The 72,089-nt window shown below is 33.4% G+C and overlaps 2 protein-coding genes and 6 non-coding genes across 9 annotated transcripts; 4 read left to right on the top strand and 4 right to left on the bottom strand.

Annotated features, from left to right (window-relative positions):
* The first annotated feature begins 8,281 nt into the window (after window positions 1-8,281).
* LOC107398116 (52 kDa repressor of the inhibitor of the protein kinase) lies at window positions 8,282-11,805 on the top strand. 2 transcript variants are annotated; one of them, XM_064358469.1, is made up of 3 exons: window positions 8,282-8,466; window positions 9,098-10,862; window positions 10,983-11,805. In XM_064358469.1, exons 1-3 carry the CDS (start codon window positions 8,464-8,466, stop codon window positions 11,768-11,770), a joined length of 2,556 nt encoding a protein of 851 aa, XP_064214539.1. In that variant the 5' UTR covers window positions 8,282-8,463; the 3' UTR covers window positions 11,771-11,805. The 2 variants fall into 2 exon arrangements, with proteins under 2 accessions (XP_064214539.1, XP_064214540.1); XM_064358470.1 differs by having other exon boundaries at window positions 8,282-10,862.
* Window positions 11,806-29,178: 17,373 nt separating this feature from the next.
* LOC135266995 (uncharacterized protein) lies at window positions 29,179-31,243 on the top strand. Its single transcript, XM_064358493.1, has 2 exons — window positions 29,179-29,323; window positions 30,609-31,243. The coding sequence occupies exons 1-2, from the start codon at window positions 29,179-29,181 to the stop codon at window positions 31,241-31,243; spliced, it is 780 nt and encodes a 259-aa protein (XP_064214563.1).
* A 3,796-nt stretch (window positions 31,244-35,039) lies between these two features.
* On the bottom strand, window positions 35,040-35,097 carry Mir3851g-3 (microRNA mir-3851g-3). The gene has a single exon (NR_161895.1). It is a non-coding gene; the product is annotated as a microRNA mir-3851g-3 (primary transcript).
* A 25-nt stretch (window positions 35,098-35,122) lies between these two features.
* Mir3851c (microRNA mir-3851c) lies at window positions 35,123-35,233 on the bottom strand. The gene has a single exon (NR_038694.1). It is a non-coding gene; the product is annotated as a microRNA mir-3851c (primary transcript).
* Window positions 35,234-35,376: 143 nt separating this feature from the next.
* Mir11624c (microRNA mir-11624c) lies at window positions 35,377-35,468 on the bottom strand. The gene has a single exon (NR_161843.1). It is a non-coding gene; the product is annotated as a microRNA mir-11624c (primary transcript).
* Window positions 35,469-35,508: 40 nt separating this feature from the next.
* On the bottom strand, window positions 35,509-35,615 carry Mir11626b (microRNA mir-11626b). Its single transcript, NR_161842.1, has one exon. It is a non-coding gene; the product is annotated as a microRNA mir-11626b (primary transcript).
* A 5,506-nt stretch (window positions 35,616-41,121) lies between these two features.
* Mir11624b-1 (microRNA mir-11624b-1) lies at window positions 41,122-41,213 on the top strand. The gene has a single exon (NR_161835.1). It is a non-coding gene; the product is annotated as a microRNA mir-11624b-1 (primary transcript).
* Window positions 41,214-41,385: 172 nt separating this feature from the next.
* Mir3851d-1 (microRNA mir-3851d-1) lies at window positions 41,386-41,476 on the top strand. Its single transcript, NR_038697.2, has one exon. It is a non-coding gene; the product is annotated as a microRNA mir-3851d-1 (primary transcript).
* Window positions 41,477-72,089: the final 30,613 nt, after the last annotated feature.

A 72,089-nucleotide genomic window follows, 5' to 3' on the forward strand; every position in this document is an offset into this window, starting at 1 on the left:
TTAGAAAAATTAATGTGAAATGTTTTCACAAAAAGTCATAGTTTTTTAAAAGTATCACGAAGTATCCGCAAAATCTGTCAAGCAAGCAAGCGCATGCAAGCGCGACCACCTACCTTTCCTTGTGAGGTTGTGAAAACTCAGGAAAAAAGACACAAATAATTAATTAAGATTAATAATTAATTAATTAAGGAACACCCATCACTTGCAAGTCGCGAAGTCACGATCGCAAATGAGCAAATTTTGAAAGGTGCGACGGGTGGTGGGAAAGAAGTGGGGAAGGTTGGCGGGAAGGGAGTGTCAACAGATTGTACAATTTGTATAATAGTTGGGTCTCTCAGATCCAACCCGTACATGCGTATGAGTGTAAATGTACCCGTACAACGAAGAATTATTAAATAATGTAAAAAATTTTTGAAGTACACAATAAGCCTGTTTTTGAAAAACGTCAAATAAGTCGCCAAAAGTCTGAGACTAAAATATTTGAAACGTATCAGCTAGACACTGACGTCAACGGTTTCATATTTTGCGACACAAGCAAAAGATTTGTGTGAAGACAGCTAGCGAAAAATTCAATTATTTACCACAAATTGATTTTTAATTTTTCCCACTTTTCCACCCAATTTCAATATTTATAGCTCCGCAAATGCATTATTGCAGTTTTCGCCCCATTTCACCCCGAAATCGGTTTGTCACACAATGCCCTTTTGACCACTAATTCAACAATAAAAAAGACGTTTTTAAAAAAAATTATGGCCTTTTAGTTGTCGGAACAATGTTAAAAAATGTTATCTTGTCCAACTCCGCAAATGCACTATTGCAGTTTTCGCCTTATTTTTTATTTCACAGAATTTTTTGATAGTTGATAGCGATCGTCAAGATGGACCCATATGCAACCATACATAAAAAAATATATCCGAAATTGAATTAAAATCGGAAATAAATCAGGCTGAATTACCAGGCCTGCTAACAAATTATCATTTATACTCAACAGTCACAGACTACAGTCAACTTTGTTCACTGTTTTCATTAATTACACAACTGTGTGATAAGTGGAAAGAATTTTCGGTAGAATCGTTTACTACGAGTTCCATATGTCCCAGTTTTAAATAATTTTTCATGAACGAAACGTACGTACATTCATTTAGTTTATGATCCCTAGCTCTCCTTTTCTCCACCGACAACAAACGGTTTAAAGCTATTTTGCGCATCAGGCGGCGTTTGCTTAAAAGGACCATAAACCGCCTATCTGGGAATATCCCATGTGTTTTGATAAAATGTTTTTCACAAGAATTCTGTGAAGGGTGTCCAGTAAATTATCATTTATTGCATCTTTATTTTCTATTTCCCAAAATCGGACAATATTATCATCAAAACAGGCGAGTTATGATAACAGGTGTGCATAAATTGGGCATCCTCAAATACCGGACAACCTCTCTTTACCTGTTCGAGTCCTAGAAATTCGGCACCGCATCTTATCAGGTCAAAATGGATTATTACCTGTTCACCCCTTTTCGGACATTATAAAAAAAGACGAAAAAGACGACTTTACCAAAAAAATTATTAAAGGTGTGAACATCTAAAAACAAATTATTTTGTTGTCTTACAATACAAATTTACGTAGTTTGTGCCATTCTGATACAATATACAATAGTATATTGATACAATAGTAAGGTGATTTGAAAATGTCATGCCAATAAACCCCGGCTTGGGATCGGTAGGTACTCGGACCGCAAACATCTGTGGCAATAAACTAAACTTGGGTACACGAAATAATTTTACTTTTTAATTTGAATCCAACTGCTTAAAATAAGATTTTGTTTTATAATGTTCTTAGTAATTTTAAAAATTACTATGTTAATAAAACCGTTAAACCGTTAAAATTGATTTCGAAATAAAAAAAATTAATTAATGAATTAAAAAAAATTGATTGCCTCTAAAGGCCTCTTTGTGAATTATGTGTTTTAAGAATTCTACCTATTTTGATACTTGTTCAATGATTATTACTATTTTTTTTCACAAGAAATAGAATATATTAAAAGAAAAGATGACTCCACTTAAAAACAAAACTATATTTTTTTATTTGCAAATTTTTTCAGAAATTTGTTTACAGTTTATCACTTAGGTAATCGTGTTTGGATTTTTGTTACAAAAAGGGATGCAATTAGTTTTCGCTGAATATCATAGGGAGAACAAATTTATTTAGCAACGCGAATTAAACAACATCTTTATTGAAATTGGTTTCATCGGCCAAAGGTTTCGACGGTTAAATTTACTAGAAACATCAGATCTTTTAATGCAATTGTATTCGAGTCAACTGTTGGAATCAACAAATAATAAAATTTCTATTTTTGATTAATTTTATTCTCAATACGAATTAAATGACAACTGTAATTGGAATCAGCTTTATTATTAGTTGCAGTGATTACGGATTTCTTCAACATAATGACTTTGAAATTTACTAAAAACATTAAATGAAATCTTCTATTTTAAGTAATTGTATTCAAGTTGAAAACTAAAATTATTTCGTGTCCTCAAGTTTACGACTAAATATATTTTATTGCCACCGATGGTTGCGGTTGGAGTACCTACCGATCCCAAGTGCTGGGGTTTATTGGCATGACATTTTCAAGTCACCCGGCCGTACCTAGATGGTACTTTCAATCATTGTTTATTTTATTATTATTATTATTATTTAATTATTTTTCGCAACTGTTTACATTACATACCTGTGTCAATGGTCATTACATCCCTTTAGTATTTTGTGTCTTGCTTAGCAAAAAAGCAATGATTTATAAAGAAGCTTTTGAATTTATTAAAAACAAGTGTATTGAGATTGGTTTAATTTGAAGTCCTAAATTCATTGTAGTAGATTTTGAGAAAAGCATTCATAATGCTCTAGAATTAGTTTGGCCTAATGTTGCACTAGTAGGTTGCCGCTTTCATTTAACCCAAAGCTGGTATTGGAAAATTCAAAAATTGGGTTTAACATGCGAATACAACTCTGCAAATACCGACATAGGATATTTTTGGATTGCCATTTCTAAGTCGTGATGAAGTTCCAGACTGTTTTGTCTTAGATCTTATGAACATTCAACCTAATGATTCAAGAGTAACAGAATTATAAATGTTTGGGATATTTTAACAAACAATAATTTAGGTTGTATATAGTTTTAGTATTATTTTCACTATATTTCATTAGTATAAAGTTTTTGTATGTGAATGGAATGAAAAAATTTTAACAATTGATGTTTTATTTTAATATGGTGAACAGGTAGTCAGTGCGCGGTGCCCAATTTCACTATGGAAAAAATCCTTAATCTGAAGTTTGGTGCCCAACTTATGCATCCTTTAGAAAGCTCAGGTAGCTAGTGCCGAATTTCAAGCCGCCCATGATAACCGTACAAAGACGTTATACATTCAAAGTAAACATCATATCTTGAACCTTCATAATCGTAGGAACTTAGGAAAAGTTCTGCTCCTCTCAAAGTATCAACCGGACCCGAACAATACAATTTTCAATCGGCCAATTTGAAATTTTTTGGGTAAATTTAAATGTTTTATGCTAACGTTACAGTTGGTCAAATAATCCGTTATTTTGGGAATTAAAAGTTCCAAACTCGCAATGAATTTACTAATATTACTTTTGATTTCAACATTAACTATTTTATTAAAATCTTTAAAAAATCGGGGTAACTGTACAAAGTATGTGACTTTGAAGAAATAGGACATGACAATGATTGTCTGTTATTAGTTTGACTTCGGGTATGAAAAGAACATTTGGCACCGCTTTTCCAAAAATGTGATTAGTTCTCTGTGGGTCGGCATTTCGTTTCAATCAATGGTTGCCTCCCACACCGGAATGGAAAAGTGGTCCAATTTGATGAATATAATGTAAACTAACAGATCGTTCTATTCAATTACTGGGCGCTGCATTTTTGTTAAAGCGTTAAGATTTACAGTAATTTGATCTAAAAAGACTCGCAACGATTTCGCGTCGTTTTTCTGAACAACCGCTAAATCAAAAATCTATTTTATATGGTTATTTATTATCATGCGTTTATTTTCATATCGTCGCTTTAACAATGGAGTGTTATACTAAAAAATGAAAATTTTTATATGGATAGACAACAACAAAATAGGCGACCCATATTTTTTTATTTTAACCAAAGCTCTATCGTTTTTGAGAAAAATAATTGAAAAGGTGAAAGTTCCTGGCCTGACGTCAGCAATGTTCATTTTTAAATCAGCCACTCACAGAACTTGAGATAGAAAACTTGCCAATAAAGATAGCTTGAAAGACTTATGTCTGTACTTTACTTCTGATTCTGTTGTTTTACATACGAATTTAGATGTGCTGCAGGAGCAGTCATTTTAACAAAACACAAACTCCTGCAAAATATTAGCACACAACACAGTCACAAACAAGAACTCACAGTTTTGACATTTGTATTTGACGTTTACTAGCCCAAACATAGGTCGTAGCATTAATTGTATGCAGCGAAAGACTGACGAATCATTAGTCGAGACATTGCTTACGTCAAAGAGCAAAATTTCTATTACTACTAAAAAAGTACCGATTTAAAAAAACTCAGACCGATATTACTAGACATCATTTTGTGTCTACTTTCAGAATCTGCAATTTCCAAAAACTTTTACTTTCGAGTATAACACTCCATTCTATAGCAACGGGGTATTGGTGTTCTCAGTTCTTAGCGATTTAGTCGTCTTAGGGTCATCGGTCAAGCACTCTTGGAGGTAGTGTAATTTTTGGGACCAGTCGAATTGGTTCCCAAATTCTGTAATCCTCTCTAATTATAGTCGAATTAGTTCCCGTCGGTCAGGTGGGTCAGATAAACAGATTAAAATATTATGATAACAGAAATGGCGTTTGTAGGTGTTTGAACAAATTTACAACTTCCAAAACGTACAAAAACAAATCGTAGTTTAACAATTTAAAGGCAGTGGATAAATATTTCTTCGAGTATTCAAGTACTTCCAAAACGATGGAGAAGGCACATAGAACTTACTGGGTACTATGTCAAAAAATGTTAAAATTATATTTGTAATTTGTCTCCATTTTGATGCTTTAATAGTATTAATAGACATATTAACGAACGCAACGTCATCATGTGAGATGTCTTAATAGTCATTACTTGACGAAACATTTTACGAAATTTACAGGAGAGCATTGGGCTTAAAAAATTACATTATCCTTTTTTTAAATAACCAGTTAGCCATGAATAAATGAAATTTGTTGTTGAATTTTGTGCCAAGAAAATAATTATTTGAACATTTCTACCAGCTTTAAATCTAAAATATTAACATATATTTGGCTTAATCCTTTTTACCTATCTGCTCATGCGGGAGCCAATTCGACCATCACCCGGGAACCAATTCGACCATTACCTTTTACAGAATTATACTTATAGAGATTATACCTCCAAAATGTCGCTAATTCTGATAATTACTTCCCAATTTTAAAAATTACTTATGAGGGAAACAAGCAAAAATTGTGCATGTTAAAAATTTCGAAAAGTGTTTTATGCTATTACCATAAACAGAATCAAAGCAGTCTGCTCATAAAAGGTTTCCACCCTCTGAAAAGCCTGTAATAATTAACTGGATGCGAAATGGGATGCGAAATTAAATTATCAAAAAGTCTAAATCGTTTGATTCATAGCTAAGTAGGTTATTTTTCTAGTATACCTCGTATTATATAATGATGTGCCTGATCAGCGTTTATTTTAATAAATATTTATTTATATATTAATATTTATTTATTTATTGATTTAATAGGTATAGTGATATGAATTCGTAGAATTGTAAGGGATGCTTGGGAGGTCCGAATGGTTGGTGCGTGTGAGGACTTTTAGGGCGAGTGTGAAAGATGGGAAACATGTGTTAAAGATGAATGCCGAATGTCTGGATTTTTAGAAAATAAGATAGTCTGTAACTGGCTTTTCTAGAGTAAAGTGGAATTAAAAAGGTCCTGTTGAGAAAGTCGTCGTTTAATTATCCTAAAATCCTGACATAATAAATTATAAACTATAACATTATGGAAGATTAGTTTCGAATTGAAGATTGAGAATGGAAATATTTTATGAATAAATGCCTATCATTAGGTATATGAAGCTGCAATTTCTGATTTTACCATGGATTTTACATGAAAAATTCACAAACGAAATAGATGAGAATCATTTAAGAACACTTTATACAATTTGTATAATAGTTGAGTCTCTCAGATCCACCCTGTACATGCGTGTGAGTGTAAATGCACCCGTACAACGAAGAATTATTAAATAATGTAAAAAATTTTTGAAGTACACAATAAGCCTGTTTTTGAAAAACGTCAAATAAGTCGCCAAAAGTCTGAGACTAAAATATTTGAAACGTATCAGCTAGACACTGACGTCAACGGTTTCATATTTTGCGACACAAGCAAAAGATTTGTGTGAAGACAGCTAGCGAAAAATTCAATTATTTACCACAAATTGATTTTTAATTTTTCCCACTTTTCCACCCAATTTCAATATTTATAGCTCCGCAAATGCATTATTGCAGTTTTCGCCCCATTTCACCCCGAAATCGGTTTGTCACACAATGCCCTTTTGACCACTAATTCAACAATAAAAAAGACGTTTTTAAAAAAAATTATGGCCTTTTAGTTGTCGGAACAATGTTAAAAAATGTTATCTTGTCCAACTCCGCAAATGCACTATTGCAGTTTTCGCCTTATTTTTTATTTCACAGAATTTTTTGATAGTTGATAGCGATCGTCAAGATGGACCCATATGCAACCATACATAAAAAAATATATCCGAAATTGAATTAAAAAATTTTTTTTAAAGTACACAATGAGCCTGTTTTTGAAAAACGTCAAATAAGTCGCCAAAAGTCTGAGACTAAATAAAATATTTGAAACGTATCAGCTAGACACTGACATCAACGGTTTCATATTTTGCGACACAAGCAAAAGCAGGTTTTAAAATGCAGTGAGGTTTTTCGTACGGTTTTCTACATATGAAGTCATCATTTTATTATTCCTATGATTTTTCTAATGTTTTTTCATTACAAGTAATAAATGCTTGTTAGCGATAAAATTTGGAAATTGTAAAAAGTCTAAGAGTTAAGAATTCAAATATTTCAAGAAAATCCTTAACGCATTCACTAATATTCCGTAGATTGAAAATCGTAATTTTCCAAAAATTAATGCGAAATGTTTTCACAAAAATAAAGTCATAATTTTTTAAAAGTTTGACGAAGTACCCGCAAAATCTGTCAAGCACAAGAAAGCAAGCACATGCAAGCGCAGCCACCTACCTTTCCTTGTGAGGTTGTGAAAACTCCGGGAAAACGGCACAAATAATTAAGAATCGAAAAATGTTTCAGAAATGAGAAAACACGTAAGACTAAGCCGAGAATGCGCGTTCACGAGTTGCACACACCACTTCCCTCTCACGAAATCACAGTCGCAAATGAAAAGCGGCTAGGTCCCGTCGGTCTACAAATATTCCCGCTGTCGAAATGTTGCGAGTGGAGTCGGAACAGCCACGTTTTCGAGTTTAATTGGTCGTGGGGTTTGTTTCCTTTTAGTTAACTGGGGCGAAGCCCCAGCCACGCGCAACATATTTCCATAAAAACCACTATTCCAATATGCCCAGCAATGCCGATTGTTAATGTAATTATTTTTGAAGTACTCAGGAAACTCGTTAGACTTAACCAGCCCAGCTGAAATGGAAGTCCGTTATGGTCTGTTCGTACTGTTCCGACCTCGCTCGCAACATTTCGACAGAGGGAATATTTGTAGACCGGCGGGACCTAGCCGCTAGTTAGCAAATGAGCAAATCTTGGAAGGTGCGTAGGGTCACAGATTAGAGATCTGTGGTAGGGTGATGGGAAGAAGTGGGGAAGGTTGGCGGGAAAGGACCGTCAAGACCTACACGTTCTCATGGTGAAAAAAAATACCAGAGCCGGACTGGGCATCGATTCCTCTGAATACAGCAAGAGCGGATCCAGGGGGGGGGTCATGGGGGTCATGACCCCCCCCTGGGCTGGGTCCTGGACCTAGGTGGATCACTAATTAAAATTGTTGAACATAATGTTTTTATATATTTTTTTGTCACAATATAGATTTTATGTAAGTATCTTCAATATTTAATTAATTTAATAGAATACTTTGTATGATGGCAAACGTATTATTCGGAAACGAACGCATCGAAAATTTGAATTTTACAGCGCCACCGCCATCTTTCATCCGATGTCATATTTCGTGTGACAATTGTGCGTGTTTTATTTTTGACTAACGTCTAGGTAGACCTAACCTCAATCGGAACGACTTAAACTTACCTCAATCAACTGTTTTATTCTCATAATAGTTAATACAGTACTAAGTTAAAAAACTTTAAAATTTCATTATAAGTAATAGCGTTCTTAAAAGTGGTTGGTGCAAATTCATTACAAGAAATGGTAAGTAAGTAATAAGTTTCTTCATTATGCCACTGTGTGTGTGTGTGTGTTCAAACTCAAATGTTATTGTTGTTAATGTTCTTATAGTACTTCGTAGGTAGATAAGTAGGAATGAAAGCATATAAAAATAATCTTCGTTGAAGTTTTAAAAAGCACTTAGCGACCTAGCGAAAACGATGCAAAACTACTGCACGACACAAAATCATTGGGCTTTATTAACAGGCGTTTACAAATAGTGTAAATACTTAGTGATCTTAACTATTTACTTTATTTATATATTATACATTTTTAAAAACTATAAAATATTAAAGAAGCTAACACCGTTTTGCTTGTTTTTTAACACCATACCTAACGTATTATTTAATGTACCTAATAACAATTCATTTTACTACTTTTTTTTTGTTTAAACGTGCTAATTGCTGAGACTACTAATAATTAAAAATTACTGCTCTGGTCCTGTGATTTAGTGGTGAAATTTCTGGTAATTAACCTATGAATCGCGGGTTCAAGCCCCGTCCGTACCTACATGGCTAATATTTACGGGATATTTGTTTTGGTTTGAGTCTGGGTGTTTTTTAGTCTGTTGTCTGTTGTGGTGTGGGGTGTGAAATTTGCATGGCTTTGCTCGCAGGGTGACTCTAAGGGAAAAGGAGATGGTAGTGGTGGGTTGAAACGTAATACAGGTGGCAGTTCATTAAAAAAAATAGATTCATATTTCATAAAGAAACCAAGGCTTGAGATTGCTCAGTCGAAAAATTTACCTACAACTACTACCCATGCTTCTGCTTCTACAGCTACATTGCCTACATTTACCTTAGATGAAGAAAAATCATGTTCTTCCGTTATTAACGATATTCAGCCTATATTATCTACGTCGACTTCAGATTCTGATCAGATAAAGACTTCAGTTTCTCAATCAGAATTTGCTTCTGATATTGCATGTTATATAGGGAACAATATAGATGATTCATCTAAAGCTATGTTGCTTGAAAAGCATTGGCAGCCTCCCCCTAATTACACTTTCCCGCACTGTGTTGTTAATAAAAAAGGGAAACAAACAAAAAAATATGCTCAGAAGTCCCACCTTGACAAGTTTCACTGGCTTGTTTTGTCGCATAAAGGCCAGGGTCTTTACTGCAAGTACTGTGCTTTGTTTGCCATAGCTCCTAGAGGTGGTATACAGACAAAAACACATTTATGTCGACTCGTAAAAGAGCCCTTAAAAGCTTTTGATAATTTGCTTGGTGAAAATGGTGTTCTGTTGACACACCAGCGAAACAAATACCACGAGTTAGCTGTCGAAGCAGGGAAGAACTTTTTGTTGACTTTTCACAAACCAGAATTTAATATAATGAACCAAGTAAGTAGTCAAAGACTGACACAAATAAATGAAAATAGAGAACGTTTGCGACCAATCGTAAAAACTATAATATTTTGTGGTCGTCAAAATATATCGTTACGTGGCCATCGCGACGATGGTAAATTGTTGAGCTATGACAGCGTGGTAGCCGATGAAGGAAATTTTAGAGCCCTTTTAAAATTCCGTATAGATTCTGGCGATACTGCCTTGCAGCAACATTTAGAATCTTCAAAGTCCAACGCCACGTACATCAGCAAGACTGTACAAAATGAGTTGATAGATGTTTGCGCAGAAATTATTCAGGAAAATATTTTACAGAATATACGGGAAGCTAAATTTTTTTCAATTTTGTTCGATGAAACAACAGATATATCACATATCTCACATCTGAGCCTATCATTTCGATATTTTCATAATGGTATTATAAAGGAACATTTTGTAACTTTCTGTGATACTTACGATGCTCTTCGACGTGAAGAAAACAATTCAGGTGATATAGAGCCTCGATTGACAGGTGTATCATTGGCGAAAATCGTTGCAAATCTGTGTACCAAATTTAACGTAGATATAACTTGGTGTGTGGGTATTGGAACTGACAGCTGCTCGGTTATGGCATCAGAAACGAAAGGTGCAGTGCAAGAATTGACGAAAATAGCCATTCACGCCAAACGATGCCCGTGCAACAACCATGTACTTAATAACTCGTTGGCTAGATCATCCAAAGTAGTTTCTTGTCGCAATACATCTGGCACAATGAGAAAAGTTGTAGCATTTGCCAATGCATCCGCTAAGAGGCATGAAATTTTTAAAAAAGAACTCGGAGTTGCCATGCAAGGTATCTGTGAGACACGTTGGGTAGAGAGGCATGATGGGCATCTTCAATTTCAAGGAGACAACTTAGTCAAAATTTGTAGCGCTCTGGAGAAGATTTCTACTTGGCAAGACAGCAAAACTGCTAATGATGCCCATTGCTTGCTGCAAACATTGCGCAGTTCTGACTTTATTATATCCTCCATCTGTTTAAGTGATGTATTAGGTGGGTACTTGTGTTTTTGTGTTTCAAAATAAACAATTTAAGCTACCGTTTATATTAAGTCATATATCCTTAGTTTATTCACTCATACTCACAGACAGTCACTAACTTTTTATTTTTCAGGCGTTACTGTATCTTTAAGCAGAATACTGCAATCGAACTCAATTGATTTAAAAAAAGCTGCGGACGCTATTAATGATACTATAAGTGTTCTACAAAATAAAAGAGAAAATGCGGACGTTATTTACCGACAGCTTTTTGAAGAGGCTAAAGAAGTGGCTGGGCAGCTAGATGTAGAAATTAAATGTCCCAGAATAGTGTCAAGACAAATACATAGGGCCAATAACCAACCTGCTCAATCTGCTGAAGAGTATTTCCGCAGAGCTATATACATCCCTCTTCTAGATTCAATAATAAATGACCTAGAGGACCGTATGTCTCTTGAAGTACTTAATTTGTTTCAGCTCAGCGTTTTCATGCCAAAAAGCGAATACAGTAATCAAGACATTGAAACTGTGAAACAACTAGCAACCGATTATACATTGTTACTAGATAATACTCCAGTTTCTGTCGTTGTAAACGAATATCGACTGTGGATGATGAAGTGGCAGCGGAGTCAGGACATGCCGCAGTCGATTTCTGACCTTATTTTAAATTGCGATATTGAAATGTATCCTAATATAAGAAAATTTTTATGTATTATGGCTACACTACCTGTTAGTATAGCGACAGCGGAAAGATCTTTCTCTACATTACGAAGAATCAAATCATGGCTAAGAGCTGCAATGGTTGAAGAACGTCTAACCGGACTGGCGCTTCTCCACGTCCATAAAAACATACCCATTGAAGCAGATGAAGTGATAACGCGTTTTGGGAGAAGACGTAAAAGAAAAATTGATTTTGTAATTTAAATATATTATCAAAATTAAATTATAACTTCTTGTGACTTGACCATGACTGTGACCCCCCCCTGGCGCCAAACCTGGATCCGCCCTTGGAATACAGGGCCGAACCAAGCCTGGATGTAGATACCAAAAATTGGGCCCTTATCGATCAGACTATTATCCAAAAAATTCTGTTATTCTTTTACGTTTTTCTTTCGACAGAGGAAATAGAAATGGAATTAGAACTGCTGGGCGACGGCAGCGGTGGCAGTGGTAGTGGCAGGGGCGGCAGCGGCGAGGGCGGCACCGGTAGCGGTGAGGCTGGCAGCGGTGAGGCTGGCAGCGGCGAGGGCGGCTGCGGTGGTACCAGCAGCGGTGGCACCAGCAAGGGTGGCACCAGAAAGGGTGGCACCGACAGGGGCGAAAAGAGCGGGAAAGAGAGGAGTAGGAGAATACAAAGTTTTGTATTCAATTTAACCAGTTTAAAACTTTCAAATTATCAAATAAATTGTTTGTTGCAGTAGACGAAAATACTTTGGGAGGAAGTTCGGCAACAGGGGCGGTCGAGGAAACAGGAGTGGCAGTGGTGGAATACACTACTACGGAAATGTAACCATTAATTATTATAGGAAGTAAACGTTTACTGCCTATAATAATTAATGGTTACAATATTATTATTATTATGGTTTATAATCTTTAAATAAATGTTTAAATTAACAGGTTGTTTTTTTTTTGTACAAATAAAAATTCAGTTTTGCTTTCCTTGCATTTATTCCATTTCAAAACACAATGTGCGATTTCAATATTCCCAGAACTGGCGACGCAGCTTATCAACATAAAGTACGAGGGCCACTAGAAAAGTAATCCACCTAACCATGAAAGAAACTATTGAAACGCACAAGCATTATTTTATCAAGTAGCGGCATCTTTATTTACCATACCTCCAAAATGTCGCTACTTCTGATAATTACTTCTCAATTTTAAATATTATTTATGAGGGAAAACAAGCAAAAATTGTGCATGTTGAAAATTTCGAAAAGTGTTTTATGCTATTACCATAAACAGAATCAAAGCAGTCTGCTCATAAAAGGTTTCCACCCTCTGAAAAGCCTGTAATAATTAACTGGATGCGAAATGGGACAAATTTTACATAAAGTAAAATTAAATTATCAAAAAATCTAAATCGTTTGATTCATAGCTAAGTAGGTTATTTTTCTAGTATACCTCGTATTATATAATGATGTGCCTGATCCGCGCTTATTTTAATAAATATTTATTTATATATTAATATTTATTTATTTATTGTTTTAATAGGTATAGTAATAATTTTTTCCAAAATGGATTTGGAAATAATAATTGATCAAAAATGTGGTTCTTAGTTTCAAGTCGTAAGTGGACCAACGCTTTTTAAGGTGCAGGCCCCCTATAGTTCCGTGCCTTCAAAAGTGATACGAATGCGATTATTGTTCTTAATAATGATGTTAGATAAATCTAATGAATAATTAATTAAAAATAATTGTTAGATAATGTACAGTGTGTACAGTCGATTTAAGTAATATTTTTAAAACTTTTACGGGTTACATTCTTATATTTGGGCTGTATTCCTTTGGAAAACAAATCACAGCTTCATTTAAATAAAAAAACTCTGAACATGTCCGACATCTCGGCTCGGTCCAAACGACTCCTTGCTGCGTCAGCGTAGGGGAATCCCGCTCGTAATTGAATCGCTGTCGCTGACATTCTATACATTCATATCGCCATATGCAGCCGATTTTACCATCGACTTCGTAGTGGTGTTACTTCCCAACGATTAGAAGTAAATTAATAATTAGTGATAAGTAAGTATAAATAAATAAATTAGTGCCGCCAAGCGATAACCGAAATGGAACAGCCCCATTATTTTTCAACATTAGTTAAAAAGTTCTACGAGATTGGAGTTACAGACTTCGATCAATTGAAAAGTTATCCGCGCACTCATGAAATATATAATAAAGTAACTAAAAATAAAAAGAGTTTGTCAGAACGGCGCAATGAGAAAGAAAAATTATTTAAAATAATTCAGAGAAATACGGGAAACATTTGACAAATTTTTCAAAATTTTTTATTGTCATCTTCAATTAATGATCGTAAAAATCAACGGGCCAATGAAACACCAAACAAATCTAATTTATCCTTAGTTTTGACACCTATGACATCTTCATTTTATTCAGATGAAAGTGTCGTGCAAACAGCTACGCGATACTACGCTTCAACACCGGCAAAAGCGAATTTATCAATGTCTTTTACTCCATTAAACGTAGATCCAATTTTATCAATCAAATGTAGTCCTGTTGATGATGTTCCTTTAAGCGAAGACACTCCATATTTTGAATTGAATAAAACACATGAAGACATTGAAGTTCCTTTAGGACTTTCGGATCTTTCTTTTGTAAAAGCCGATGAAAAGCGCCGCCTATTACCATTGGGTACTAAAAATGTTGAGCGAATTTTGCACACTCCTGTCAGTTGGAGGAAATACGATTGCTGCAATTTTTTAGAAGGAAAATTTGCGATCACAAAAGTTGTTTGGAAATTAATTTTTGAAGATGGTCAATTTCATACTAGACATTATCCATATTACTTTCGCAATAGAATAGCTAAATACGTTAATAACACGTGTAATATTGCTTTTTATAAATGGCGCAGTCGTAAAAATGACACTTTTGTTTTATATGCCTACTGCAGACATAACAACTCAAAATGCAAAAATTTTAAAATTGAAATAAAAAAAATATTAAATTACATCAATACATGGAAGCCGTCGTGTATTCATCTTCTCTTAACTTTTGCCATCCATACAAAATTACAAGTTTTGTTAAGGGTGTTGAAAGAGATTTAACACGAAACAAGCTCATGAAAACGCGACCGCTTATTTTTCGAAAAGATTCAATTCGTTCAGCTAATATGGAACATTTGACAGTAGCTGGTAATTATCAGCAAATAAAATCTGAGTCGGTGATAAATATAAAAATTTTTAGTAATGAACAATTGCTAGTATTACAAAATTCGATAGACTTCAATTTATACTTCGATGCTACAGGTTCAGTTGTCCGAAATCAGTCTGATCCTAAGAGTACAGTTTATTATTACGCTGGTGTCGTTTTTACTAAAAATCATCGAGTGTGTCCAGTTCTAGAAATGGTATCGTCGGAACACGCAACAAATAATATTCAGGACCTCTTCGTGAGGTTTATAAACTTCTGTAAAGAAAGTAGCATGTCAAAGATACCCTTCGAAACTGTTGTTACTGATTTTAGTGTCGCAAGTATTCAAGCGGTATGTCTGTCTTTTAATGAAATGACGCTCAATCAATATTTGTCCACGTGTTTTGATCTAGCCATTCACCATAAGTCCGTCCCAAAAAAAAAAATAAAATAAAATAATCCGTTTATGTGCAGCTCATTTTATGAAAAATATTTGCACGCATTTAAATGAATTTGTTGGTCAATGTAAGAAGTCTCATCATAAATCATTCATCAAGGAATTAATTGCATGTGCTTTCAACTTAACTACCTTCGAAGATGTAAAGTTTTGGTTTGAAAATGCTTGCATTATTCTAATGTATGAAACTTATAACGATGCCGTGCAAATCGCATTGCATAATATTTCAAGTATTGCTAACTCTCTTTTTAAAAAAAAAATTACAAAAAATATTGGTGACGACGATTTTGGTATTGACGACCACAGCGTTTCTGTTTCGGAAGATTTTATATCTCATACAAAATTAAGAAAAAATAGTCCATTTTACAAAGAATTTTTAAAAATTTTCAATGTTGTTGTTGCCAAAGAAGAAAAACATAATAATTTAAACATCTACTGTTGTAAGGAATTTATTAATTATATTATAGATAGGTATATTCCTTTTTTACCAATGTGGACGCTTATAATCCATACAAAACATTCAGAAAGAGTGACAAATAATGCAATCGAAAGAAATATTGGAATTTTGAAGAATGAAGTATTGGAAAGACAAACATACTTGGCACCCTCTTTATTTATTCGACATTCGAGGGATTACGTACTTAGTATTTATCGTGAAGTTAAGTATAATATTGGAAAAGAGGGTTTGGCCAGAGCTCCAAAACAAAAAAGATTTAAGTAATGGTACAATACAATCCAAAAGGCTGAAAAAATCACCATATCAATGGTGACTGATGATAAAGTCTTTATATTGAGTGAAAATGATAAAATCAGTGTCGCTTCTTCATTTGGAAGTGCTCGTACTATTGAAAGTCAATCAGACCAAATTTATTCTCACAAGGAAACTTGGAAAAGTAAACCTGTAAATAAACGGGCGTCTTACTTTCGAGGAACTCATTTAAAGAGACAATTATTTGCTGATAAATTGGATACTATCCAAGAAGTCTCAGAAGTACCCGAAATAATTGATGTGGATAAAGTTCCCGACATAAATGTAATGACACCTGTCGCCGAAAAATCGTTTCAAATAAATTCCTTGCCCAATGGCTTAATAAACTCCATCGAGTATTATTTAAATAATTTTACTGTCGGCTACAGGGACTTTATAGTGGCACGGTTTGACAATACTTTGGGAGACAAATGTTTAAATAATACGGAATTCAAAAAAATTTCAAAACATACTCTCGCTAATAAAGTTGCTAATGTTTTAAATTCAGTTTTATTAAAAAAAAATATCAGCTACACGCGGCAACTATATGGTCTATTCAAAGGAGTCGAATGGCCATTGTACTGCAAAAATTTTCTGAACAAATGCATATCTTACGTAATATTACATACATAATATTAAACGAAGTGGAAGACAAATGGGTTTTACTTAAAATTGACATTAGACAAAGAGAAGTAGGAGTTTTTAAACCATTTGGTTTATAAGAAATTGAATTGCAAAGTTATCTTACGCAGTTTGTAAATTTTGTAAAGCAATATAATACTAAAAAAAGAAATTTAAGCACATTTAAAATGATTCTTGAAGATGGATGGCGTATGTCGGCAATGATGAGCAAATACACTTTGGATCCTTTGTGCTCAACTGCAAACGGTTTAATGGTATATTGGATTTTAACACAATTGGTTTCAAAACAATCAAAACCGTTAGATAATTCAAGGTCATTTGATCACGAAAAATTTATCAAAGAAATTCAAACACTTCTTATTCACTTTTCTGACGATATGACAAATAACTGTTTGATTTGTGGAAAAATAGAACTGGATCATACAGTAAATTGGATCCGTTGTAACTCTTGTGGCAGATGGTTTCATACTCATCATGACGACATCAACACAAGTCAAAATTTAGATTCGTCTAAAGCCACATTCGCCTGCTTCCTGTGTGAAAAATTTTTTAATATTGAGTCATCCACTCATGAAATCGTAAAATCTCATCTTCGCGAAAATGCTTTAATGAAAAACGTTGATTATTATGTTGAATGTAAAGCAATGGGTAAAACATATACCGTTGCCAAGTATTATAACTACGGAATAATTAATGTTTTATCAGTAGAAGATTACCAGGATCTTCATGATCAGCAATGGTTAAGTAGCATGCTAATTGATCAATATTTAAATTTGTATTATAAGGTTAATTGTTTAACCAAGACTAACCAAGGTTCATAGACTATTTTATTTTGTAGTCAAAAAAAAGTGAATTAATTTTTTTTAATGAGGAACTACAAAAGTTACCAAGAAGTTTTTTCAACGAGCTACCTAGGCTGGCTGAAGAAAAAGTAATTTTAATTCCAATTCTCAGAAGTTCCCATTTTACACTGGCAGTAGTGGATTTTGAAAATAAAACATTCCAATATTTGAATCCAATGAAATCCAATACAGATCACACATCTCAAATGTTTATTCGATTTAAAAAGTTTATATCAGAATATAAAAAATATTGCAGTTTTAACGCTGATCTAGAATGTTTTTAATTAAAGACGGTTGAACATGACTACCAAACTGATACAAACAATTGTGGTATTTTTGTTCTCTTTTATATTGAGGCAATTTTAAATAAAAACTCATTAAAACAAATGCCATCTATACCACAACAATATAGAGTAAACGTGAAGGAGTTTTTGTTGGAAAATTCAGATGACATGCAACACGTTTGTATGGGATGTGCCATACTTGTAACTTCTGAAGAAAATTTTCTAAAATGTACATTTTGTTTGAGACTAACTCATACATGCTGTCTTTATGCTCCTTGGACAATTCAAAATGTGTGTCATTTATGTGTAAGAAATTATAATTCAAAAACATCTCAAAGTGCTGTTGGCACTTAAAAATTTCCAAGTTAGAATACATACATAAAATTGAGAAATTTAAAAGTAACATAATTTTGTTATGTACTTAAAAAAATCCGGTCCACAGCAGGAGGATTCTATAGAAAATATAGGATCCGAATGTTTATAAAATATACCTACCGAACCTAGGGCTTATTTATAGAAACTTTTTGTTTAAATGAAACCTTTACATCATGACTACATATTTTAAGTGTAATATTCCCGTTTATATGATCAGTACTTTATATAATTAGATATTTTTTTCGATAAATAGCTCTATTAGTATTGTACAAGTAGGTATCAGCACTGAACTACTTTTTCGGTGTTCGCTGCACTGAAAAGTGTTCTGGGTGTTTTTTGGACCGGATGATAACGTGCATAATCTTGAGAATTATGAAAAAAGCTGTAAATATCTAAATTCTAATATTACAAAGATGTTTCTTTGATCTTCGATGTCTCTAATGGTTTAACATGTAACAAAAATGGTTGTAACGAATACAAGGTATGTTGAAATAAACGCAATAAACTTCTAATTATAAATATAATCTTTTTGTTTTACAGTATTTATGTTCCACTTCGGATTAACTCAATCGACAGCCAGGCTCAAAAGGTTTACCACGAAAAATGAGAAAAAACAAAAGTGGTTATAACGAATACAAGGTACTCGTATGTTGAAATAAACGCAATAAACTTCCAGTTATAAATACAATCTTTTTGTTTTACAGTATTTATGTTCCACTCCGAATCAACTCAACCGATTGTCAGTAATTCGACAACTTCAAGGTTCTCCAAGATTCTCCAAGTTTAATCGTTTCAAATTTGGTGCAAATTTTTAAATTTGTTAAATTTGGTGTTAAAGCTATTATTTCGTTATTCAGAAATAGTATTTAGTAGTCCTTATCCTCTAAGATATAATTAGTCTATTGTGTTTGTACATCTTGTGGTAACTAATATCTATTGATAAGAAACCCGCATTTATTCGAACAAAGTTTTACCCGCACAATATGATCAATTCGGTTTTAAGAAAATAGCTTTGAACAACTTTATATTTAATTATGATTATGTTTTTTTGATATTCGCTATTTCGCTTGTAACATTCGAAAAAAGTTAAATTTTCTGCAAAAAATCTAAGCACAGTTGTTTTCTGTCCTGAGATCTTAGCTGATCGGCAGAGACAGCCAGTCTTTTATGTTTTATTGAAAGGGCGCATGGGTCTTAACACTTTTACAAAAACCGTCGTAATTCCACAGATAAGGTTTATGAAGGTTGCATAATCTTAGACGGTAAGGTTTACTAATTACTACACTATTTTTGTTTTGAAAGAAGGCGTTGTGTAAAACATTCTGTATTTATGTTTAACTTTTTAAAAGAAATGTGCAATATAAGTTTGTTATTTGATTTGTTACTTTATTTAATTGGATAGTAAATTTTGTGTTGTAGTCGACAATACTTAAAATATATAGTTTTATTTGGATTATAATTGCTTTAAAATTTTTCTTTTAAGAAAGACGTATTTGTTGGATGAATATTATAAATATTACAAATAAGTAACTAAATAAGGGCTAATATTCACAGTTTGTAGAAAACACAAAAAGACGATTATTTAGTGTTTATTCAATTGTCCAGTGCCACATTGACAGGGCCCCTGCAGGCTCGTGTGTAAACGGCCTCTTGGACACTAACGTTAAAAACAATAAAGAGAAAGAAATTAACTGTGTCTATACAATATTAAAATTTTAGTCATTCATTATGCACAAAAAACATAAAAGGGCATTGTGTGACAAAACCGATTTCGGGGTGAAATGGGGCGAAAACTGCAATAATGCATTTGCGGAGCTATAAATATGGGAGTTTAAATTTCTCCGATGGTCAACTTATGTACCGACAAAACGTGCTAAATTTCTCCGATGGTCAGATTAGCCCCTAATAAAATAAGGTAAATTTCTTCACCAGATTAAGAAAGGGTCGTCATAAAATTGTTTCCTGTTTACATAATCCGATAATAGTTAGAAAAACCTATCCCCATCCTCAACGTTAATGGGCAACTGGTCCTTTATTTTTCAAATTTGCGATCACTTGTTGAACATATTAGCTTTCAACATGTCTCTAAAAGAAATGGTGAGTGAAAAAGGCAACGTTATGCTTGTTTTTGATAATCTTAAATTTTTCAAAAAAGACTGTTTGAAATCAGGTGAAATAATGTGGTGTTGTGGCTCCAGAAAGTGTAATGCAAAGTTATACACCTTGGGAGAAGGAAGTGACAGAATTATAAGTCGGAAACAACTTGATCACAATCACGAACCTAATGTTGCACAAATTCAAAGGCAAATTATAAATGTGGCAGCAAAACGCAAAGCAACCGAAGAAATTTCATCTCGGCCTTCCAAGGTATGTATCAATAATAATAAACAATATGGACAATTATTTATACTTGCCATTAAAAATAACCGAATTTTATTGCTATTTATTATTAATTAATATTATTATTAATTTTTATTTTGTGAACTGTTTGAGATTACTGTACCCTCTAATATATGTTTTAATTTTTTCAAAGTATTCCACGGTGTTTTGAAGAATCTAAAAGAAACAGAGGAATTGAAATTTGAATCCATCACTCTATCAGATAGAAATTGCATTAGACGAAACATTTACAACGCCAGAAGAAAAAAGTATCCACGCCTACCCCAGTCAATTGAAGACGTTCATTGTGCAATAAACAGTTTGAGCCTCAAAGCTATTGAAAACGAAAACTTTGTTCTGGTGAATAATAGTGAGGAAAATATAATAATTTTTTCGTGTGAAAAAAATCTTCGTTTTTTAACAAATTGTGAAAATATCTACGTGGATGGTAATTTTTCGTATTGCACTAAATTTTTTGTGCAATTATTTTCTATTCATGGGTTTATGAATGGACATTATGTGGCGTTAGTTTTTTGTCTTGTTAATAACAAAAAGACTGAGACGTATGAAAAATGTTTCAAGCTAATAAAAAGTGAATGCCAACAATTAAAACTAAATTTCCAACCCAAAAGTGTCATACTCACTAAAATTCCGTAGATTGAAAATCGTAGTTTTCCAAAAATTAAAGCAAGCACATGCAAGCGCAGCCACCTACCTTTACTTGTGAGGTTGTGAAAACTCCGGGAAAAGGGCACAAATAATTAAGAATCGAAAAATGTTTCAGAAAACGCATAAGACTAAGCCGACCTTGCGCGTTCACAAGTTGCACACACCACTTCCTTATCACGAAGTCACAGTAGCGAATGAGCAAATCTTGGAAGATGCGTTGGGCGATGGGAAGAAGTGGGGAAGGTTGGCGGGAAGGGACCGTCAAGACCTACACGTTCTCAGGGTAAAAAAAATACCAGAGCCGGACTGGGCATCGATTCCTCTGAATACAGGGCCAAACCAAGCCTGGGTGTAGATACCAAAAATTGAGCCCTTATTGATCTGACTGTTATCCAAAAAATTCTGTTATTCTTTTACGTTTTACAGTGGAATTATTAACTGGAATAAAATTCTTAAATTGGATATAGACGATTTTTGTAAAAATTACCTAAACAGCTCAATTTTTTTAGGTTTTATTCTAGGACACTCAAAATTCAGTTTGTCTCCTTTGTAAGGAAGTTTTGACAACAGTTTAGCATTTTTCATTACGAAATGTAAGATTATTTTTAACAGACTAAAAGCAACTTTAAGTAGTGATGGGTACAATCGAATGGAGCACAAATTAATAATTTCCGGTGGGTTTATGTAGCTCAAAATGTGTCGCTGAGATGTTTAACACAGAATTTTTTTCTTACGCAGAAACTCTAAATTTGTGCTTTACTTTACTCCAAAAAATTCAAATGCGCTGTTGCAAAATTCTACTATGAACTGAAATGGGATATAAACACATATCATGTTTTTTTGAACAAATTCAAAAACTTTGATTTGAATTAGACGATATGATTATTTTATAAGAATCAGCTGCTGTAAGCGCAGAAAATGTGTCTGCTGTGGAATTTTCGATTTTAGAAGAAATATTGATAGGAATGGATGTCCCTTGTATGTCACATAATAGGTATATTTATATTTATATTTATTTATATTTATTCGGCGAGTTTGAGTGTAAATCGGAAACTATTTCACGAGTGGATTTTTAAACGTCGAGTGTTAACGGGAGGTTCATCATCCACGAGGTGAAACATATGAACCGATTTAGACGAAAACGAGTTGAATACAACATTTTATTCTTCGAATTAGACTCAACAAGGCTTAAAATTGCTTTAAATCTGTGAAAAATAATCTTACGTTTCGTACCAATTGATAAATGCCAAATAGTTGTCAAAAATTCCTTAACACAGAAAAAAATTCTAAATTTTGACAGTCAAAGAATAAACTTTTTTACGTAACCAAAAATTATTATGAAAATTGTGTTTTAGATTAGAATACAGGGTGTTCCGTCTAAACCCCACATTAGAAATATTGAAAGTTCTAATAAAAATATTTATTCGAAAATTGGTACAGTTATAATCCGTTGAGTACTGTTCAATAAAAATTTTTCAAGATGGCAGCAATTTCGGTTATAACGGATGTCGCTATTAACTTTTTTATTTTAAATGGAACGCTATGTTTTTAGAGATTTCGAGATCAGAAAAACCTCCACAAAACACAAACCAAACTTGCACGAAACAATTTCGGTTAAAATGAACATTGATTAAACAGAGGGCCAGCGGACTTAAAATTTGATCAAAATAAATAAATAAAGCCAAATGAAATGATGACAGTCTCAACACTATGAACTGACGTTTTTTACTGTCGTGGTAACAATATTTTTATTTGTTGCAACAATTAAATTTTATTTCAACAAGCAAATTATTCCAGTGACCCTCAAACCCTATACCAATACTTCGAAGTTGAATCCATGAAATAAGCCCACACGAAAAATGCGCACAAGAAAAATGCCCACAAGAAAAAAGCTCACACCGAAAAAATCTCACACTGAAAATTCTCCACACAGAAATAAGCCCACATAGAAAACTGCCCACGCTGAAACCCAAATAGCCTGTGCTATTTTTTGTAAGCGCGAAAAACAAATAATAAAGTCACAACGATAAAAAAATTCGTTTTTGGAAATGATGCCCTGATTACCCCATACTGCTAAAACTAGTGAAAAAAAAAATGGTCCAGGTTATTATTGTTGTTTAATTATAAAACAATGACTTCATTGTTCATATTTTCTTTGTTTTTCGCGCTTACGAAAAATAGCACAGGCGCCAGTTAGCATGCTAGAGGCATTTGTTGCTTTTGTGCTCATTGTTAAAAGTTTGTAATTGAAAAAAAAATGGACTAAAAACCAAGGAGTCGAACGACATATACATTTGGCCTAGCGAGCTTGGTCCAATGGTCCTTCCTGTAGAGACTACAAAGGGAGATATGCCGCGATCTGCACCTCGCGCGTATATTGGAAGAAATTTAAACTGCAATAACTTAGTAAGTATTACAGATACCGAAATGATTCATGTACCAAAAACTTATTTGAACTATTGACATCATTTCATCTCGCAAATGTAGGGGTCTAACTTTTAAAATACAAAAATTTCTCGCATCTCGAAAATTTCACTACACAAATATGACACTTTACAAGAAAATTGTAATTTTCTTACTTTTCTTTTGTAAAATCTAAAGCTTGTTTATAAACGTCAGCATCTACATATATTACAAAATATAGTACAAAAAAATGAATTTTCTAGCTTTATTCAGAAGGAAAATATGTCGATGTAAACACAAAATTTGCGCAAATTTAGTTTTTCAAGAATTTTCTAGAAAAACGTCTTTTTCATAATGAAGGCAATTCCAAATCAAAAAGCGAACTACAGATTCGAATTCAGCAGGAAATTCTACATAAAAATCAGTTTTCAGCAATCGTGTGCAATCGAGTCCGGACCAACTTCTTAAATAAGCGACTTTGGAGATGCCTCCCGAACTATTATTTCTTCCAACACATAATTGTGTCTTTTACTATTATCATCAAGAAATAACCAAATTTTACGATAAAATGAAATTGATATATTGTTGTGGACTGTTTCCAAAGTAATGGTACGCACAAAATTTATACTTTTTTATTTTCCAGTGCGGTGTAGAGTTTAGTTTAATTCCAAATAACTCGAGAAAGGTACATTCTGGCGATGTGAAGCAAAAACCTTTTTCATTAAAAAATAATTGGGTTTTTGATTTTTGGTGTCCAAAAAAACGTGTGAATAGGTTGAAAAATTGAGTAATCACCCAAAAACTGGAAGCCCCCCCTATCTCCGAAAATGTACAGTTACAAGATTTACATTTACACCATATTAAAGTCTTTGTTTCTCTTGACATGCAAAACTTCATAATAATCGCATAAACGATAACAAAAATATTTTCAAAAAACAATTCCTCCATACCGATTTATAAAAAATTGTAATTTTTCAATTTTTTGAGGTGGATCAGTAAATACTATCCTATCTATTTTCATTTGTAGAGAGAGGTTTTCGTAGTTAAAATTATGCCACATATTTTTGAATCACTCGATATTAGTGTACTGTAATGGAGGAAATTGGTAAAAAAAAGAACTAGAAATTGGCAGAAGCAGGAACCGTGTACAAAATAATAGAATTGGACAGATTTCGGTTTATGTAGATGGAGGATGGTGAGAGCGTTCGTATAGCCAGAATTACAACGCAAATTCGGGAGTGGTTTGTATTTTACAAATATCTAGTTAAGTTTTTTTAATGTTTATTTAACAAGCTTGCTTTATTGGTAGTGAAAATACTGCAGCGATTGTAGTATGGCTGAATATAAAGGAAAGCCTCCAAACAAGCGAATTTGTTATAAAAATTGTATAAATTCTTCATCCGCCATGGAATATTACTCTAGAATGATTTAAGAACAATGAAGCAATGCATAACTTGCAATACACTACTTTTATTGCGGACGGAGACTCTAGTGTCTGTTAGAATAAACAAAAAAGTACCGTATGGATCCACAGTCACCAAAATTGAATGTGAAAATATTATCAAAAATTTAAACAGTGCCCTTTACAAGGAAAGTAAATAACGAATGAAAAAATTTAATTTACACGTAACTATTGATCTTGTAGGTAATAAGTAATAGAACTATTGTAAAAAGAAAACATGGTAGAATTACAATAGCGGTACGATCGGCAATACGTTATAATTATAAAGATGAAATGGATACAGCAAGCAGGGCCGAACCAAGCCGATGTGCAATGGCACCTTTCACCTTTCGCACAATTAAAATTGAAATAAGAGGAAAAAATAAAAATAACTCTCTATAAAGAAATGGTCTAGCTGTTTCAGCGTTTTTTTACTGTTGTAAACATATTTGACCATTAAAAGTTTTTTTTCTGAGAAACATTCAACAATAATTATTTCTTGTGGCACAATTAATAAATATCACGAATGCGTTCTTATTCTTGAGATTAAACGCCTGAATGCAATCAAAGGAATTAATGAATACAACCGACTTTTTCTTTGGAAGCACAAAATTTATAAAGTATATATAATCAGAATAATGTCCATTGTGTGAACTAAAAAAACAGAGGTTTTCATAAAATGGAGAGAGTGCACTCATGCGAATTTAGGTTTTGTTAAACTGTTAATTACGTAATTAATACAACAAAGCAATAATAATATACTATGAACAATGAACTAATTGGGACCAGGAAAATATTACGTTAGTTTAATCTTTTACTTTAAAGAATTTAGAGCCAAATCTCTGATTTTTCTCAGAATTATTTTTTTTTCGAGTGCTTTTAAACGGCTTCAGCTGTATTTACAGTTTTAGTTCTCGCATAGTTAAATTTATGTCAACCTCTTCCTCTGTTCCCTTTTCTAAGCTCCTTATATTCCATATCTCTCAATTATTGTTAGAACTTATCGTTTTGTAAATATATTTATGACAAAAAATGGAGTCAAATGAATACTAATTATCACTAATTTTCAAATTTTGTCTCAATAGATTGAAGGAATAAATGTATGCAAATACAAAAGTTTTAAATCGCAAATAACAGAAAAGAAACAGCACAGACCCATGTGTAATTTTTTCGTGGTTCATTCAACTGTAGTTACAAATTTGTATCTCCAATAGGTTTTTAGTATGCCATTCGATTTCTTTATTTAAAGTAAGTTTTAGTAAAATGTTCAACCATAAACAAAACTTGTATAGACCTTTTACAAAATTAAGTAAAAACGTTTTTCAAACATTCAGTTAATCGACAAAATTGTGAAACCAAGAAAAAAAACAAAGCAATTTGGTTATGGAAATGAGAAGAAACCAGTAGCAGATTCTAAAAATTATTTTAAAATTAGTGTTACCAGGTCTCAATCAGTATCAGAATTTTCCACTATGAATTATTACTGTTGCTCTTAGAATTATCTTGATATTAGCACTTTCTGCTGGTGGAGTGAGGACTTTTTCAGAAAAGCTTCTTCGAGAAGATTTACAAAATGTTTTATTACATGTTTTCGGTGAACATGAAAAATTTAATCGCCGCAAATGTACATCCAAAATATCACACGTTAATCAATTGAAAAGCAATGGATTATTTCAAAAAATTGTGGAACCAATTGACTTAATTAAAAAAGCCGACCGTATTCGACCAAGTGTCAATAATAAGTAATAATCGATCCGAACTGTTCATGAGCCTATTGGCAAAATATAACTGTGGCAAAAGAAAGAATTTGACTCAAAGAGATTCTTTTCAAAAAAGAATCCGTAAAAGCTTGGGAAAACAATATTATTTAAAAAAAAATCTAATAAAGAAGAAATATATGAATAAAAATTTGAGGACACGTAAAACTTTCTCGACCTCAATACTGCTACAAGTAATGTAGAATACGGACCAGATGCTGACGATTTCAAAGACAAAAGGAATTTGAAAAAGTTATGTGATATCATTTGAAAAATTTTACGGTGCGCTGTATACTACTTATGCTATTAATAAAATATTAAAGTTACATTTTATATTTTAGATCTCTCCAACTGAAATACCAGAAATTGAAAAACTAACAATTAGCCAACTTGATAATCCCTAATATAAAATGTAAATGTAAATGAGCAGTTTGGCATAAATTGCCTCAGACATCCTGTCATGGATTATTTAAAAAAACACTATATCCTGAAAATCACAAGGATTTGTATTCGACGTACGGCATAGAAAAAGAAGACGTGATGAGGCAAATGTTAGAAAACAAAATTGGAAAAAAAAACGTAATTGTGGAATTTTTATTCATGAGACCTACAAATTTTTGGCTGCATCCCCTGATGGTAATGAACATGTTTAAATATAGATAATTTAGTAAATATTTACCTTTAATTCTATTACAGGAGTGTTAGAGATGGAAATATTGTCGAAATTAAGCAGCATAGCAAATAAAAATTTTTTGTTTAAAACTTAATAACGATAAATTAGGTTCAAAACGAAATCACAATTATTTTTACCAAGTTCAAGGGCAGCTCCGTATCACAAAAGACCATAGATGTTATTTTGTCGGGTTCAGTGATGGAGAAGATCTTTTTATAGACGTAATTGGAAAGGACGATAATTATTTTTGGACGACAAAAATGGAATCAAAATTGCTAACATTTTTCAAAGAAGCAATGTTACCCGGAATTGTGCTTCGCAGAATGTTGCGAGGAAACAAATGTAAGGAGCCTCAAAGCGTGTTAAACGCTAAAAATAAAAAATTGAAAAATAAATAACTAATTAGTGCACACAAAGTTAAAAAGGTGTTTATTTCTCCTTTTACCTAATTACTTAACGATAACTAAGTACCTACCTATAGGCATGTGATTGATCAAATAAATAAGTAGAAACATATACATAATAATTTGTTTTACAACATGGCGTGTCTTCGGATCTATTGTCGCAACTGTTTCGAATAGTAGTTTTAGGTAAGAAAATGAACTAAAACGCTCAAAATAACAATAAAATTATGTTTCAACGCAACTTACTGCTTTATGTGAAGAAAAAATTATACATTACTTCTTGAATTGATTAATGACTAAAGAATTTTTACCGTATACAATGGTGTCGAATTTTGCAACACAAGCAAAAGCAAGTTTTTAAGCCGATTGTACCATTTACCAAACCATGACTATAAGCACGTTCCTATCTCATGCAAGGCAATTTTTTGTAGAATTTTCCGAACATGAATCATTATTTTTGTGATTCATGTTATTATTCTTATGCTTTTTCATTACAAAATACAAGTGGTACATCTATCAAGGACAGAATTTGGAAATCGTGAAAAGCCAACATTTAATATTTAATAATTTGAATATCTCAAGAAAATCTTAAATGTATTGACTAACATCCCGTAGATTCAAATTCGTAGTTTTTCAAAAATGAATGTGAAATGTTTTCACAAAAATAAAGAAATTATTTTTGAAAAGTATGACGAAGTATCCGCAAAATCTCTAATCAAGCGCAAGCAAGCAAGCGCACATGCAAGTGCGGCCACCTACCTGTCTTTTAGAGGTTGTAAAAACTCAGGGAAAAAGACACAAATAATTAAGAATTGAAAATGTTTCAGAAAACAACACCCAAGTCTATGCCGCACTTCACTACACTACAACGGAACGGAATCTTGCAAGCAGTGGCGGCTCGTCAAGGGAGGCAACATGGGCAGTGCCTATGCGACAGAAAAATTCAAAAACGCAATAAGAAATTGAATATTAAATACACATGGTAAAAGTAATAAGAAATTTTTATGGCTATTAAAGATCAGTCCCAAAATTTCACAATAATTATTACGTATTTTTATTTTAAGTGGTTTACAAAAATGAAGTACTATTAGGTATGGCAAAGATTAATCGATGTTTTCAATACATCGATGTTTTTATGAAAAACATCGATATACACCTTTCGATGTATCGCTAAAAATATCGATTTTTTTTCGATGTATTTTTATACTTACGGTGCCTGCCCTCTAGTGGTGTGAAGTTGTAGTTGTAGATAGACGCTGACAGTATTCTACCTAGACAAGTTTTGTACCAAAACAAGCAGCGTAGATTTGTTTAACTAAACAGAGATTATGAGTTTTTCCCCGAAATATTTTGTTTATATTAAGAACGTTCTGGTTCTTTCTTGAATAAAACAGAAACATGGCTCCACCAAAAAGTAAGTGTTGGAGATATTTTACAAAAGTGTCTAAAGATAAAGCTCAGTGCAATGTGTGTCTTAAAATATTAAAAACTTCGGGGAATACATCAAATTTACTGTGTCATATAAAACAAAAACATCAAAAAAGTGATATTTCTGTAAGTGTACCAGAAGCAGAACAATTAAAGCAATCAGCATCGCCCGAAACAACTTCTAACAGAGAAAAGATTAATCTAAACGATGTAAATATAATTTACATTTGCCAATGCAAATTATCAATAAAATATTTTTTTTAGGATGACAATTTGCCATCTTGTAGTTTTGAATCTACATCATCTACAATACCTACTGTTGGTGCCGATAAAGCTAAATGTGTAGAAACTATTGAAGCTCATGTTCAGCCCACAATTTCCAAAGCGTTTAGAACTGTTCATTCATATTCAGGTATAAATTTTCGTAATAATTTTTAAATTTGAAAAATATACATTTAGATACTTATTTATTTTAGATGGTGGAACTAAAAATGTACAAATTACGAATGCAATTATAAAATTTATTTATCAAGACAATTTACCATTTTCAACAGTAGAGGGAAAAGGTTTTAAGAATTTAATGAAAGTGTGTAACTCATTGTACAATGTTCCTACTCGAAACACTGTTAAGACTTTAATTGATAAAAAATTCGATACATTAGGTGCAGATTTTTGAGAAAAAATTTCATCTGTAAATTATGTGTCTATTACGACCGACATTTGGACTGATTTACAAACAAGAAGTTTTCTTGGAGTCACACTATTCACTTTTTTCAAGCGACACAAATAATTTCGGCCTGCTTAGGAGTGGAAGATTTGGATCAAAGTCATACCGCAGACTATATTGGAAACCAAATTCTTAAAACACTTGAATACTGGAACATTGCAGATGAAAAAGTTGTTGCCGTAACAACAGGTAATGCGCCAAATATAGTTCGTGCGATATATGACTATTTTGGCAAAAATAGACATATTCCATGTTTTGCACATACAATTAATTTAGTTTGTGAAAATGTATTAAAAAATACAAGTGATGAGCTCTCACCCTTACTAGAAAAAGTTCAGACACTTGTAAAATGGTTTAAAAAGAGTGTTCGCGCAAGTGATGAACTTCGAAAGCGACAACTAGAAACGGGTGTTGCAGAAGGAAAACTTCTCAAAGTTATACTAGATGTTAGCACAGGATGGAATTCTACATTTTACATGGTACAGAGATTTTGTGAATTGGCTTCAATAATTAGTAATATTATTTTTGATAATACAAATGCTCCTGAAATGGTTGGTCACTTCCATAGAAGTTAAACATTTAAAGGAATTATTGAAAATTTTTCAACCTTTAGAAAGGGTGACCAAAGAACTTTGTTCAGAAAAATATATATCTATCAGCAAAATAATTCCAGTGGTAGCCTGTATTACGGAAGAGTACAAAAACCTTCAAACCCATTCCGATTTGGGGCAACTTATGAAAGATGCAGTAATGAAAGAAATTGAAAAACGTTTTTCAACAATTGAAAAATCTTTTCTTTTGGTTATTTCGACTATTTTAGATCCTAGATTTAAAAACATTCATTTTAATGATCCCTTAGCCGTTTCGTCTGTTCTAAAATATATACGAAATGAGATTAAAAATGATTCGGAAGACTCTGAGGGCCCGACTACATCGGACTCTCCAGCAGATTCTACCAAGGAAACAAATTTTGATATATGGGCTCATCACAAAAAATTAGCCCACACTAGAACACGAAAACAAAAAAATCTTAGTAACAGCAGCAATGACGAAATCTCACAGTATTTAAATCTTCCAGTAAGAAATCTAACTGAACATCCACTTATCATTTGGGAAGAGATGAAAATAATTTACCCCACGTTATATAAAATTGCGAACAAATTTTTGCTCGCTTCAGCTACATCTATATCGAGTGAAAGATTGTTTTCAAAAGCTGGGGCCACTGCAACTGCTACTAGAAATAGACTAGCTCCAAAACGTTTATCCAGGTTATTATTTTTGAATTCTTTATCTGATGATTATGTTTAACTTTTTTTCTTATTGTTACCTCCCTACTTTTATGTTCGTTTTGTTGTTTTTTATTTTTTTTTTGAGGTGTGACCTACTTTAAATATACATTTTATATGCCCTATTTCAATTTTTATTTCTCCTACCCATGTCTCATACATAATAATTAATCATTATCGAAAATCGATGTTTCTCATATATCGATATTTTTCATGCGATATATCGGAACTATCGATGTTTACGTTCGATGTATTATATGAAGCAATGTATCGATGTATAAATAATTTTTCTTTCTTCTTTCATTGTTCGTGATTGTAGTTATGTTTTCGCTCAGCCGTTAACAAGTTCATACAAAACACCATTTAAAAAATATCTGACTAAATCGATAATTGTTCAGTTTTGCTCTAATGTTTAGTTTCATCGGCCATTAATGCAATATAACGGGCTTCTGTAACTTCAGTACTAATATTTTTTAAAGTTAACTCGGATAAGCATAAGATGTGTAGAATTTTTTTTTGAACAGAACGGTGTATGTAACGAGCGTTTTTTGGGCCTTTTTCTAGCCTATTTAATAACGTTGGATTATCATGCGACATTATGTCTAATAACCGTAAAAAATTTCCCTTATTTACCTTCACACCTCCCAAGACTTGATGATTTGCTCGCTCATTTGAAAGAGGGGTGCAATGCACTTAGTGTTAAAAATGTTTTTTGAAACATTTTGTTTTCTTAAATAATGGCGTTGTGTGTTTTTCCTTGATTTCACACAAGCCACAAATCGATTTTCCTTGAGTTTTCACAATCACTAAAAACGCTAAAGAAAGGTAGGTGCTTGCATTTAACTCATTGTTCTTGATTTTTCGGGTAAATAATTAGTCATACTTTCCAAACAAATGTTTTTATTTCGGCGAAAACATGTCACACTTATTTTTGAGTCAGTCTACGGGATGTTAGTGAATATACTTTAAAATTTTCGTGAAACATCCAAATGATTAAAGCGATAGTTTTCCGCAATTTTCAAATTCCAACGCTATTTTATTACAATGAAAAATCATCGGAAAAGTCAAAGGAAACACAAAAATATTCATTCTTGTGCTGAAAATCCTACGAAAAATCGCCTTGCATGAAAGTGGCACGTGCTCATAGTTTGCTACATATGCAAAAACAAACGGCTTAACAAGTTCATTGAGTGCAAAAAATTTGTTATTCGAAACTCTTGATGTTAGTCTTTTGGCTGATTTATGTATTAGGTGTCACATTAATTTTCGTTTAGTCTCAGATTTTAGCCGACTTATTCTGTAATAAGTATTTTTTTTAAATTTCAATTCAGGGAATAATTTTTTTTATTCTTGTCATGAAAATTACATTATTTTCCATCTAAAACCATTCTCATCTAATTAACTTTGATGATGGTTTGCATGTAAAAAAAGTTTGCCGCTTTGCTCAATTGAATTCTCAGTCAATAAATGTTAAAACTGTCAGTTGTGAAATTAATGAATTGTCAGTTAATAATTAATTTTAAACATTTCGTTAAAATGTAACTAAATTGTTACACCGTGCCAGAAAGCACTTTTATTATCAAAGCTTATTTCCGAATTGGAGACCTAATAAGTGAAAAATGATAATAATATTCGACGTCCAAATGCCTGTCATTAGGTCTATAAAACGGCATTTCTGATTTTGTATGACTCTAGACGATTAGAGTTTGTATATTAGTAATATGAAAATAAAATTTATTAGTCTGATTTAAACATTTCAAACATTTCTGATTTATTTTAAAGAACCTCGAACAGAGATTAACCGCAGATGAATTTTTGGTTATGACTCTTATGACTTTATGATTATGATCCTACTGAAAGTAATCAATAGATTGTGATTAGATATGATTATGAACATTCATTACCTTTATAATATATTTTTTTAAATTTTTGTAACATTATTATATCTACATTGTAATATTATCGTATTTTTGTAAGATGTAGTTTCTTCTTCTGTAATGTTTGCTGTGGATGTTGATTTTCATAAAAATTACTGATTACAATTTCTGGGTACTTACTGAGGCGTAAAAATTTAGATTTTAGGATAATGACTTTAAAGGTGAGTTACTAGGATAGATATAGAAATACTAATCCTAATGTTTTCATTTTCTGTTATGGACAAGTCAGTATGGACAGTTAGATTTTTTTCATATAATAAATCATCAATTGTAGTTTGATCTGTTTTTATTAATATAGGAGTTTTGTTAGTTCACCAATGGAAAAGTGCTGAATAATGTGACGTGAATGCATTTTTTTAAGATAATGCATCGATAATTTGTGGTGGTCTAAAAAAATATCATTTTTCTTCAACCTTCTGCAGGATAGATTTAAGTTGTAATATCTTGGATTACAAAACATAATAAGTACATACATTATCTGTGGTTCTTGCTATTGGTTTAAATTTTGGATTGATTTTTCTCACTTAGTCATATTATGTTCTTTTTATAATATTTTAATTTCTACTTGGTTGTTCAAAAGTGTTTGAATAGTTTGTCATCATTTTGATCCAAATTTGCTATATTTTTATCAAAAACATAAAACAATTTTATTAAACTAAAGTTTTTTTCGTGATATTTTTAAAAGCATTTTTTATTCTTCAAAATTCGTCGATGATCTTATTCAAAAAATGTTCAAAAGACAATAAATTGGTCTATTTGATTTTGTGTCTGATGCAGGATATGAATCTGCAGTTTCGCGTAAATTAGAATCTGTATTATAAATCAATTGTTTTTAAAATACTGTAAACATTTTTCAAAAAGATGGTGATTTCTATAAACTCTGTATTTTAAGTTAATTTATAAGAAAACTTCTAATTTCAACCAAACATTTCGAAAATTTCGAAAACTTTGCGGGACGAGTCAAATTGGTTCCCAATTCGGTAATCCTCTCTAATTATAGTCGAACTGGTTCCCGTCGATCAGGTAGGTCAGATAAACGGATTAAAGTATTATGATAACAGGAATGGCATTTTAAGTGTATGAATAAATTCACAAGTTCAAAAATGTTAAAATTGTTTTTGTAATTTGTCTCCATTATGATGCTTTAATAGTATAAGGGTGCACAAAATTTAAAATTGACGGATAATTTAGAGCAAATGATGTAACAACCGAACAAGAACTAGAACTCTAGAGCCAGAACCATAGTTTTTGTTTGATGATTGACACATATCTAAGTTCTCTCAGGCTTTTTTTCTCGGGGCACTTAGAACCCTATCTGTGAGAATTTAATATTTAATGGCCAATGTAATCGAAAAAAATGCAATGGCAAACGCAAATTAGTAAACTGAGAACGGTCAGAGCAAAATAAGCTTATTTGCAGAACATTTTATGAAATTTACAGACAGCTTTGGGCTTAAAAAATAACATTCTCCTTTTTTTAAATAACCAGTTAACCACGAATAAATAAAATTTGTTGTTGGATATCGTGCCAAGAAAATAATTATTTGAACATTTCTACCAGCTTTAAATCTAAAATATAAACATCTTTGACTTAATCCTTTCTATCTATCTGCTCATGCGGGAGCCAATTCGACCATCACCTTTTACAGAATTATACTATACTTATAAAGATTAATGGGAACCAATTCGACCAAGACCAACTTTGCGACTATTTAGTGTTCTAATGTTTAGATAAGAACAAAGCCAGTGTGTATATACTGTTAGGAAGAATGAATTTGCATTTATTAGAGAAGCAAAAGAGTTTCATTTTTAATAAAATAAAAAAACTTCGCTTCGCTAAAAAACAACAAACTGTTACAATTGTAGAAATGTAATTTATTACTGAGCCAACATGGGTCGTACTATGAGTCAAAAATTACACAGTACCACCCCATGTCAACTCAGTATTAAATTTAATTGGTTTAATTGTCGAATTTAAAATTTGTTAACGAGTCGATTCGGAACGTACTATGTGCGTACCAAAAACCATAGTACGACTCCAAATCAACTCGGCGCCAAATTCATGATTCGTCCGGTAGTAGAAAAAACAAAGTATACATTCCGGGAGTTTTCAAATAACGAGTCACAGGAAACATTAGCAGTATTATGAATAATGTAACATACGTACCACTCATGTCTACTTAAAATCAAGTTTGAATCTAACTAGTTCGAAGATTGATTTGTGATTGTTGTAGAACCGACACTTTAGCATATCATGTTGACATAAATTGCATGAAAATACTAAAGTCTCAATTTTACACCAATCTATTAGTATTTAAAACTGAATAAACAAAAATACAAAAAATAGATCGAAGGTGGTTCTGTTTCCTGGCCTGATTGATCAACTCATGCTTTCCAATCATCATGAATCATGAGACATGAGCTAAAACAATCATGCCCACAAACAAAACCAAAATTTTGAATAAAATTATGACTTACCCTGTCAGGTTTCTGTTTCAAACTGATGGCTTGTGGCCAAAATTTCGTGCTTATATTAGCCAACCCCCCAGGGTTGAGGGAGGGTGGGGTTGGGGTAAGTAATCTTGTCACTTTCTCAAACAAATTTTTGCAAGCAATTAACTTTTTTCGTATTATTTTGATAATGAAATAAAAATATGGTAAACTATTGTTAATGTTTATTGATTTTGAGGACTAACATTGGCGTTAGATTATCATTTTTAAGTTTTTTAGCTTAATTTATCGTAGATTTATATTTAATCTCAAATGAATTTTTTATCTAAAAATAAATTGTTTATTGGTTTATGAATATGAAACCATAGTTTTTGCCAAAGAAATATCATAATTTTGTTTTTTTTGACAAGTAAAATGAAATTATATTTTCTAGGTCAATTAGATAGATTATTTGTTATTTGTTTTTAAAGTATTTTTGACAACTTAATCATTGCGTTAATTATTGTTCAATTGATAGTTCAAACCAAAATTTTGAGATAAATACTCAACTTTTATTTATTTCTGTTTCAGTGATAACAAATTATTTAATTTAGTTGGTTTCATTAAATAAAAGAATAAAATTTAAAGAATTTTTTTACAATTATTTGATTGCAAAGTAATCAATATAAACGAAATCTTTTTACGTCCAAGGCTAATTCCTCTGACCAAATTATTAATTATTCCAGTCTGCATTTTCCCAAATCTTTAATATTTTTTTTAAAATAAATTTTTATTGAAGAAATCGTTAGCCACAAGTTATGCGTACAAAAAGTTGTAAATAATTACAGGTGCTCTACAAAATATTATAACTTGTTTTTAGTATCTTGTGTTAAAAGTTACATAATAAATACTAACTTACTATTACTTGAATCACAACACAAGAAGAATATAATAAAAATATAAGAAAATTAAAGAAAACAAATTATAAATAAAATAATGAAATTTAAAGTAAGTTATTTATGGTTCAAAACAAACCAAATCTTCTATATTCTTAAGTTCAACAGTTAATGTTGGTCAACTAATTTAACGTGTTTAGTTTTATAATAAATAATAATTATTATAGACAGGTAATAGCAATTTAATTTCGTTTTTTATTAAAAACCCATTAAAAACTAACGTCAAAAAAAGGTTGAAATTTTTTTCATCTTTAATAATTGTTTTGTTTCATTTGTTTATAATTATTACTGTTAGAACTTTACTCAAATTGTTTCAATTAAAATAAAACCATAATTGCAAATCGTAAAATTTTATTTAAATTACAACAATTCAAACATTCAAAATGGTAAATACCTTCGTAATTACCAACCTTTTTACATCATTTATTTAACAATTTTTATTCGTTTCATATCGATTCAAATCAAACGACAATCTATCTTTAACGACGAAATTTTAACAACCAAACAACTCTAACTTTCTCTTAATCCCTGATAAAAGATAAGAAGATTAAAGTCGGAATTTCAACCACCAAACAACTCTAATTTTCCCTTAACCCCTAATAATTGTTAAGTGGATTATTAGATCTATGTGAAATTTTTCACAGCCACTTGGGCTAACTTTTTCTCAGTATTCTTGAAATTTCTAATGACCGAAGTCATTAAATTCATTCTACGAAACAATTTTACTAAATCGAGTTGCTTCCTAGAAAAACACAAAAATAAATTGCTCTACGAGTAGTAAACAACTTAAACAATATGTTGTGACATGTATCAAGGTGCTGTGCCAGCACATGGCCTACTACTATGATCATCAAAAGGAACAACATTTTGACTAAAAAATTCGCAAACATCTTTGGATATTTATTTGAATTATGCTCGCACACGATTTAACACGTGACACCTGACTTGCGATGTTTCGATCTACTACAGTTTTCTGCTTCGACACGAAATATAAATAAGATTTTACTCCGTATTTTGGACAAATTTAGGGCTTTAATTTGAAAATATTTAATAAAACTCATTAGTCGTTCCCTGATTATCTGTTCGGGACGAGTCGAATTAGTTCCCAAATTCGGTAATCCTCTCTAATTACAGTCGAATTGGTTCCCGTCGGTCAGATAGGTCAGATAAACGGATTAAAGTATCATGATAACAGGAATGGCATTTTAAATGTATGAATAAATTCACAAGTTCAAAAATGTTAAAATTGTTTTTGTAATTTGTCTCTATTTTGATGCTTTAATAGTATAAGAGTGTACAGAATTTAAAATTGACGGATAATTTAGAGCAAATGATGTAACAACCGAACAAGAACTAGAACTCTAGAGCCAGAACCACATTTTTTGTTTGATACTTGACACATATCTAAGTTCTCTCAGGCTTTTTTTCTCGGGGCACTTAGAACCCTATCTGTGAGAATTTAATATTTAATGGCCAATGTAATCGAAAAAAAGGAAATGCAATGGCAAACGCAAATTAGTAAACTGAGAACGGTCAGAGCAAAATAAGCTTATTTGCAGAACATTTTACGAAATTTACAGAGAGCTTTGGGCTTAAAAAATAACATTCTCCTTTTTTTAAATAACCAGTTAACCACGAATAAATAAAATTTGTTGTTGGATATCGTGCCAAGAAAATAATTATCTGAACATTTCTACCAGCTTCAAATCTAAAATATAAAATATCTTTGACTTAATCCGTTCTATCTACCCGCTCATGCGGGAGCCAATTCGACTCCCACCCCGAAACCAATTCGACCATCACCTTTTACAGAATTATACTTATAAAGATTAACGGGAACCAATTCGACCACGACCATTTCTTCCATTCGGTAGAATTATCACAACAAACTCCGAATAAAGACATTAAAATTCTTAATAGTGCACACTACTATTAATAACTGTTTCAAAACTAATAAATCGTCAACGTCGCATTCTCGCTCAAAACTAACTGATATAAATTATTCATGCACTTTAAAAAAATATTAGCTAATGAAATTTATATTTTCAATGAGAGATCTAATCACTGATAACCATTTCACAATTTTATCAATCATATTTAATTCGGTGACGTTGGCGTTTTTATAGTTTTGAAACAGCTAATACGTGGGTTGAAATCGCTATCATAATTTTAAGCAAAAAATTATTTTTAATAGTTAATAATAGTAGTGTGCAGAGTTAAGAATTTTAATGTATTTATTCGGAATTTGTTGTGATAATTCTACCGAATGGAACAAATAATCAGGTTACGACTAATGAGTATTATTAAATATTTTCAAATTAAAGCCCAAAATAGGAGTAAAATCTTATTTATATTTTGTGTCGAAGCAGAAAACTGTAGTAGATCGAGATATCGCAAGTCAGGTGCCACCGTTTAAATTGTGTGCCAGCATAATTCAAATAAATATCCAAAGATGTTTGGGAGTTATTTTTTAGTCTAAATGTTGTTTCTTTTGATGATCATAGTAGTAGGCCATGTGTTGGCACAGCACCCTGATACGGGTCACAACATATTGTTGTAAGTCGTTCTTCTTGTAGAGCAATTTATTTTTGTGTTTTTCTAGGAAGCAACTCGATTTAGTAAAATTGATTCGTGGGATGAATGAATTTAATGACTTCGATCATTAGAAATTTTGAGAATACTAAGAAAAAGTTAGCCCAAGTGGCTGTGAAAAATTTCACATAGGTCTAATAATCCACTTAACAATTATTAGGGATTAAGGGAAAGTTAGAGTTGTGTGATGGTTGAAATTCCAACGATTAATCCTCTTATCATTTATTAGGGATTAAGAGAAAGTTAAGATTGTTTGGTGGTTAAAATTCCGACGTTTAATCCACTTGTTATTTATTTAGAAAACTGTTTGGATAATTTAAGAAAAGATGGATTGTCGTTTGATGTGAATCGATATGAAAAATTGTTGAATAAATGATGGAAAAAGGTTGGTAATTACGGAGGTATTTACCATCTTGAATGTTTGAATTGGAATTGTTGTAATTTAAATAAAATTTTACGATTTGTAATTATGGTTTTATTTTAATTGAAATAATTTGATTAAAGTTCTGACAATAATAATTATAAACAAAAGAAACAAAAATTAGAACTAATTATTAAAGATAAAAAAAATTTCAATACTTTTTTGAGGTTATTTTTTAATGGGTTTTTAATAAAAAACGAAATTAATTTGCTATTACCTGTCTGTAATAATTATTATTTATTAAAAAACTAAACAAATAAAATTAGCTGACCAACATTAACTAACTGTTGAACTTAAGAGTTTTAAAACAAATTTTTAAACAAATTCTTAGTTTTTATACAACATGAGTAATCATGTGATTAATATTTCTAATTAACACAATCATTTGTAATTTGTAGTTTCTTGTTTACTCAAATCGAAACAAATAAGAATAAGACAAAACACACTGTTTTTATAACAAAATCACAATAAAATTCTTTGTTTTCTTTAATTTTCTTGTATTTTTTCTTGTGTTATGATTCAAAGTAATAATAATAATAAGTCAGTATTTATTGTGTAACTTTTAACACAAGATACTAAAAACAAGTTAATATTTTGTAGAGCAACCGTAACTATTTACCAATTTTTGTACGTATAACTCTTGTGGCTAACGACTTCTTCAATAAAATTCATTTAAAAAAATGGATAAATATTTGAGAAAAGACTGGAATAATTTGGTCAGAGGAATGTTAGCCTTGAACATAAAAAGATTTCGTTTATTTTAATTACTTTGCAATCAAATAATTGAACAAAATTACTTTAAATTTTATTCTTTTATAATGAAACCAACTAAATGAAATATTTTGTTATCACTGAAACAGAAATAAATAAAATTTTGGTTATGAACTATTGACTGATTAATAATTAATGCAATGATTAAGTTGTCAAAAACACTTTAAAAAATCATAAAAAGTGAGTGGAAATACAGAATAACAAACAATCTAATTGACCTCTAAAATATTATTTCATTTTACTTGTCGGAAAAAAACAAAATTATGACATTTCTTTGGCAAAAACTATGATTTCATATTCATAAACCAGTAAACAATTTATTTTTAGATGAAAAATTCATGTGAGATTAAATATAAATTTAAGATAAATGCAGCCAAAAAACTTAAAAATGATAATCTAACGCCAATGTTAGTCCTCAAAATCAATAAACATTAACAATAATTTACCATACTTTTATTTCATTATTAAAATAACACGAAAAAAGTTAATTGTTTGCTAAAACATGTATGAGAAAGTGAAAAGATTACTTACCCCAACCCTACTCTCCCTCAACCCTGGGGGGTTGGCTAATATAAGCCGGAAATTTTGGCCCCAAGCCATCAGTTTGAAACAGAAACCTGACAGAGTAAGTCATACTTTTATTCAAAATTTTGGTTTTGTTTGTGGGCATGATTGTTTTAGAATCATGTCTCATGATTCATGATGATTGGAAAGCATGAGTTGATCAATCAGGCCAGAAAACACAACCACCTTCGATCTATTTTTTGTATTTTTGTTATTCAGTTTTAAATACTAATAGATTGGAGTAAAATTGAGACTTTAGCATTTTCATGCAATTTATATCAACATGATGTGCTAAAGTGTCGGTTTTACAACAATCACAAATCAATCTTCAAACAATTAGACTCAAACTTGATTTTAAGTAGACATGAGTGGTATGTATGTTACATTATTCATAATACTGCTAATGGTTCCGGAGTCGTACTATGGTTTTTGATACTCACATAGTACGTTCCGAATCGACTCGTTAACAAATTTTAAATTCAACAATTAAACCAATTAAATTTAATATTGAGTGGACATGGGGTGGTACTGTGTAATTTTTGACCCATAGTACGGCCCATGTTGGCTCAGTAATAAATTACATTTCTACAATTGCAACAGTTTGTAGTTTTTTAGTGAAGCGAAGTTTTTTCATTGGCCAATAAAAAATGAAACTCTTTTGCTTCTCTAATAAATGCAAATTCATTCTTCCAAACAGTATGTACACACTTGCTTTGATCTTATCAAAACATTAGAACACTAAATCATCGCAGTTTTCTGTTTGGTTAAAATTATGAGTCTTCTTATAGGTAAACTTAAAATACAGAGTTAAATTACCAATTTTTTGAAAAATGTTATTTTAAAAAACATTTATTTATAATACAGTTTCTCACCTGAGAATGACCACTTTACTCATTTAATTTTTGAAGAAGAATTTCAAACTCAAACTGTTCACATGCATACAACTCATAACGAAACTGTAGAACTTCCAATAATTCCAATGTTCGGTCATCCGGCATTTCATAAATTTTATTTGTTTAAATTCAGCGATAAATATGATGGTTTGATAGGAATTGACTTTTTAAAACAAATTAGAGCATCAGTTGACATCGGAAGAAAATTAATTTGTACCCCTCGTGCAATAATTCCATTTATTTTTGAATCAGAAGAAATAACTAAAATAATTTTAAAGAATATATATAAAATAATATATAAAACCGCGAGCACAATCAATAGTTTACTTACCAGTTAATCAAAATAAAGGATATGGGCTTTTGAATTATACAAAATTTACTAAACATGTCGAAACACCCCGTGCAGTTGTCAAAATTCAACATTTTTGAGCAGCAACTACAATCCTAAATTCGGGTACCAAATCAGTTAAATTGGTTTTCAGTGAACCCATCGAAGTAGAAGGCGTAAATCCCACCGAAGTAAACTTTATTAAAAAATTAGACACTCAGTCAAAAAATAACGAAATTGATTTTATTGATAGACTCAAAAAAATTGATAACCTTTTAAAGACAAATTTAAACAAGGCCCTGGTTAGCCGTCCGCACATTTGTGGACATTACATATTGTGGATAAACAACCGATAAAATATCTGTCCCCTCACAATACAGGGTGCTCAAAAACTGGCGTACTAACTCAGTGGTACGTTATTGAGAAGCAAGTGCAGATTACGGGAAAAAGGTTGAAAAAATTCCTAAAGTCTTATTTTAAAAAATATGGAGCTACAAACTTATTGTGTTAACTTTTTTAGTTTTCAATATTTTTTATTGTTTTTATGCTTCACACTAGGTAATCGTTCCCTAACAAAATGATGAATAAGTATTTTTAAATTTTCTATCAGACTTTAGCAGTTTTTTTAATTTAAAAAATTAAAATTCATCAAAAAAATCACAATGTGTAGATGTGCCAACACTGGGAATTATTTCCTAGGAAACGGTTTCAAAAATAATTTATTTTTATTGTTGATCAAATTCTATTGCGATCATGACTGTTAGACAACGTTGCCACATATCATTTATCTAAAGCCCGTTATTTATCAATAACTTTAATACAACGAATTTTTTTACTGATTTTTACCTGAATATGTAACCTGTTCTCTACCACACACCATTGAGTTGGTGCGTCAGTTTTTGAGCACGTTGTATAGTCCATATACTTACTAATTAAATCAATATTATACTGGTTGTTTTCTACATAACATATGCCAGTATTTTTTGCTGTATGATGTTTTTTTTGAATAAAAGTTTTATTTTAATTTGGTGTCTGTGGAACAAAATTACCAAGGCCAAACAAAACGGATAATCTAAGGACGATAAATTTAACAGAAAATACGAGCGAAACATCAAAAAGTAATTTTTCGAATATCACAAAAGTGAAAATAAATTAGAATTTTTTTCCCAGATCTTCATATAAACGTGTTTTCAATATCAATTTTCATTCAAGTTTTACGGATCTATTGAAAATTGCTTGCCAAAATATTTTCGAAAAGTTAGGTTAAATAACTTTCTACTTATTCTCACTCTCGTTTGGTACGGTGACGTATTTAGTTCATGCACTCTTCCGCAAATAAGCCTTTTGTGATTGGCTACCTACTTTTAAACCATAACTACCTCCTTAACGTAGAGTTAGAAATTTTGTATAAAGGAATTTTAGCTTCAGAATTGTCTAAACTATATGCAACTTTCCGGAGGGGCGCGCAATCTGGATGACGCTGTATGTCTAATTATCTATACCAGGTGCTCAAAAACCAGCGCACCAACTCACTGATGTGTTAGTAATATAATGCTTGTTATTAATTATTATTATTATTATTATTATTATTATTATTATTATTCCTTGTATTAAAGTTATTAATACGATTCGGTAGCATACCAATCTCTCCCTTGCTTTCTTCAATTTTTGAGGTAATCTCGTCTTCTGTGAGACTTTATACAAACTGACTGTATTTTTTGTTCAAAACTTTCAATACGTTTTGTGAGTTCGTCATATAACAGGAATTCATGTCCACTTTTAAAACTCATCTTAAAGCAATTAAACTCTAGTCCACCACACTGCATGATATAAATTTGTAGGCCTATGTTATGGTAGACAGTTTCTAGACTTGAGTGCTTAAACCGAACATACGACCGACGACAAATGTGTAACCACAGCCTTTAAAAATTTACGCTTAGACCATTATAACATAGAAGAAAAACAAGCCATCCGAAATCTATGTTTGGAATATCGTGACATATTTTACTCAGACGCATTACGAATTTAGGCAAATGCCAATTGGCCTTAAAAATACACTATCCACTTTCCAACGATAATGTTCTTCGTAGCCTACAGAACGAAATTTGTTTAGTCTATCTCGACATCGTAATTTACAGTACATCGTTGCAAGAACACATTGAACGACTAAAATCAGTTTTTGAAAGACTTCGACAATCAAACCTTAATGTTCAATTGGACAAATCGAAAAGAAGTCAATTATTTAAGACATACAATAACACCTTTAGGAGTAAAACCAAACCCTGATATAATGCAAGTGTAAATAAAACATGACTCAAAATTTATTTTAATGCTTTTACCATTTGCAAAAATCTTTTGATCAGCGACCCAATTTTACAATACCCCGACTTTTCAAAACCATGTATTTTTACTACATATGCATCTAGTGTAACATTAGGAGCAATATTATCTCAGGGAACAATTGGTAATGATAAATCCATCGCTTTCGTCTCAAGATCATTAAACGAAACCGAACAAAAATATAGCACAATCGAAAAAAAAACTTTTAGCGATTGTATGGGCATGTAAATATTTTAGACCTTATCTTTTCGGACGAAAATTTACCATTTACACAGATCATATACCTTTACTCTGGCTCTTTAAATTAAACCTAATTAATTAGAACCTAATTTAAAATTAGTAAGATGGAGACTTAAACTAGAAGAATTCTATTATGATATTATTTACAAAAAAGGAAAATTAAATACGAATGCAGATGCTTTATCTCGAATCAAAATTAATACCTTATTAGAAAACGAATCAATGATAAATAACCCCGGTGATATAAATCAAGACATTTTAGACCTCAATTCAATACTAGAAAGCAATGAAGAACTAACCGAAGAAATTATAACACGAAATAATGCTAACAGTCCAGTACCAGAACCTTCACAAAATCTCCTAAACGTAAATCCCATAAAATAAAAATCAAATGGAACGAACCACCTGACAAAACACATTCCCTTCGACACTCAGATACACAACAATCAAATGTAAACAAAACAACCAACAACGGAATTCAAATTTTAGATGAAATAATTAAAAACAAAGTCAATCAAATTTTAGTTTATCTACATCCTTATCCAAAACTAGACGTAACTCAAGAAACTTAGGAACATTAAAAAATTATAATCCTAAAATTCCTGAAATAAAGAACGAAAAATTAATTTTCACCATTTTAAGAGATTATAATACCATTTCAAATAAAACTTACTGTATTTATTTCCATAAAGAATCGGTTTTCAAAAGTTTTAAGAAAATATATCTAAAACATTTTAATCAACAAGGACCCAGATTATTTAGATGCACAAAATTAGTAAACACAGTGACCAATATTGAAGAACAAATCATGTTAGTTAAACACCATTACGAAGGAAAGACAAATCATCCTGGAATAAATGAAACTATTAAAAAACTCAAAAGAAATTATTATTGGATCAATGTTAAAGATACCGTAACAAATTTTATTAACAAATGCGAGATTTGCCAACGAACAAAGTATGCCCGACAAAAACCCTATTCACCATTAATGCACACCGTAACACCTAGCAAAACATTCCAAATTGTCCGAATTGATGTATTTACTTATATCGCGAAAAATTATTTGACACTTGTAGACTGATTCACAAATTTGCACAAGCAATCCCCATTGAAGGAAAAACAGCAATTCATATTAGTGACGCTTTAATTAAATATTTTACATCTTTCGGCATACCAGAAAAATTAATAATCGATCAAGGAACTGAATTCAATAATGAAATAGCTAATGAAATTTTGAAATTGCTTAATATAAACATTCATTTCACTACCACAGCTCACCACGAATCCAACAGTATTGTCGAACGATATCATTCAACAATTATTGAACATCTTAGAATTTTACAGGAAATGTATCCTCGAGAAACTGAAAATTTAATGGAATGCGCTATAATAGGATACAATAGCTCCATATCTAGTGCAACAAAATACACCCCTTTTGAACTAACTTTTGGTCAGACGCACTCTCGCAACACCAATGAAATATTTTTTCCAACAACATTCTGTTCTGAATACGCACAAAACCAAAACTCAAAACCTCAAAAATAAAAAAACGAAAATATTCACAAAACAGAACATTAAAGGTGAAACAAGAGACGAATTCAGTTTTTGTCAAATTGTATACAGGTGTCCCAGAATTCGCGCACTAGAGAAAAGGAGAGAAATCGTCATAAAAAGACATATAAATAATCTTAATGACAAAATTTTCTATCCTGAACAGTATTCGAGAAAAGAACGTTCTAATTCGACCAATCAGAGCCTTTTAAACCATCCAGGTTCTTTCTCATAATTGTTGCTAGGTTGCCTATTTTACTAGCGTTATTACCTTTCCAATAAATTGATCGACTATAAAATTTTCGAAAAATGTAAGCAAAATTCATTGTGAAAAAGATTGCACTTTAGTACCGACATCGGAGTCAATCGTAGTCTGTCTTTATGTATTCTGCTGGGAATGGAGTGTTATACTCGAAAGTAAAAGTTTTTGGAAATTGCAAATTCTGAAAATAGACACAAAATGATATCTAGTAATATCTGTCTGAGTTTTTTTAAATCGGTACTTTTTTAGTAATAATAGAAAATTTGCGCTGTGACGTAAGCAATGTCTCGACTAATGATTCGTCAGTTTTTCGCTGCATACAATTAACACTACGACCTACGTTTGGGTTGGTAAACGTCAAATACAAATGTCAAAACCGTGCGTTGTCGATTGTGACTGTGTTGTGTGCTAATAATTTGCAGAGTTTGTGTTTTGGTAAAATGACTGCTCCTGCAGCACATCTGAAGTCGTGTGTAAAATAACAGAGATTAAAAGATTGTAAAACAACAGAAATTAAGAAAAAACGTACGTCATTCAAGCTATCTTTGGTTGACCCAGTTTTCTATCTCAAGTTCTGTGACTGGCTGATTCAAAAAGGAACATTGCTGACGACAGGCCATGAATTTTCACCTTTTCAATTATTTTTCTCCAAAACGGTTGAACTTTGGTTAAAATAAAAAAATATGGGTCGCCTATTTTGTTGTTGGCTTTCCGTATAAAAATTTTCATTTTTATGTGGAAATGTTATGTGGAAATGTTGATCGTAGAGAGACAGCAACGGCAACGCTTTCCGGGCAGCAATCAAAGATATCTTATGAACAAGGAAAACAGGTCAAGTTGAACCAAATACAAGGGAGATCGGTGTGGTGCTTGCAGGACTGCTCTCATTGTTCAAAATTAAGAGACTTTTCTGAAAAGCGTATTTTGCTGTCACGTTTTTAAACGAAAAAACTGTTTTGAGGCTAATATTTAGACCTTCTAAGTCATCATAACAGTCGTAGTTCAAGCTCTAATGCTTGGGAAAAGCTTCAATTTGTGGCTTTGGTACTAAAGTGTCAAAAACTGTCAAATATTAAAAATAGACGGAGGGATAATGTATGATATATGGTGTCACAACTCCCTTTAATTCCCCATATAAAAATGTCAACTGAACGCAATGCTAGCAACATGGCAAGGTCGGGAACTTTTTTGAACATTGTTCAGCAGATGGAGCTGTTCTACAAATTTTTGACTATTTTTCAAATTTACGTCATAATGACACATCATATTAAATTCTGTGGTCTAAGGCTGTTTACGGTGTTTACGACTATCTACGAACCTGTGCCAGGAATTATATTAATTAATGAATCACAAGTATGGCCTTTAAAGGAAAATTGATTTATTTAGCAGTAAAATGGTTTCACTACAATTATCTCTTGAGTAGAGACATCAGCTATCATAAACATTGTAACGTTTATAAAAAAAAACTTAAATTCTTAATAAAATCATGCACGAAATATTTGGGGACGGGTAGAGGTCGAACGGTCAGTAGGTGTCGAGAGGTCCAGTTAAGAACATCTGCAACAATTACCTGTGACCTTAAATTAGTTATTTATTTGTTAAAAATCCGACACTTAGAACGATCAAGCAACTTTTGAGGGCGCACACCACCAAAGTAGGTTCATAACTTTAGTTTTTCCGATCCCTAATACCCCATTTTAGGTCCTCAACCCCAGTATCATCCTAAAGTCCGACACGCCAATGTCGTAACCGATCAGAGGAAAATCCGAGGTCCTCAAAGTTTCTGTTATTTCGTATCCGAAGGGCTCCCTTACAGTCGATTAGAGGAGGACTCCCTTCATCAAATGGTGTGACCTTCTGGAACCTCGTAAACGGCCAAGGACTGGACGCAGATAAGTCCAAGATATCAGTTCTTCGTGATTTCCAATCTTTTCGTTATAATATATTATTCGAATTTCCTTTCTTAGAAAAAAAATATTTCAATTTTCAAAATTTTCCTTTTTAAATTTCAATTTTTATGTAACTATTAGTAATTTTGTATAACTTATAATTTCAATTAATGTGAGCGAGCGAATTGGCCAATTCTAACGTAAGGATTCGTGTCAGTAGTTGATTTAACCATCTGGTCACAAGAGTAACTTTTAATATACGGAATTTTAATTGATTATTCAATAGTTTTCTTATCTCCTTCTCAGTTGGGAGCTTCGTTATCGATAACTGAGTGGCGCCCTTAAATTTTTAGCTAACTTAAACCATCAATAGTAAAATCCTTGTCCCACGACCTGCCACCGACTAAAAAGAGCTGCCGCCCTTGTGTACCTGTTGCGAATCTAAACAAACCAAAAAACAAAAAAAAGTATGCAATAACGGTACAACATAAATAAATTCATATCGGAGGCCCGAAAACAACTGTGAACGCATTATAAGGTGATTGATGTCTGTACAAACGGTAGTTGCACTTGAGTTTTCGAAAGTGTTAGAATACAGCAACGCCAAAAACAACAAGGTAATTATATCGCTTAACACCATAGTCAAAATGATTTTGAACTATGTACTATTTGCAGTTGTGTAGAAAAAGCATCAATCCATCGAGTAATCTTTGTAATCAAACTCATTTGGATGTAGGAACCAGCCTTGTTTCAATGATTTTAACTGAAATTCCGCATAACATAAGAAATGACAGTAATTAATAAAGTTATTAATATTTTTAATCAAAACTACAGATGAGAAGTATAATACACATTTAGCAAAATCAGTCTTTTAATTAATTACAGTTGGGTGTGAGTCTCTTAGGTATGTAAGTGTGTGAACTTGTCTTTGGGAGCCACTTTTTGCAAAAATTTTACATACACAAGTACCACTGAAAACACAAACCATCACAAAATATCAGTTTGATGTGCCCGTCACTCAGTTAAAGACCGGTAATATTATCACTATCTTCCCTTTTTCATTAAATTGAATCTTATCTGCCAAAATGCTACTGTCACTGAAATCAAATTTGAAGCATTTTTGAAGTTCAAAATGTGATCGGTAATAAGAATAACTTTAAATCAAATTCAAACTACCCCTACCGGATGATATTTTAGATGCGTTTGCGAAAGCTTTGCAACCAATTTTATTCACATTAACACCTAGAGCTCCCTTTCTGGGATTGGTGGTTCTTAAACTCTTAGAAGTTCGTTATAAAAACCATTAATTTTTCTTCGTTTGCACTCTTGGGATTTACATTGTCGTCGGCATTTGTCAATTTTCTCTGGGGCGTTCTGGGAGTTCTGGGAGAGATTAAAACAAAACTCTAAAGCGGCACGTAATAAAAAGATCAATATATTCCTAGGTCTATGGTCTTAAAATTCAAGGATACTAACTATAGGATGTTTTTATCTTATGATGATGTATGTTTTAAGTGTAGAGAATCTGGTCACTTTGCAAACAATTGTCCAACCACTGATGAAAGTATGTCTCAACTCAATGTAATCTCGCCTCCAGGGAACTCGCAGAGTAGTGTATTCCAACCCAGGTCACCTAAAAAAACTCGAGTCTCGCGATTCTGCGGAGAGTGTAACCCCAACTTCCGAACTGTTAGCACCAGCTAAGGACTTAATTGAAAATGCGCATTATGCTCTTAGCTTCTCTGAGACAACTAATCTTGTAGATAAGGCAGTTGGAGAACCAAACATTTTGGAGCTCATTCGTAGTTACACCGATGATTTTGAAGGGGTAAACACATTGTTATACGATGTAATTCCTCTTCTTACACATAAGAGTAACCAAAAACGGGTAAAAAAAAACAGACGTAAACTTAAAAAGGCTGTCAAGAAAAAAGGTGATCCACTAGAGGAACAGGCCATGGAGCTTGAACTAATTTCCTCTTAGCTCTAAATTGTTTATTTTTACATAGATATCTGTAGTTTTTCTTTTCTTTTACTTTCGATTTGCATTACTTTACCAATACTATAGTCTATTCTAACGTAGCGTGGCTGTTGGCTAAGTATAACGATTTGGTTACTTACATTTGGAATCTATAGTTTATGATGTAATGTTTGAGTTCCTCACTCGATGTAAAATAATACCTTTGGAACACCACGGTTTTGTTTCTGAAAGATCAACTTCTATAAATCTTTTATGCAGCCTTAACGACTGGACAAAGGAGTTAGATAAGAGAAACAGTATCGATGTTGTCTATCTTGACTTTTCAAAGGCATTTGATAGAGTTCCAAAGAATCGTTTGTTGTATAAATTGGAACATTGTGGTATAATTGGTCAACTTTTTTAATGGATAAACGCCTTTTTGTCAGACCGGACCTTTAAAGTTAGGGTAGCCAACACGCTCAGTGGTTCCGTCCCGGTTTCGAATGGGGTTCCCTAAGGTTCCGTGCTAGGTCCGCTTCTGTTTAACGTGTTTACTGCCGACTTTTGTCAACTCATTGTATAATGTACGCTGAAAGCGCGACATTTGACCTAGCGACCTTGGTTCAGTGGCCCTATAGTCATTACATTACATATTGCAGTGTAACTTTAAATTGCAATAACTTGTTAAGTTTTACAGATATCCAAATAATTCTTGCAGCAAAAACTTACATGAACTATTGGCATCATATCATCTCGCATATGTAGAGGTCTATCTTTTAAAACAAAAAAAAATTCGCATCTCAAAAATTCCACTACACAAATATGACATGTTACAAGAGAGTTGTAATTTTCTTACTTTTCTTTTGTAAAATCTAAAGCATGTTTATATACGTTAGAATCTACATATTTTGGGGAATCTAGTGCAAAAAAATAAATTTTCTTGCTTTATTCAGAGGAAAAAGATGACGATGTAAATACCAAAACTTGCGCAATTTTAGTTTTTCAAATTTTTTTAGAAAAACTTCCTTTTTCATAATGAAGACAATTCCAAATTAAAAAACCACCTACAGATTCGAATTCAGCAAGAAACTCTACATAAGAATCAGTTTTCAGCAATCGTGTGCAATCAAGCCCAAGCCAACTTCTTAAATAAGCGACTTTTGAGATACCTGCTCCCGGACTAATTGGAACTCTGTCAAAAAATCAAGTGCGAATTAAATCCCTATTAAAAGAACAAATAACTGTCCTGGAACAATCAATCCAAAACTTTAATAAATCGATTGTAACAATCGCACATAATGTTTTAATTTTAGAGTCCTCAATACAACAAATTGAAGCTGTTTTAAAACAAAGTCAGCTGGCAAACCTTTATACTCATGCTTACTTCACAACAGAAATGACATTTTCTCAGATCACTACAGCTTATCAGTTAATTTATGATATCCTTGAAAAAATTGAAAACGCAATCACATTTTCTAAGTTGAATACCTTTCATAATTCAATTGCTGAGCTAACAGAACTTTTACGTGAAATTCAACAGATTAAAATGACGCAAAACCGTCTATCTTTTGACTCAACAATTGACACTCTATTAATGTTTGAAAAAATTCTTACCGTTCAAAGTTACTCAAAGGGCAATTAAATAGTTTTTATCATTGAAGTAGCAATAACACAAACTAAAAATTATAATTCATTTATATTCATTGCCAACTCCTAGTAATTCCACCTTTAAAATTCATTTTTCCAAAATCCAAATTTTTGCTCTGCAATGAGTAGAATTATTACTTATTAGTTTTAGGCACAATCGGATGATTTCAATTATCGAATCAATAATTCGTTAAAATTCATTCATTTATTTCATTCAATCGTTTGAGCAAATGAATGATGGTAGAGTAGCGAATGATCAGTCATTGCATTACTTGCGCAGTTGCATAAGACCAGCCATAGCAGCGCCGTTGTTATGACAACCCCCTACCCGATCTGTTTCAAATTTAGTAATTTACTCAGTTTTTTCTCATCCGTTAAAACTTGTTAAAACTCGTTAAAGTTAAAACTGTACTAATTAAAACGGTTTGATATTTGATAGTCTGCAAGATGCCTCGTGTTAAAAAAATCTGGTGCTCGGGAACATTTTACTAGTGTCCGATAATTTAGTTAAATGTGAAATCAGCAAAAAAGAGTTCAGGTTCACTGGAAATACCTCCAATTTTTGAATTTTGAAAATTTGTTTTAATATTTGTTATTTTTTAATTATTTATTTAATAAATAAATAATTTTAGTCGACAAAATTTTCATATATCCCATTTCAGTTCTTTCACAGTAAAATTTTAGGGCATTTTCATTTTTATTGAGTTAAATATGTACGTGGAGCACATATTGAGACTTTCTATATAAGAAAAGAATTCTGTGTTAAAGTGTATGCCGGCGACAAATATTGAGCCTAGAAAGGATATCCCACTTATTCATCAGAAAAAAAAAAATAATTAAAAATGAGTTGTTGCTAAAGGAAAACGGATGCGCATGTGTTAAGCTATTTTCAGTCGGTGTAAACTTCGCTCATTCACTTCATTAATTCGAATTATTAAAGGGAGATTAGAGGGAGTACATGAAAAAAAATCGATGAAACGAATGATTTTATTCGAAAGTGCGATCAAATTCCATTTTTCTTAACGAATGATTTTAAACGAATGAACAAATTTTTTACTATCGAATAATTCGAACGACCGACAACTATGGAATTATTCGTTAAATTCATTTGATTGTGCCCATTACTAAGAATTATGCATTAACAAACAGCTGATGTCAAGAAATTGTAAATCAAGAATTTTTATGCCAGCAAATAACCACAACATAGATCACAGAAGAAGATGCCCCTTGTGAAAATTCAATTATTAAAATTTTCAAGTCAAACCCATAATTGTCAACAATTGCCAGTTCAAATTTGAAACCCCAAGATCCAAAAACTCGAAGACAACAATTGGATTCTTATCCTACCCAAGAGTGGCTACCCGAAAATGCGACCATAATGCACATAATATCCCTCTTCACGGAAGTTTCCTCCTAGAACTCGATTCCTCATTTGAAATCCGAATCAACGATATCGTTATCAAAACGCACCAGCCAGAAAATCCTCAAAATTACTATCAAAACATCGAATTACCTCCGTTGGAACTCGAAGAAACAACCACGTCACGAATTTATATGAACTTCGACCCTATGAAACTCGACACCATCAACTTAGATGAACTACGACAAATACAGGCGTCCCTAAGCGTCATGAATTCCAAAATTGACCAAATTCCCGAAAAAACACCGGTCCACTACGTCAATATCCTTATATATTTAATCCTTATATTTTTAATCATTTATCTATTTTATATTGTAATCATTTAAAAAGGGCACCATTGTTTAGAAATTATATCAAGGAAAAAGAAAAGGAAGAAAGAAAACCGTCAATTCGGGCGCCAAACCCTACGATCGACCCCCGAATTCAACTCTAAGGGTGGAGGAGTTATGGCCATCCTATGCATGGTCCCCATTTGTTTGTAGAAACTAATGATTCAGGCTTATTTTACTATAAATAGGAGTAAATTGTAAACAGATAAGATTATTTTTCAGTTTTAGTTAGATTGCTCAGATTAAACAGTTTAGCCTCATCGAACGTACAAGTTATCGCGAAACCATTTGTGCCAAGAATCATCTAATAAAATCTCGTTTCCAATCTAAGTGTGCTTTTTAAAAACACCTAAGTCATCGACACGAACAAAAAACTTGTTCTTCTCGTAGCGCAACATTAACCGCTTCCTCAAACAAAACCCTTTGTTTAATGGACATCAACGATCCCTCCATGAATTGACCAAGGCATGCAGCCCTCAATTTTTCACGAGCCCACTCATGTTGTTTGTTCATAGGCGGACCTTTGCAAAGTCGCCGCTTTATGCATTTGCAACCGCTTAGCGTATTCGGTAATGCTTTCGTCGACACGTTGTTTATACTGAGAAAAACTCACTAAAAGAAGCACCCCTCACAGGAGGTGTAGCTCCATTAGGGAGTATTTTTCGATACATGTTTTTAGGAAATTTTTGTCTTAAAATAAAATGTTCTATCACCCGTTTAAATTTGTAACAATAAAAACAGAACAGTCCGTATGTATATTATTATTGTGGCGGTTCTTTAGTTCTCTGTGAGATGGCACTGCAGCTTTTTACTTACGACTATAGCATTTCTACTTGTAAACAAATAGTCGTATTGTATTGCTGTTAGAGATGGGCAAAACTGTGATTTTGTCGTCACAGTTCCGAACTGTTACTGCTCCAACAAAATCACTGTGACAAAAACCTGTGATTTTGTCAGAGACTGTGACACGGAATTTGTGGAGTTATTAGTTTTACAGAAATGTATTGGACTAAAGTTTTATTCGTAAATATACTAAATTTCTCCTGCATTTATAAATAAATGTATAAGAAAGCGCATTATTTTATTTTAAACTGCCATCAAGTGACATTTTTGCTGTTCTAGTTGTTTTATGAATACGATAGTACATTCGTTTGGTACATTAAAAATTAATATTTTCAAAAAACTAAATAAAATAAGTTCAATATGTGCTACTATAATACCAACGCACCTCAAGGTCCAAACACTTCAAACACAGTCTAAACATAAATATCCGATTTCTTCAGCTTAAATACAGAGAAATTGGTCCAGCGTCTCAGGAATGTTATTTTGTTATGCTTTTTAAGTCTTTTAGGCGATATTTGATTAGTTTAGTTATTAGTACCCAATCAGTTATTGCCGTGAGCAGTGCACAGAAAAAAATGAGTGGTGCCATTAAAAAGAAAAATGGCCCTATTTGGAATCATTTTCCCGCTATTAATAGTGACATTGCAAAATGCAATATTTGTCGACAATCGTTTTCTTATAAAACGTCGGTGTCTAATTTAAAAAGACATTTATTACGAAAACATCCTACAGTTAAACTGATAGTTCCAAATAAACAATCGCTGGTTCCATCAGTTTCAATAGACTCAAATTCAAATCGAGAACCGCAACCGGGACCGTCACGTGAAGTGAGTACCTAAAAATATTTTTTTAAGTAACTATAATGCTATTTTGGCGTTTAGGTGCTTTTTGAAACTGAACGAGAAAACTCGTAAACCACAAAAGCAATCTTCAGTTTATAGTTATTCGCAACGAAAATTGAATCAAAGCGCCAAGAAAAAAATTGATGAAACATTATTACGACTATTTTACATGGATTTTCAACCTTTTCGTATTGTTGAAGATGATGGGTTTAAAGCTTTCGTCCACGAGTTAAATCCCAATTATGAACTTCCGGGTAGAAAAACAATTTCGCAAACTTTAATACCAGCAGCATAAGAAACCGGACAAATTGATGTCAAAAATATGGTAAATGATATTTCGATGAGACGATGATATGTTTGACCACCGATTGCTGGTCTTCTCGAAACAATGAAAGTTTTATGGCTGTAACAGCACACTTTATAGATCAACAATTTAAAAGCCGATCTATACTATATCTATACATTTGCAGAAGATCATACAGCTAAAAATTTGGCAGATGCTTTAACTCGAATTGTTGAAGAATGGGGGCTTCAATGAAAAATTTTGTTGGCAGTTTCGGATAATACATCAAATATTGTGAATGCAATTAAAACACTTTGGTTGTTTCGCACACACACTTAATTTAATAGTAGGTGATTCATTAAAGTTAGACTCGGTAAAAATAATCATTTCTAAAGTAAAAACAATAGTAACACATTTTAAAAGAAGTTCAAAAGCAGACCTAAAATTGCGAGATTTTCAAAAAAATTCTGGAGTAACATTGCCTAAAAAACTTTTGCAAGATGTGGCGACCAGATGGAACTCCACTTTTTATATGATCGAAAGATTTATAGAACTAGAGGATGCTGTCAGGTCAACAGTCCCTTTGTTAGATGCAGATCTTCCAATCATATTGCTGTTAGATAGTTCGGTTTTAGAACTCACAGACAGTTCAGTTATAGAACTTATTGTACCTGAATTGTATGTAGTGAATTAAATATACATTTCTCTTTTAATTATCAAAATATATTTTTCTCTTTTTCAGCCCCTGTAACAATAGTTTTAAACACCAGAGCCCCTACCTATTTGGCGGATTTGGCCATGATGGCCATTCCCCCGTACCTCTGGGAGGGCCCAACCCTCCTTGTAGTCGTGATAGTTTGAATGGCATAGTTATATCATCCCTATTCATTATACTTATTCTACCTAACTATTTGCTTTTGAAATAAAATTTTATATCAATAGTTCCTTAAAATTTTCTTTTTCTTTCTCCTTTTGAGGCCAACGCCGCCCTAAATGTATTACCCCAGGCCCTTCTGGAGGTTATAGAAGAGTTATCCTCAATCGCCGCCGCTCAGAACCCCCAACCTACACCGGGTACTGGGAGATGTATTTTAGTCCCCTCCACAACCCAGTTGTGGGGTGGGAATATAATGAGATAGACAGATATATCTGGGTAGACATTTGGCGGTAATAATCCAATATTTCGGTATTTTATTTTGTTGTATTTTATTTTATTATTATTTTTTTTATATGTGTATCATATCAAATGTAAAATTATTTTCCACTGTTATATTTTATATAATTTTTATGAAAACTTATGTTACTCTCATTTATTTTATATTATTTTTTTCACAATAATTCCTGCTAAATAATTCCTAAGTGATAGTGATATTTTTTTAAATTTCACCGGTTCATTTAAACTTTAGTTATATATCAAAATTATTAATATTAATAAATCGCGAAACATCAGAACTTACTCGAAGAAAATTTTAAAATTAGTTCTCACAATTTTAATTTCTTACGAAAATTAGTCATCACGAATGCTGTAATATCCTACCAACAAAACTACCTTTCATTCTTTACCTCATGGGTAAAATAGTCGAAAATTTCGGGTCCATACTTCCACCAAAATCGTTGCTTTAATGACTGCGGCAACCATTTTTAAATAATTTTGATACATTTTAAGGCTTTTTCAATTAATTTAGTATTACCCTGTACGTAAGGTTTTTATAACATCGGTAAATTTTTCTTTGATGATGATTAGCACTTATCTCGTCCCCAAGGTTTTCGATGGTTGAATTTAGTTTAAATTTAACTTTTAGAGAGAGCTTATTATGCCCCCAAGAGCACCCATCGTCCATTTTCCACAAATTTACACAAATTTTCAAACAATTTATTTAGCTACCTTTTTCATACCAAGACTAAATAATTCCCTGGGTTACGCAAGGTTTCACATTAATCATTATTATTCAGGCATTAATGTACCTAACCATTTTTCTTTTCCGATTTGAACAATTCGCAACAGTCTTTACCAAGGTGTCAGTCCCAAAAATCATTTGTGACGCCCTAGATTAATTTCATTTACCACGACATTATGAATCACGCGCTACGCAGTAGTTTCCGTCGTCAAGCTTTTAGCATGGCGCCCTTGTACTTCCTCACATTTGAGACATTCTTTTTAAGATCACTCCATTTATTTAATTTTACCTGTTCAATTCCTTTCCGAAAGATTCCAATTACAAAAATTCCCGTTAACCGTTATAATTAATTTTTTTTTTTCAAATCACAACATTTACCTTTTCTTATGGTCTCCGAAATTGACTGAGAATTCTACCGGCTGCGCCAAATCGTCTGTGGCAGGTTTTTAAGTTTTTGATATTAAATTATAAGTTGTTTAGATTTAAGTTCTTTTTGGTGTAGAAACCTCAGCCAAAATTTGTGAGATCAATCAATTTCTAGGGAGAGACACATGCAGTCCAAATAATACTCGAAAAACTTAAAAATTAACACATTAAATGAAACAAATGGTTAACATAAGATCGACGGAAAAGTGAGTTGTTATCAACGAAATGCAACGGTTTACAAACAAAATAGAATCTAGAAAAATACAATAATGGTTTCAAAAACAGAGCGAAACATTTCAGCTGCTTTTACGCATCTGTGGTCTCTGTACAATTAATTTATTACAAGAATCAAGTTGCACAAAATTCGTCATTTTGCGCAATAATCCTAAATACATGTAGACAAGTACATTTACAAAATTTAATCAACTTCCGACTTGTTTTGGTTAAAATAACAATCAAGTCAATACGTTAAGTAAATTATTTAAAACAACAAAGTAAGTAATGCAATTCACAAAACATATATCTACCAAATTAGTACTACAGCCCGTGTCTACTACTACATTTACTGCCCTATTCCCTAATTTCCCTAAAACCGTTAACATCTTGTACGGCGTCCCGAAACTAAATATTTACATTGCTTGAGAGGACAACGTCTGGACGCACAGTAGATGTCGTCCTTACGCTTTTGGGTTACACCCTCCAATCCATATTTTTTTTGCCGTAATTGCCGTTTTTACACGTCGCGGCGAAATGGCCTTATTTTCCGCATGTAAAACATTTTTCCCCTATTTATCGTTTTTGTTTTCCCACGAACGACACGCTGCCGCAAAATGGCCTGGTTTGAATTGAAGCACTTTGGTCTTCCGTCCCTTGTCCTTCCTTGTGTGAGGCAATCGACTTTGTTCCTTTTTTTGTTGTGTTGTCTCTTTTCGCCTCGTACCATTAGACGCCCAAAATCTCCCCCGTTCTTGGTTTGACGCGAAGAAGGACGCGCTTCCTGACGCCAGATTATTCACCAGGTCTTCCTTTTAACCTCGCTAATTCTAAAAACGAGATCTTTCAAGTCCTGGCGGGTCATGTTTGGATTGCTGAACATATAAAATGTCTCAGCCAGTGACGGTAGAAGCCCATCTTTAAATTGCGCAATAAACGACTCGTCGCTTATATTTGGGTCAATCTCCTGTTGCAACGCCACCAATCCGAAGTAATAGAACTTAATGTCCCTCGTTTGCTCCCTGTTTCTGATTTTGAAATTTTATACGTGCTGAACGTTTTAAACTTGTACCACCGAATTCCGCAAGAAAATTCTGCTTTCATGTTTTTTGTTCGTTTGCAGTGTTTCCCACATATCGCGAATACCATCCCGACGCGGCTTTCTCCAAAAAAATCCAAAAATATGAAAATTTTCGGCTGTCATCCCACGAATTTCCTAGTGAAACTCCATTGTACGTATCGATAAAAGTAGCGGGGTCCGATGTTGCGGGATGGAATGTCGGTAGGGATAAAAATATTGGTACTGCGGCGGTTTTCGCGGTAGACAATGCTTGTTTTAGGGTATTAGGGCGCATACTTCTAATCTCAACCATTCTTCTCATATTACTCGCTTGCATTATTGAAAACAAAACATCAGGAACAAATATGACGGTTTGTTCCTCGGGCGCCTCAACCATATGCCACAGGGTGGGATTAAAAGTCATGTGGGTGGTTCTGTATCAAAGGTTTATTTACAAAAATTACTAGATGGAATAGAAATATGTACTTACATTTGTGGGACGGTCATATTCCTTATGGGGTACACTTATATCGATTTAAGCAGATTCTAAAAATTATTGTTCTTATATGTATATTTGTAATTTACTAATTATTACGAACATTTCTTGTAATGTTCGTACTGTAGGTTAAGCTCCGAATCAGACTTGTCTGTCGCTTAGCCTTTTGTACTTAGGTATTGTAGTGCAATAAAGTATTATTATTATTATTATTAATCGAAAAGAGATACCCATGCATGGAGCAAGAAGTGAAGGACATATCCGTAGTCCGCGTGATACCAGCGATATGATCCTCGCTTGTGTATGACCCATTAATTAACATTTACGAATGTAAGGCAATGTCTCATCTTGAACTTGACTCTTATTGTCCCCCATCACATTCTGAACGTCAACTGAAAATCGTGTGGAAAACATAAGAGAACAGCTGAATAATCATAACATTCTGCGCCACATATGCCTTGCACGAAGATACGATTGTAATGATTTGGAACACAGTTCTGTCAGTTATCGTGGCATATTTGGTTTTAAAAAGAAATCCAATAGGGAATTAATAATCGCTACCACTCCAAGAGTGCACGCTTGAGGTGAGGATAGCCAATTGGGACACCAAGTGGTTCTCGTGCTGATGCACATAGCATTATTAAGTTTTCTTATTTACATAGTAGCAAAACTTATTAAATTGTGCTGCAGGAAAAGAAATTAAAAAAAGCAAGCTCTCGACAAGGATCAAAACTTCGAGAAGAAGTATTTTATTCAAGGACAAGAGTGAACCAAGGGAAAAGAGTCGATCGGAGGGACGACTCGAATTGGATGAAACCTGCTATCTTTGGCAAGAGCTCAAAAGACCAGAGTGACTTTGGAGCCACTTTCAACTACGAGTGAAGCAATGATTCACAACGTAAGTGAAATCTGAGGGCAAAACGGAAGGAAAATTAAGGGGAATGTAATGGGGAATAGATTTCATAAGGCTAGTTAGTATTATTGTGTAGTGTAATGACCTAAGTTAGTTGTGTAGGAAATGTTGAAACTACTTTGTCAAACATATTTCAATAAAAATGTGTAATAAATTAATTTTTGGCATGTAAGTAATTTCAACACATTACAGTGCAATGTCTTGACCGGTCATTGCACGTTAATTGCTGACGGTACAACCGAGGTATAAAATACCCAATTTATTTATAAGATCGACAGTGTCTAATTGTAACTGTCTCCAAGTTCAACAGCAGTTTTTGGAATTATGCATCCCAATCTTTAAATAAACCAGTGATAGACGAAGTAGTAAATCTCAATTTTATGGAAAAATTCCTAATCCACTACAATTGGGTTAGGAAAAAAAAAGATAAAAAACGGGGAAGAATTTTTTTGGAAAAAAAGCGAGACAAGCGACCTGACAAGGCAAAACCAACGCGACTTAGTTCGGACTTGTCAGCAAAATGGTAATAATAGTATGTAGGTCAAGAGACATGTAATATAGTAGAGTCAGTGTCTCTGGTAAACGTAAGTAAGTTAAGGATTGTTTGTAATTCTAGTTTTCTTTTCTCTCCAACGCCCACGAGAAGAGCCTGACAAACCAAAGATCGAGCGGTTGGACAGGGAGAGCTGAAGGAGTACCAGGTTGTCATAAAACCGGGTGATAGGAGGAAACGCCAGTGAAAAACTTTCAAAATTACTATGAAGTGGAAGACTTCTCAAACCAAGCTACAAGGTGGAGGTTCCGATCCTGTTACGCATTGCCGTCGTACCTATTAGAAACAAATCAAGGCGTAAAAACAGTTACTGAGTGTAAATTGGAAGGGTCGACGACATCGTAGAGGACGAGTCCCGAGTCAACTGTGAGAAGCGTCGTGGTTCGACACGTTGCAGGACCAAAAAGAGACACTGAAAAACTACATGTTTGTAGTTGCCGGTGACGAGAAAAATAAGGCAAGTGGTTTTCTCAAAGAAACCTATCAAGCCTTGGGAGAGTTGAACAGTACTCAAAGAGCTTCAAAGAAGTACTCAAAGAGCTTCAAATCGCAAAAATGGCAATTGAAAGCGGTCTTACATGCCGAGAAAAACACCTGAGAAAGACGTTGATATACATCTTTAGAAAGGAAAATGTGGAGGTTACACTGTGTGTACCTATTACGAAGGAAAAGGTGTGGAGAGACCAAGATAAAACAGTCTGCTATATCCGTACCTCCAAAAGGGGTGCGGAAAACGGATGCTGTAATTCTGCAAGGCAGCAAAAACCAAAACATATGAAGCTGTACTCAAAGAAGTACATGAAAGCTTTGCTGAAACAGACTACGAGACTCGAGCGGTTCAAAGATTAGAGAAGGCAAACTTCTTTTGCTCATTGGCAAAGAAAGTCAAGGAGATGCTATGCTCCAAGCTGGCAAATCGTAAGATCGTGCTACGAGGTGATAGCATGAAAGAGAACAAAGTCCTACATATGAAGGGCCTAGATGCGCTGGCACTGGAGGCTGAAATAGTCAATAGCCATGGATGAAACCATCACAAACACGGATTTGAAGGTGACATCTCTGCGAAAAGCATACGGAGGGAGTAAGGTAGCTACAATCGGAGCACCTGTAAAAATTACGGACGTCATTCTGAGTAAGGACAAGAAAAAGATTGGTTTAACATGTAAAATTACTAAACAAGTTAACAGTGTTTTCTGTTATAGGTGTCGATGTTCTGCCCGGTTTACGACACAAGGGGTTACCAAGCAAAGATACAGGTGAGCGAGAGGGCCAGACATAGACATGAAGAAGTCAATGAGATAACAGAGTTGTATAAACAGAAAAGTAAAATATATCGGATTCTCATTAGAAAAGCTAAAGAGGCCAAATGGAAAGGATTGATAGGTCAAATCGAAACAGACTAATGGGGGTTAGGCTGCCAAAAAATAGCCTCTAGGAAATTATGATTGGGCTCAGAGCAAATCACTCTAAACCCACAATTCAGAGACAGAGACGTGTGAGGTAAGAGGGCAATCACCTCCAATAAAATGCAACAAGCAGTACAAAAACTAAAAACAGGCAAAGTACCGGGACTAGACAACATTCCAGTGAAAATTGTAAAAGCAATGGCCCACGAGCAAGGAGAGAAACTCATGCTGGGAGTCTAGAATGGACTCCTACGTGAAGAAAAATTTCCGAAAAAGTGGAAACGAGCCAAATTAGTCCTACACAAAAAATCCGGAAAAGAAGGAGGTAATCTGTCTCCTAGCAAAGCTATATGAACAGCTAATAATGACAAAGCTCAAAAAAGAGCTGGAATAGAAAGGAGGCCTAAGCGAAGAACATTTTGGCTTTCGGAAAGACAAATCCACCCTCGATGCGGTAGACAGAGTTATGGCCCTGGCAAGATGGACTAAATCTGGAGACACGAGAAGGAAGAGGTGGTAAGTGTTGCTCACCTTCGATGTGAAAAATGCCTTCAACTCGGCAAACTGGCTTTAAAAACATCATGGAGACCCTGAGGAAAAAGGGTATCTCTATGTACTTGAAGAAAGTGATAGGCAGTTACCTATCAGACAGAAGCCTAGACTTGGGCGATGGACAAGTCATAAAGGTGACAAGTGGAGCCCCATAAGGTTCGATATTGGGGCCGAATTTATGAAACATCCTATAAGACGGAGTTCTAAGATTAGAAATTACAAAGGAAGCAACGCTAGTGGCATACGCCAATGACCTAGGGCTGGTTGTGATAGAGAAGCACATAAAAAACCTGATGGGCTCAGTGTAGATAACGTTCACAATCATTGGACGATGGATGAGTGAAAATGGCTAGCAGCTGGCTCCAAAAAAACTGAAACTGTGCTTCTTGCAGGCGGACGTAGACCTAAACAAGAAGTGTGATACTTAAGAGTAGACATAAACCAGAGAATGACTTTCACGTCACACGTAATACGTGTGGTAGCTAAAGCAGAAAAAATGAGGGCAATGCTTGGGAGGCTAATGTCAAACGTGAAAGGACCATCACCTTCAAAGAGGAAGGAAATGGCAGAAGTAGTAAACTCGATTATCATGTATGCGGCACCAATTTAGGGTCCTACTGCACTTGACATTCTAAAGTACCAAAAAAGATTGGTAAGAGTCCAGAGAAAGACAGCTCTTCGCGTATGCCAGGCAAAGGAACCGTTTCGGCGGAAGCTGTCCAAGTAATAGCAGAGATGACTCCATCGATCTCAGACTCCATGAGACAATTAAAGTAAGAAACAGAACATACACCAAGCGCGAGGCGGTGCAACAGACAGTCTATTAAAGAATGGCAGAACAGATAGAAGCAAATGGACGCACCGTCTTATTTTAAATATAAGGCAGTGGACCGAAAGAAAAAAAAAAGAATGCGGGTCAGGTAAACTTTTACTTGACACAACTTCTTTCAGGTCACGGGGACTTCCGATGTTATTTGAAGAAAGAAATGCATCGAGCTGAAAATGATAAATGCATGTACAGCGGTAAGATGGACACTGCCGAGCACGTATTTGTTCCAATGTGGAAAATGGGATGGCATCCGGCACAGGCTAAAACAGCTCGTGAATGAGAAGATCAACCCAGACAATCAGGTGGAGATCATGTTGCGAAGGAACTAAAACTGGCGAAAAGTGCAACGCTGCCTGAAAATATTTTGAGATTCAAAATTAAGGATAAAAAGATAGGGCAAACAATCATCCCAAGAGATTCGCCAGAGATGCTGACGAGTATCTGAAACAGGCGGAAACAGCCAACCATTGATTTGACCGACGTCGTAAGACGCAGAAGCAGAAGCCAATGGAGGCAAAAACAAAGACAAGCCCGGGCCCCTGAAGGCATGCCTAACGGCGATACCGAGGATTCGGGTAGGTGAAGAACGGGGGAACCAATTTAACCTTAAGGTTAGGTTCCGCGTCAAAGGGCGGGGTGGGACCCATTGGTAAAAAAGCTATTGCTGATATCGGAATTTGCGAGTACCTATGAGCAATAGCTAAGTCAGCCTTCCAGTGGTTCGAACGACAGGATCGCCGAAGAGAAACGTAATAATTCGTGATCATTCGTTTATCACCAGTCGATTAGTGAAGTGCGAGTGACGTATGGCCGGTGCCATGAAGTATCTAATAACTGTAGTGTAACTAAGCCCTTACATTACATTAGTGTTAGTTTTAGTACATAAAGAAAAACCCACACAAAAAGATCCCGTTTTTAACTATTGCCCCCTGACAATACATTTAGCGGAGATCACGATTCCAATCAAAAGACATTGCTAAAAGCCTTTGGAAACGGGGTTGTTGCGACCTTCAAGCTAACAGCTGATCGGGCGACAGCAACCGTTCGAGCCCACGTGGTCCCAAATTCCGTTAAGGAAGTACCTGTGGTAATCGGTCACAATTGCACCGAGATGCCCCACATTGTCATCGTAAAGGACCAAGACCTCGCTAAATGTCATCTCTATCGCCGCAGAATCAAAACACTGTCAACGTTCAAACCTAAACCAACATTATCATAATTCAAACTTCGAGTCGCGCAAAACACAATCATCCCGCAAAATCACGCCGGTCATATTGCAGTTTTCGGAGACGAGTAGGAGGATGATGTTCTCATTGAAGCTGCAATACGACCACAAGAAGGTCATGAATATTGTCTACCTCGTAGAATTATCATTGCTAATTTATCAATCTCAAATCAAATGACACGGCCTTTTTACCATGCATCCCTATCCGACGATTTAAACTTTTGCCAAGGATAGACAATTGCCAGGGCCTGACCCTGCATTGAAGAAGAACCACCCACTGAGACGGTCTTGTGGGGAAATAACCCACCCCCAACCGACCTACCGCTCGATCAGATAAAAATCGGGCCCTTTGATGAGAAAGAAAAAATTACCTTTTTCGATTATTGATTGATTATCGAGATTGTTTTGCACTTACGATCGATAAACTCAGATGTGCAGAATCGGCGGAGATGGAAATCAAGCTTTCCAGATATAAACCCAGCACTTGTCGGCCGTATCGAATGGCAAGATCGGAGCAGGATACAGTCAAAGAAATATTATGAAAGAACTCCTGGCCAATAATATAGTCCGAGAAAGTGATTCAATAGTCACACAGAAAAATGGCGAGCAAAAATTGTGTATCGATTACCGCAAGTTAAACGCACAAACGGTGGACAACCTCGGGTGGATGATCAAATTGATCGACTGCAGGGTGGCGTGTATTTCACGAGTCTCCATTTGCGGTCGGATTACCATCAAATCCCGCTAAGTGAAGAAATTGAAGAAGTACACTTCATATGTTACCCCTGTCATATAGAGGCGAAAAACGAGTCAGTTTATTATTACCTAATATTCCGTAACAATAAATTGTGTTTCGAAAAGAGGTCTCGGTTGCGATGTGTAACACTAAAACGTCATCAATACTGTTGACTCAGCTTCTCCAAACATAATAAAAACGCGGAATATTGGAAAGCGGAATTTAGCCCTGCTTAGTGCTGATTAGTCCTATTACGTCGTCGTTACTTTGTAGTACCAAGTGTGACAAGTGCCCCATAAGGATTATGACCGCCCCACAAATGTAAGTACGAATTTCTTTTCCATCTAATCATTTTTTTTGTAAATAAACTTTTTATACAAAAACACCTACATGACTTTTAATCCCACCCTATGACACCCCCTTCGATCAGTATGAGTACGACAGAGCACCCTTCGGACTGCGCCCGAAAACGCTGCCGTGTGTTATGTCATCGGCCAGTGTACCGTCCCGCACCGTGGGACCTAGTTACTGCTGACCTAATTATCTGGGAAGAAGTGTAACACGGCATCGTGGGAGGAACACTTGTAGTCATGTCGCCAATAAAATAAGATATAATTCAGTAGTTTGTAGTAAAGTTATTAAATTTTCTAAGTACAAAATCGGTCTTGATTTTCCCAATAACTTATTTGGCGCAGTCAGTAGGATTAATTCGGAGTTGTGCATATCGTACGGGCAATTTTCGTTTCAACGATTTACCGAATATCCAAACCCTTGTTGGCTTAAAATTCATTGTGTTGGAGTGGAACAAGAATCCCAATCTATCGCAGACCCAAACGGAAACTTCGAAGCGTGAATAATTAGCCATCGAAATTTGGAAAAAGTCCAAGTTTGCGAGGAAGACCGCTCTGGGGAAGACAAAATCCCGAAACCAGAAGTCATCTTCATAGTTTTAAGCAGGGAATGACCAAGACCGTCAAACTTGTAATGTGAGTACAATTTATGGAAGATTTAATTTCAAATTTTGAGAATTTAAACGTTACCCTTGCAACTGACTCAAGTCCCAATCCTTTATCATTAGAATCAATCCAAAATTTGAATTCTAACTGCGAAATGACCAAACAATTTAAGGCAGAACATTTAAATTTTATCCCCGAATTTGATGGTAACCCAACGAATTGTCGCGATACCTGTCAGCTGGCAACTCACTTTTAACTCATTTTTTTAACCGTGAAAATCCAGAGTGTTTTCATAATGTATCTTCTAAATTCAATGATCTCAAAATTAAGAGGCAGCGCCAGATTATTAGTGAATATTCAAAATATCACGACTTGGGACGAACTAAAAAATTGTTTAACTCGAAAATTTGCTGAACAATGGGATGAAACTTGTCTGAATCTAGATTTAGTAATGATGAGACAAGCTTCTAATGAAAAACCTCAGCAGTTTTATGAACGCTGTTTAAATATTTTAAATCATTTATGTAGCTAGGTGTAGAAGCAACAGAAGAAGCGAAAAATATAAAACGCGAACTTTACCAAAATTTAACATTGAAAACATTTTTATCTGATTTAAAAGAACCTTTAGGAACAAACATCCGCTGTATGCGACCAAATAATTTAAGTGAAGCACTGCAACTTGTGCTTCAAGAGGAGAATGTACAATACTTTAAAAACCTCCCCAATAAAATCAATACATTTGATCAGTGGAAGTGGAATTTCCAAACACCCAATATTTGGACAATTATAATCTACGGACTCGTAGAAATTATCGCGGTTATAATTATCTACAAGAAGACCGTTTCCTGGTGCCATAAACCATCAGGGTCACCAAGCGAAGTACAACCACCATTGGCGGAGATACAATCACGGAATCACCTACAAGGGGACAAATTATTATTACTATTATTATTATTGAATTAAGTTGGCTAACAGGTGAGCTCAATGACAAGCCAACTAAAACAGCAAAAGATTGATTGCAAATAGAGGAGCTGAAATGTTACTCCCTTCTCACTAGAGATGCAATATCAATCTGGACTATTTAATGTCTCCGAGTATTGAAGAACAATAGATTTAAAAGTCCGTAAATTAACATTAAATATATCAACCTGATCCACTATGTTATTAAACAAACTGCACATTTTAATAACAGGTCTACGCTGTAAGATGTTCGTACTAGCTATAGGGACATGAAAAAATCTGTAATTTCTTAAGTTGGATTGTGGAACGTTAAAGTTGATTTGAGCAAGCAAATAGGTAGAATCCACCATCCCATGGAGAATTTTAAACAAGAACGTAAGAAAAAACGTGACACGTCTGTGTAAGAAAGACGTAACATCAAACTTCACAAATAAAATACTATTGGAAATGCCACGATGCGGGTAAACCTTGAATTTTTTGTACCATAAGTATTTGGAAAATTTTCTTAGGACTGACTCAACAAGATTAATATAATTCGAATAATAGGGAGACCAGATAATGGAGCAGTATTCCAGCCCAGATCTAACGAGTGCATAAAATAAAGATTTTAAGCAGTCAAAAGATTTAAACTGTGTACATGATCTTATAATAAAACCCAACTCCTTTTTCGCTGACGATACAATGTTACGTATATGTGTATTAAACCTAAATTCACTATCAGAGGTAACCCCAAGATCCTTTATGGTATTACAGCGCAAAATAGAAGTACCGTTAACTGTGTAATCATACAAAATTGTATGTTGCTTACGGGAAAAGGTGACGATACAACATTTACTAATATTATCAACTAATATATCAACGACATATTATTTACCGAACACCAAACAAAAAGAGAATTTAAATTATTTTGAAGCTGTTGACAATCATTTTGACTTTTGGTCGGGGAGAACAATTTCAAATCGTCAGCAAAGAGAAGAACACCCACATCAAGCATATCAACGACATCATTGATAAACAACAAAAAAAGTAAAGGCCCCAGATTTAAATCCTGAGCAACACCAGTATTAACAATTATTCTCGATGAATTAAAACCTGAAACATTAACATAACAAACACGGTCAGTCAAATATGAAACCAGTAAACTGATCAAAGAGCGAGAAAATCCATAACCATAAAGTTTATTCACTAAAACTTTGTGATCAAGACGATCGAAAGCCTTCGAAAAGTCAGTGTAAATTATTACATCTATCTGCAAGTTAGAGTCTAAAGAAGTAGCAATGACATATGAAATACAAGCAAGATTAGTAGCACTTGATCTACCCTTAACAAATCCGTGTTGATATTCGGAAATAGAACTAATAACTTCGGCGTATATAAATTTATATAGAATTAACTCAAATATTTTGGAGATGTTCGATAGAATCGTAACTGGTCTGTAATTATCCACATGATTTCTATCACCAAACTTAAATATAGGACAGATTTTACCAACTTTCCATAAACATGGGAACTCCAAAGTAGTCAATATTAAGTTAAAAAAAAGTTGCAAAGGCTTAGAAAACGCCTGAGCACAATCCTTTAACAAAAAAGAAGGCACGTCGTCTTCACCCACTGAAAAAGAGTTTCCTAACCTATTAAATGCTTCTATGACGTCAGATAATGTGATAAAACGAATATGAACATAAGACGAGTTTACTCTGCTGCTTGAGAGATGACTGGTAATAGTCTGAGATGAGTTGTCAGTAGAAAACGACTTTTTAAAATGTGCTAAAAAACCATTAGCAATGCATTGTAGAGACGGTAATTCTTCATTCTCAAAAAACATTACAGAGGGAACGGCACCAGTTTTAATTATTTATTATTTACAAAGGACCAAAATAGCTTGGGGTCATGCTTTAGAGAGTATTGGATTTCATTCAGGTAATTATAATAAGCAATTTGTATGTCTCTTTTAATTTCACGTCTTAAAAGTTTAAACTTATTTAAGTAAAGAGTAGATCTGGAGGATTTATATTTCTTAAAAATCTTAGACTTCTGTTTAATTTTGGTAATAATAGATGCTGTAAACAAAACCGGATGACCAGATCTTGCTCTTTTGAGGGGAACATACTCGCTAAATATATATCATATAATTTACCATAAAAAAACTCAACAGCTTGATTCACATCCTTAAACTCGCAGAGCCTACTCCAATCATAACTAGTAATAGAACTGTATAATCGAGTTAGATCAGCTATTCTGAAATTAAAGCGAGCATTACCAATACAAGGGAACAGAGTCATGAGATACGTGACAACATAAATTAGAGATAACAAGATGTAAGCGTCTCCCATCTACGTTAGTTACATTATTGCATTGTTTAAGGTTGAAGACATTCAAAAAATTACGCATATGGTCACTTTTGATATCAGAACTGTCACAACGAAGAAATCCAGGAATATTAAAATCACCTAAAAATAAAACATGTTTATCGTAGATGCAAGTAAGCAATTCAAAACATTCCAATAAGTTTGCAAAATCATTGGTAGAGATATGTGGTGGAACATAAACTGTAAAAATAAATGCTACAAAAGAGTTGTTAATGCACACTTTGCAACCAACAACATCAGCAGCTGGCACTTGAGAAAGAATGCTATCAACATTAACAGCTTCAGTACAAAAAGATTTACGAACTAGAAGCAAAACGCCACCACCTCTTGAAACACCAAGAGCATCAAAGCTTCTGTCTTTTCTGAACACGCTGTAGAGGTTGGTGTCAAATAATTGCAAATGTTCCAATCCCTCGTTAAACCTCGGCATTTTCATCTTAGGGGGGAGGTGTTATATCATCGGCCAGTGTACCGTTCCGCACCGTGGAAACTGCTGACCTAATTATCTGGGAAGAAGTGTAACACGGCATCGTGGGAGGAACACTTGTAGTCATGTTGCCAATAAAATAAGATATAATTCAGTAGTTTGTAGTAAAGTTATTAAATTTTCTAAGTACAAAATGGGTCTTGATTTACCAAATAACTTATTTGACGCAAAAGACGTCGACGAAGCGTTACAAAACTTACAAAAAGTGTTCGAGTTTCTCAGAAACGAAGGATTAACACTAAAATTGAAAAAGTGGTCGTTTTTGAAGACTTCCGTGACTTTGTTAGGATTTGATATCGTGGATGGAAAAACCAATCCCGGTCAAGGAAAGACGAAAGCCGTAGAAACAAACATACTCCGCTCCAAAATCGGTACATACATCAAATCAGACAATTCATCGGGTTGACGGGATCATGTCAAAGATTACGCGTTGATTACGAAACCTTTAACAAATCTGATTAAAATAAGTACCGCTTGAAATTGGGGCGACAAAGAAGAGACGTTCCGCAAATTACAGACGGCACTTGCGACGTGCCCGACTTCAGCATTATGTTAACAGAATAAAAATAATTCAATAATGTGAAAGCAAGGGGCTAGGAAGTAAATTAGTTTTCATAGTAATGTAATGGGATAATTGGTTAATTTATTTGGTCTGTTTTTCTTTCCCAGACATATCAATCATTATTCCAAGTACGAGTTATCTTAATGTATAGTTGGGGCGCATTTGATCGTCTGCAACCCACCCTGTCAATGCTGCGCTTAGGTATATCAGTGTTAGTTAAAATGATTTTTAACTTAGTGGTGTACATTTTGTGGGAAAGTTCAAGAATATCAGTTTTTGTATGGAAATCTGGCATTAGTCTTAGTCTAGCCCTTTCTAAAAAAAACCAAATAAATCTGTGGTGTTAAATCCGAGTATTATTTCTATCAATTAACGAACCGATTTTAACAATTATTTAACACCCATCTAGAGACTTAAGTTCACACCGACGCTAGGGCATTAAGTCTGGTCGGAATTTTATTACAAAAACAATCTGACAAAAAACTACATCCAGTGGCGTACTACAAGTTGTCTAAAATAAAAAAGACTCCCTCTGACTCGCGGCTTCGCAGTGCATAAAATAAGGTTGGAGACAGTGTTGCTAAAGTAGCATAGTTTCATACACTGTAGCATTGTAGCAGCATTATTTGTTTTGTAGCATAATTTCTGTTAGGAACAATTATTTTTTAGATTTTTTTTATGTTAAACTTTTAACAAAGAGTACGTAACCTCAGGCACAACCATGTGATT

This window comes from Tribolium castaneum, chromosome 8 (genome assembly GCF_031307605.1).
Source record: "Tribolium castaneum strain GA2 chromosome 8, icTriCast1.1, whole genome shotgun sequence".
Taxonomy (NCBI): domain Eukaryota; kingdom Metazoa; phylum Arthropoda; class Insecta; order Coleoptera; family Tenebrionidae; genus Tribolium; species Tribolium castaneum.

What these genes read in the sequence shown, in the direction of transcription:
- LOC107398116 (XM_064358469.1), top strand. An exon ending in CTGTTTAAGTGATGTATTAG is followed by an intron (nt 10,863 to 10,982) that starts GTGGGTACTTGT and finishes TTTATTTTTCAG; the next exon opens with GCGTTACTGTATCTTTAAGC.
- LOC135266995 (XM_064358493.1), top strand. Translation starts at nt 29,179, where the DNA reads ATGGCTCCACCAAAAAGTAAGTGTTGGAGATATTTTACAAAAGTGTCT. An exon ending in AAAACAAAAACATCAAAAAA is followed by an intron (nt 29,324 to 30,608) that starts GTGATATTTCTG and finishes AAATAATTCCAG; the next exon opens with TGGTAGCCTGTATTACGGAA.